General features: G+C 48.6%; 3 protein-coding genes across 5 annotated transcripts; 1 reads left to right on the top strand and 2 right to left on the bottom strand.

Moving 5' to 3' along the window:
- The first annotated feature begins 11,211 nt into the window (after positions 1-11,211).
- LOC138803484 (peptidyl-prolyl cis-trans isomerase E) lies at positions 11,212-29,888 on the top strand. 3 transcript variants are annotated; one of them, XM_069987572.1, is made up of 10 exons: positions 11,212-11,256; positions 12,182-12,280; positions 14,034-14,077; positions 14,954-14,980; positions 17,574-17,655; positions 17,963-18,063; positions 20,365-20,488; positions 22,698-22,883; positions 24,230-24,372; positions 29,776-29,888. In XM_069987572.1, the coding sequence occupies exons 1-10, from the start codon at positions 11,226-11,228 to the stop codon at positions 29,797-29,799; spliced, it is 861 nt and encodes a 286-aa protein (XP_069843673.1). In that variant the 5' UTR covers positions 11,212-11,225; the 3' UTR covers positions 29,800-29,888. The 3 variants fall into 3 exon arrangements, with proteins under 3 accessions (XP_069843673.1, XP_069843672.1, XP_069843674.1); XM_069987571.1 differs by lacking the exon at positions 29,776-29,888 and adding an exon at positions 24,507-28,079; XM_069987573.1 differs by lacking the exon at positions 29,776-29,888 and adding an exon at positions 24,507-28,079 and having other exon boundaries at positions 11,218-11,248.
- Positions 29,889-30,023: 135 nt separating this feature from the next.
- On the bottom strand, positions 30,024-53,734 carry LOC138803483 (bone morphogenetic protein 8A-like). Its single transcript, XM_069987570.1, has 7 exons — positions 53,401-53,734; positions 41,809-41,998; positions 41,242-41,390; positions 35,342-35,536; positions 34,868-34,947; positions 34,245-34,355; positions 30,024-31,577 (listed from the first exon to the last, which is right to left on the bottom strand). Exons 1-7 carry the CDS (start codon positions 53,732-53,734, stop codon positions 31,428-31,430), a joined length of 1,209 nt encoding a protein of 402 aa, XP_069843671.1. The 3' UTR covers positions 30,024-31,427.
- LOC138803482 (succinyl-CoA:3-ketoacid coenzyme A transferase 2, mitochondrial-like) lies at positions 38,494-40,281 on the bottom strand. The gene has a single exon (XM_069987569.1). It carries the CDS (start codon positions 40,240-40,242, stop codon positions 38,680-38,682), a length of 1,563 nt encoding a protein of 520 aa, XP_069843670.1. The 5' UTR covers positions 40,243-40,281; the 3' UTR covers positions 38,494-38,679.
- Positions 53,735-60,948: the final 7,214 nt, after the last annotated feature.

Here is a 60,948-nt window from a genome sequence, read left to right as displayed (position 1 = left end):
GTCCCTGAGCTTCTTTTGCTCAAGCCACAGCACAACTTCCTGCTTTTTCTGTTTATGTGATGCTGAGGAATCAAACGCAGGGCTTCATGCATACTAGACAAGCACTCTACCACTAAGCCACATTCCAAACCCAGGTTTTGGTAGTTGTTTTTTTTTTTGTCAGTCATGGGGCCTGAATTCTAGGTCTAGGCACTGTCCCTCAGCTCTTCAGCTCAAGGCTAGCACTCTACCACTTGAGCCACAGCACTACTTCCAGCTTTTTCTGTGGTGCTGAGGAATCAAACCCAGGGCCTCATGCATGCAAGGCAAGCACTCTACCACTGAGCCACCTTCCCAGTCCCAGGTTTTGGTATTTTTAAAGGATCCAGAACCTAAACTTGAACACCCAAACAGGCTACAGCTTTGGCATCTCTACGTCTAAAGACTAAACACTTCTTGCATGGATAACTGGAAAAGCCTTGGAACTGGTTTCATTTCTCCATACTTTTTTTTTTTTTTTTTTTTTTGTCGGTTGTGGGGCTTGAACTCTGGGCCTGGGCACTGTCCCTCAGCTCTTCAGCTCAAGGCGAGTGCTCTACCACTTGAGCCACAGCGCCACTTCCGGTTTTCTGGTGGTTTATTGGAGATAGGAGTCTCATGGTCTCTCCTGCCCGGGCTGGCTTTGAACCGCGATCCTCAGATCTCAGCCTCCTGAGTAGCTAGGATTACAGGCGTGAGCCACCGGCGTCCGGCTTCCATACTTTTTTATACATGTATTTATACAAAAACCAGAGTGGGAGAAGTGACGCTGTAGCTCAAGTGGTAGAGCGCTCGCCTTGAGCTGAAGAGCTGAGGGACAGCGCCCAGGCCCAGAGTTCAAGCCCCACGACCGACAAAAAAAAAAAAAAAAACCAGAGTGGCCCAGTGCTGTGGCTCATGCCTGTAATCCTAGCTACTTAGGAGGCTCAGATCTGATGATCACAGTTGAAAGACAATCTGGGCAGGAAAGTCTGAGAGACTCCTATTGCCAATTAACCAGCAAAAGTCATATGTGCATCAGTGGTAGTAGAGTGCCAGCCTTGAACAAAAATGCTAAGGAATAGTACTCAGGTCCTGAGTTTAAGCTCCAGTGTCAGCTCATACATATAAAAGAGGGTGGCCTTTCGAAAGCTCATGCTTCACCTCTGAGCCTGTTTCATAGATCCTGGTCTTTGTTCACTGTCCTCTGCTACCCTGTTCTGTGTTAATGGAAATCCTGAGGAGCAACAGAACTTATAGGGTATATAAAAGATACACAGAAATGCAGTCTATTTCTAACAAATTGGCTCATGTGATTGGGAAACTGGCAAGTTTGAAATCTTTATGGCAGGCCAGCATTCTGGAGATTCAGGCCCAAGTTGCTTTTGCAGTCTCAAATGGGAAGGTTGGAAACACAACTAGAAACTCAATGCTACAGTCAAGGTGGCAGGCTCTTTGTTCCTGACCTTCTTTTGCTCAAGGCTAGCACACTACCCTTTGAGTGGTCTTTGTTCTTAGCGCTTGTCCACATTATGGGGGGAGGAAGTTGGGGGTGGTCTGCTTTACTGAAAATCTATTGACTTGAATGCTGATCAGATAAAAAAGAATGTCTTCACAGTAATAGCTAGTCTAGTGTCTAACCAAACAGCTGGATATCTCAGCCTGGTCATGTTGAGCCCTAGGAAATTTAAATCCCATAGCCTCTTTGCCATCCTTGAAGGCTGGCATCAATTCTATGTGAGGGGCTGGTTGGCTTCATCTCCTTTCTGCTCTAGAGCCTCTTCCCAGATATCCACACGGCTCCAGGATATGTGCGCAGCTGGCTCATTTCCTTTGACATTTTCTGGATGTTCTGTCAATCCACTTCTCTGACACTCCATTGCAAGCGTTCCCCAGCCCAGCACTCCCTGTACCCCTCCGCTGGCCTTCTGCACGGCAGTCGTAAGTGTGGCATGCCTCAGAAAAGAGACGTTTTCTACTTGGTTGCTTTCTAGTCCTCCACAATTTTGTCCTGAACTATAAGCTCCTTAATAGTGTAGGCCTTATCTAACTTGCACACTGTGCAGTGATTAAGCTGTGATCCCTCTACTCCCAGCCCTCCCTTCTATAATCTTCTTTGGGTGGCTGGGGCTTGGGCTATGAAAAAACACATTTTGCTCTGTTAACAGGCTCCATGTTAGGTCCTGTCAATAGGTGGTTTGGGCGGGGGGTGATTTCAGGCCACCTAGGAATGATTCCATCAGGTATGGTAAGACAGTCAAAAAGAAAGTGCCTTGCAGTTTCCTGGACTCTGGAGGGAAACTACTTGGTGGCAGTGGGGAGGGGACACAAGAAGCAGCAGAGAGAGCAAGGAGAAAATGTGGACAAAGCCTTCTAGGGAAGGACCAGGGGAGGCTGGGCAGTTTGAATCATTTCAGCAGGCACAGGGGCACAGAGGCTATCTGTCTTTAGTTGTTCAGTTACCTGGCCCTGGTGACTATTTCACCAAGGTCAGTGGATAGAGGCCCAGTAATAGAGCTCAATAGAACTGATGTTTGGGGTTATAGGTTATGGCTTGTTGCACATGCTGTAGAGTGATTAATGTTTCTAGTTTTTCTAGAGGAACAGAATTAATACACATAATTATAAAAGGGGGATGTGTTAGATTCACTCACAGGACCAGAAGCTGGTAGTCCCACAATGATTATGGGCATGCTGAAGAGAAAGAGAATCCCATAGCTGCCCAAGAAGCTAATGCAGTCTCAGTCCAAGGCAAAAAGGCAGGCAGCTCCATGGAGAGTGGCTAGCATGAGACCAAACTGAAAGGCTGAAGAAGCCAGAGTCTAATGTCCATGTGTAAGAGGAACAGCCACTTAAATGTGCTCATAAGCTTGGTTTTGGCTCAATGACTAGCTAGGATGCTGTCCATGACACCAATTTGAAAACCATTTCTTGGGCTGGGAAGGTGGCTCAGTGGTAGAGTGCTTGCCTTGCATGCATGAGGCCCTGGGTTCGATTCCTCAGCACCACATAGGCAAAAAGAAAAAAGCCAGAAGTGGTGTTGTGGCTCAAGTGGTAGAGGGCTAGCCTTGAACTGAAGAGCTGAGGGAAAGTGCCCAGGCCCAGAGTTCAGGACCCACGACCAAACCAAAAAAAAAAAAAAAAAAAAAAGAAAAGAAAACCATTTCTTTCTTTCTTGGATTGCCTATCTCCCCTTCCAATTCTGCCCCAAGCAAAGTCATCATGCTTCCATCTCTCCTTATCTCAATGATAATGACAGGGAAGGAATGTTCAATGACAGGGAAGGAAAGCAGGGAATACAAGTCTAGAGACTGATATCCGCATACTAGGAAATAAATGGGTCCAGCGCCACCATCCAGCCTGAAGTTGGGCCTCAGCAAGGACTTCTGGAAGCCCATACTGCTGGACTTTACTATACCATCTTCCTATACCCTCTCTCTTTTCCCTTCTCCTCTCTGCACATACATAAATTGTGCTGTTAAAAGGTCCTCAAGGGACAAAGTGGGGCCCCACTTATGGTAGGGATCAAAACTGCAAGGACTCTAGTGTATGTGGGAGTGGATTCCTTAGAATGTGCTAGATTGCTTAGAGAAGGAAAATTATGGCTCCTTTGAATATTCAATTGGGATTATGTCCAAATTTGGCAAATAATAGACCTTCTAAGTGGATATGTCTCTCAGAGATAAATATCACAATTATTAAAACTATGTTTTCTCCTCATTTGGAAAGAGGATTAGATGTGTTTATGTGAAAAATAGTTATAGCTTCTTAGGCAGAAGTATAGGAAGAATTTCCAAATTAATTCAGGAAAAAGAATGTTATGGTTTTGGATTTGAAAAAATAAAAAAGGCAAAGACTTTAAGAAACCAGAATGTGGTTTGGATCTTCAGTGTTCCACAAAAGCTCCTGTGCTGAAGGTTTGGTCCCCCAGTATAGCAGTGTTTGGGGATTTGTGTAAGTAATTGGATCCTGAATGACCATTGTGATTAACCCATTTATGGACTCATAGCTTAATGGGTTCAGGGAAGGGTATTGTTACAAAAATAGGCTCTTTTTTTTTCCTGGCCACCATAAGGTGAGCAGCTTTGTTCTACCATGAGCGCCCTTCATGATGCACCACCTCACCACAGGTCCAAAGCAATGGATCCAAGGAACCACAAAACAACACCTGGGAAACTGAGAGCCAAAGTCTTTCATTTGAGTTGATTGTGTGTGTGTGTGTGTGTGTGTGTGTGTGTGTGTGTGTGAGAGTGAGTGTGCGCGCGCATGTGCGTGCTGGTACTGAGGCTTGAACTCAGGGTCCTACATGCTCCCTTAGCTTTTCACTTAAAGATGTTGCTCTACTACTTGAGTTGCACCTCTACTTCTGGATTCTTGCTGGTTAATTGGAGGTCAAAGTCTTACAGCCTTTCCTGCCTGGGCTGGCAGCTCTCACCTCCTGAATAGCTAGGATTATAGGTATGAACCATCAATGCTTAGTTGAGTTGTTTTTCTCATATATCTTGTCACAATAATGGAGAATAATATAGCATTATCTAGATTTATTATTTTCACAAAGAGCCCTGCACAGGTGTGCCATCTGTCGGAAGGGAAGCAGAGAGATGAGAGTAGCCCAAGCAAAAATGCCACATTAGGATTCAGGGTGTTAGCTGAGCAAAAAGAGCTTGGGAACTGCACCTGAGTCAGGCCAGTTCAACCCCCAAGATGGGCACTGAAAAAAGGGGGAAAAAAAGAAAGGAAAAAAAAAAAGAAAAAGAATGCCACATTATATCTGGTATCTTGTTTTAGAATTAGCTTGGATATGCTTGAGCAAGTCTTTATTTTTTCATATGAACTATAGTCTAGTCAATTTGTTGTGTAATAAATCCTGCTGAGTTTTGATTGGAAGACGTTAAATTTAGGGGTAGATGATACATTAATATGTAGAAGATATGTTAATAAAGGTAGGTTAATATCTCTGATCTATTTTTTGCTACTTACAACTTACAGAGACTAATCGAGTTACTTGGCTTTTCTAAGGCTCCATTTCCACACCTTTAAAATGTAAACAATAATACATACTTAAAAGGGCACTAGGTTTAATTCATTTAACATTATATATATAATATACATACACACACACACACACACACACACACACACACACACACACACACATATAGTACCAATCTATGATCCATGACTGCCCCCTAGAGGTAACACAAAAATATTGATTCTACAATTCTAATAACCTTTTTCTTTCTAAACTGCTCAAACAAAATGCTGGTAGTTCTGCAAGTCAAATGTTTTTGTTAACAAGTATTTATTCTGTCTGTGTGTATGTGAGCGCATGCTTGTGTGCATGCATGCATGTGTGCATGCAGGCCGGTCCTTGAACTCAGGACTGGGGCACTGTCCCTGAGCTTCCTTTGCTCCAAGCTAGCACTCTACCATTTGAGCTACAGTGCCATGTCCAACTTTTTCTGAGTAGTTTACTGGAGATAAGAATGTCACAGATGTGCCCAGATTGGTTTTTGAAACACGATCACCAGATCTCAGACCCCAGAATAGCTAGGATTACAGGTGTGAGCCACCAGCACCTGGCAACAACTGGCCATTCTTTTTGAGTAGCAAAATTGGGCTTCCTCATGGGGACCAGGAAGACCAAGGTGGGCTCTACAGAGCAGAAATGCACTAGAGACTAAATTCCCATAAAAAAGTAAGTTTTCCACCTCTCTCTCTCTCCTCTCTCTCTCTCTCTCTCTCTCTCTCTCTCTCTCTCTCACACACACACACACACACACACACACACACACACACACAGCTCAAATAGCTTCACAAACAAATTCCCCACATTTTTTAATGGACCAAGGATTGAATGCAGATCCTTGTGTGTGTTCAACCACTTGAGCCACACTCTTAGTCCTTTTGCTTTTAGTTGGTTTTGCAGATACATTCTTGTGCTAACTTTGTCTAGACTAGCCTTGAACCATGATTCTCCTACCTCTGCCTCCAGATTAGCTGGTATTATAGGCATATGCCACCACAGCCAGCCTCCCATACTTCAAGGGAACATTTTTGAATTCCTAGCCAGCATAATAACAGAAATAAATAAGAGAAGAATTAGAAAGATTTACAAGAAAATAAAATTTTAAAAACAAATTTATAAGAAAATAAAATTTTAAAAACTTTAAAAAATAGAAATAACAACTATAATTGTTACTGTCAATTTAGAAAAGCTAAGAAAATCTGGAGGAAAACTATTTGAACTAATAAGAGAGTTCAAGAGGGCTGTTAGAAACAAGATCAATACACAAAAATCAATGTATTACTATATATGAATAAAAAGCTAGAAGGTATAATAGGGAAAAGATACCATTTATACTGTCAATTAAAACACAAGGCATTTAGGAATAAAAGGTGTGCTAGACCTTTGCAGAGTCTGATATCTGAGGATTGAGGTTTGAAGCCAGCCCAGGTAGAAAAGTCCATGACAGTCTTATGGCTAATTAACCACCAAAAATAACAGAAGTGAAGTTGTGGCTTAAGTAGTAGAGCACTAGTCTAGAACACAAAGCTCAGAGACAGCATCCAAGTCCCTGAGTTCAAGCCCCAGGACTGGCACACACACACACACACACACACACACACACACACACACACACACACACACACACACACACACACACACACACACACACACACACAGAAGCAATAAAATACAGTGTGCTAAGTGTGATTGTGATGTTCAATAGCACTCATCAGATACATAGGGAAGAAAATGATGCCTCTCATTCTCTCAATGACTTCCCCTACTTGAGTTCTCTAAAGATAGAAATTTTTACAAGGTATTACCACATGAAAAGATAAGTCATTTCTACTCTCTTCAGACTTGCTTCTAGGCTTGACATCCTGTACTAAGTTTTTTGTAGCACTTGGTAAAAGAGGTAGCATGGTATTTAATTTTTACTGTTCTGATACTTCTGGGAATCCTTCTAAAGGGGGTAATGTGGTCTTTTAAAAAGCTCTCCTTGGGCTGGGAAGGTGGCTCAGTGGTAGAGCGCTTGCCTTGTATGCAGAGGCCCTGGGTTTGATTCTTCAGCACCACATAAGCAGACAAAAAAAATAAAAAAAGCCAGAAGTGGCGCTGTGGCTCAAGTGGTAGAGAGCTAGCCTTGAGCTGAAGAGCTGAGGGACAGCACCCAGGCCCAGAGTTCAGGCCCATGACCGGACCCCTCCCAAAAAAAAGCTCTCCTCCCGGGTGCCGGTGGTTCAAGCCTATAATCATACTCAGGAGGCTGAGATCTGAGGATAGCGGTTTGAAGCCAGTCTGTGCAGAAAAGTCCATGAGTCTCTTATCTCCAATTAACCGCCAGGAAACTGGAAGTGGCACTGTGACTGGAAGCGGTAGAGCACTAGCTCAGGGACAGCATCCAGGCCCTGAGTTCAAGCCCCATGACTGACAAAACTAAACTAATAGTAAAAAGCTCTCTTGCTAAAAACAGTCACTGTAAGCTGGGTACTAGTGACTTACACCTATAATCCTAGCTATTCAAGAGACTGATATCTGAAGAACATGGTTCAGCCTGGAAAGGAAAATCTATGAGACTCTTATCTCCAATTAAACATCAAAAACGCTGGAAGTGTACTCGCTAGTCATTATATTGAAAATGAGCTATACAACTTGTGGATAGGGATGGGAGGGAAAAACTAGGAGAGAGCGAGGGAAGGGGTGACATTGTCCAAAAAGAAATGTACTCATTATCTTACTTATATAACTGTAACCCCTCTATATATCACCTTTAAAAGAACAATAAGTGAAACGGTGGCTCAAGTGGTAGAGTGCTAGCTAGCCTTGAGCACAAAAGCTCAGGGACAGTGCCCAGGTCCTGAGTTCAAGCCCCAGGATGGGCACACACACGCATACAGACACAGTCACTATAGCTTTGCGCACTCCATAAACAAACTGAATTACTATTTTGTTTATGCAAGCAAATTGTTTGCTCACTCACTGAATGTCCTATTTAAAATGAGATGATACCCTTTATCTCCAAAAGCTTGTATGGCACTGGGTAAGGTGTTGCAAGCATGTAGTCCCAGCTGCTCAGCAAGGCGGAGGCAAAAGAATGGCTGGAGCCCAGGAATTCAAGGCCAGTGTAGGCAACATAGCAAAACTCCCTCTCCCTCTGGAACTCTTTCCAGCACAAGACCTGGCACAACATGAATACACTGTATAGGTTCATTTCACCTTCCCTTTCTAAATGTGCTACATGGGTATAGACCTGTGAATAAATGTAAGGCTCTAGCCTCTATGGTGTTTATATTACCACAGACTGAATTCAGCCAGATGCTGTTGCTTCTTCTCCCCTTGCCATGAACACAAACAACATTGAGATGTCCTATTGGTGGACTGTTCTACCTTCAAGTGTCCCTTCCTTGGTGCTCACTTGCTGCCTTTCCTAGTTCCTGGATGCTCCTGCTAGAGTCTATGTGCATGGGCAGGGGAGGAGGAAGGGAAGAAAGGGGAAAGCCTTCCCCTTTGGAGCTTTGGAGGTAAGAGGTTTGGAGGTTTGCAGACCAACTATTTCCCCCAGCTATTTCAAAATGTATTTTTTTTTAATTTTATTTTATTTTATTTGAGAACATACTGTACAGAGGGGTTACAATTACATGGGCAGGATAATGCATACATTTCTTACCAAGCATTGCAGCCTCCTCCTTTGTTTACCCTTCACCTCCCTTCCCAGCCTCCCCCCTCCTCCCCACCCAATCATACCCCCCCCCACACCGACATTGTAAAGCTGGTTTTGACATGAAATTTTGTACTTCTCATTGTTGCAACAGGTCCACCTGAATCCTTAAACGACTTGTTTTTCCCATCTCCTCCACATGTTATACTGACATCAAATATAGTGAAAGCGGGGGTTACACTGTGGGGGAGGGACATACAAAGCAACAAAGAAATAATCTTATAAATGCGTTAGAAGCACATGCATGAAAGAAACGAAAACATTAAAATACATATTTAAGGGTTCATTTTCCTAACATCACATTATCTGACCTTTTCCGCTTGACTCATACCTATACTAGATATTGCAAATAAGGGAAACCATGGGACCTATGTTTCTTTGGGCCAGGCTTACTTCACTTAATATAATTTTTTCCAAACCTTTCCATTTCCTAACAAATGGGAAAATGTCATTCTTTCTGATGGAGGCATAGAATTCCATTGTGTATATATACCACATTTTCTTGATCCATTCATCTACTGAGGGGCATCTGGGTTGGTTCCATATCTTAGCTATGGTAAATAATGCTGCAATAAACATAGTTGTGCTCAAAATGTATTTTTGTTTGTTTTGTTTTTATGGCAGTAGTAGGGCTTGAATTCAAGGCCTCATGTACTCTGGTACTCTACCACTTGAACCACACCTCCAATTCCAGCTTTTTGTTGGTTAATTGGAGATAAGAGTCTCTCAGATTTATCTGCTAGGGCACTTATGATCTCCAGAGGAGGAGACAATCCATCGAGGCACAGTGAGAGGGAACAAAATTAGTTTATTTACACTATTTACACCTGAAAGGGGTCTTGAAACTATCTTGTCCTGGGCTAGATACCCAGAACCAAGAGCAGCCTCAACCCCCAAACCTCCAAGCCTCCACTAGGCAGTCCTGACCCCCCGACCTTTATTAGTTGGTCTGCAAACCTCCGAACCTCTGACCTCCAACGCTCCAAAGGGGAAGGCTTTCCCCTGTCTTCCCTTCCTGCTCCACTGCGGGCCTCTCCATCTCCACAGGCCTGCCCTGCTCTGCTCCGGGAGGCGCCTCTCCACAGGCCTCTCTAGAGGAAGGTCCCAGATGGCCTCCCGAGGAGCCCCAAATGTCCCCTCGAGGAGGCCCCGAATAGCTTCCTCGAGAAGCCCCAGATGGCCTCTCGAGGCCTGCCCTGTCCCGCGCAGGCCTGCTCGGCTGGGCTCCAGCAGGCTTTCCCTCCTGCCGTCTTCTCTCCTCCACTCCTACTCCTCTCCTCCACTGCACTAACTCGGCACTAACCTCCCTCGGATCTCTCCTCAGCACTCCCCGCCTCCTCCCGACTCCCCTCTTCTCTCCAGACTCCTCTCTCCTCCCTCCGGACTGTTTCCCCCCAGGCCTCTGGCTTTTCTCCTACTCCCCGCCCTACATACCCTGGATAGGCTGCGCCCCTCCAAGCTGCTCCCTCTATAATCCCCATAGGCAGCTCACCACGTGGGCTCCACGCCTCACCACCTCCCCCGTAGCACGCCCCACCCATTTCGGTGGCATGCCCCACCCCTTTCTGCGGCATGACACGCCCCTCCGGAGGCTTGGTCTGTGGAGAGGTGAGGCTCGCCTCTTGATGCCCCGCCCCCTCCAGCAGGCTGGACCACAGGGCCACACTGACTATTGGATCCCGCTGCTTATCAGGGCCCCACGGGTTATTACTGGGCTTGCTTCAAAGTATGATCCCCAGATCTCAATCTCCTGAGTAGCTAGGATCGTATAACATCAGTTCCCAGTTAAATTGATTTCTTATATTGATGTAACGTGACTACAAGACTATGACCCAAAAGTGTAGAAAAATTGAGGGGAAATAAATATAAAATAACTACTTAAAGCATTAAAAGTGCTTTTTTTTTTGGTCATCCTTAGTGTATGGACTCAGGGGTACTTCCTGAGCCACACCCCCAGCGCCTGTGCGTGCATGCCTGCATGCGTGTGTGTGTGTGTGTGTGTGTGTGTGTGTGTGTGTGTGTGCTCTTTATTTTTTCAGATCGGGACTTCTGCTGTCCTCTAACACCCACAGACAGCAATCCTCCTATTTCTGACTCCCAAGTAGGTGAAATGACAGCTGTGAGCCACCACCCCTTGTGTAGGAAACATTCTTCGCCTCCAGGATTGTCCAAAAGCAAACAGCACAGGATAGTCCCCAGACCACAGTTAGTTTGTGGCTGATCTTTTACCTATAAAACCCTAGCTGATTAGGCCAAGGTTTGCTTCCCAGGACACCGCTAGCTCTGGAAGGGCCCGACTCATGGCTGCCCATTCATCACCTGTAGTGTAGATAAGTGATGGCAGGAAGCCAGCGGTTACCGGATCCACGAGAGAGTGCGCAAGCGCCGGGAAGTAGCTGCGGAACAGGACTAGAGTGGGCGTGGTTGTAGTGAGGGGCGTGGCAACCGCGGAGGGGGCGGGACGAGCACCAGCTTCCGCCGGAAAAGTGCGGGAGGAAGATGGCCACTACTAAGCGTGTGTTGTACGTGGGTGAGCAGGCGCGGCCGCTAAGCGCTGTCCGAGCGACCCCGCTGCTAGTGGGTCGGGGCCGTGGGGGTCAGGGTTGTGGGGATGGGGGGGCAGTTGTCAGGGCCGGGTCTGCGAAGCAGTGCTTTGCCCGAGACGCAGCGATCGAGCCTTGATTCGGGCTTCCTTCCTAGTCCGCTGAGCTCGGCGGGAACCCGGCGGAGTGCGGGGCAATGTCAGCGTCTCCCAAACCCGAGCGCCCGTTCGTTTTAGAAATGTTCACTGCAGGAAGGAGTTCCCTGGCTAGTTAGGAGAAAGTGGGTCTTTGATGAGCGCTGTGGTGGGGACGGCCAGTGATGCACAGGGGCTGGAGGAGAATGACCAGTCCGTCGGGAGGGGTGAGGGTGCCGCCGCGGCTGGCGTTGGCGGAGTCAGAGGCAAAGATGTGTACTGCGGGGAGCCGAAAGCCCTGAGCTGCGAACTGGCCTGACACTTGTAAGTGGCAGGTCGGTTATATTTTCAGGCTACCCGAGGAAATCAAGCAAGCAGAGCATAAGATGCTGGAAGATCTTGTGCACTTTGCTAAGGAGAAAGTTTGCACTTTTTTCTGCAGTCTTTGAGAGAGACCCCATAGGTTCAGAGACGTGATAGGTTCAAATGTGTGCTTTTCACCAAGATTCTTCTGATTGGCTTTGTGAGTTGAGTCAGGGAATTCAGTGATGAACCTATTGCAGGAATCCTATAGGGCTACTTAAAGGTCTGAAGGAAGGATGGAGAGGAGTGTAAGTCGTAAGTATGGGCAAGGAGTAGATAAGAGGGAGCTGTTTTTGTGGCCAAAGGACTGGATGCAAAGATCCCTTCCTTTGGCCAGCATGGGACCTGGCAATGGCTACTTTGTTTAGTATCCAGGGCAGTAATTGAGAAGGCAATCCTCTCTGCGTATGTGTAGGTGGTCTGGCGGAAGAAGTGGACGACAAAGTTCTTCATGCTGCATTTATTCCTTTTGGAGACATCACAGATATTCAGATTCCTCTTGATTATGAAACAGGTGAGTTCTTTGAATGTGTCTTACGTGAGTGAGGCAGCAGGAAAGCCTGTTTTAAAAATTATATATAGGGGCTGGGAAGTTGGCTCAGTGGTAGAGTGCTTGCCTAGCATGAATGAGGCCCTGGGTTCGATTCCTCAGAACCACATAAGCAGAAAAAAGCTGGAAGTGGGGCTGTGGCTCAAGTGGTAGAGCGCTATCCTTGAGCTGAAGAGCTGAGGGATAGCACCCAGGCCCAGAGTTTAAGCCCTACAACCAGACCCAAAAAATAAAAAATAAATAAAAATTATATATATACATATAATATATAAACAATGTTTATATTGACTTTTTTTTTTTTTTTTGGCCAGTGCTGGGGCTTGAACTCAGGGCCTAGGCATTATCCCTGAACTTCTTTTGTTCAATGTTAGCACTCTACCACTTGAGACACAGTGCCACTTCTGGCTTTTTTTGTGTATGTGGTACTGAGGAGTCGAAGCCAGGCTTTTATGTAGGCAAGGCAAGCACTCTACCACTAAGCCACATTCCCAGCCCTATATTGACTTTCTAAGGGCCCTTTTGTGTCTGAGTTCTAAAATTAATATTGTGACTGACCTCTGTAGTCAGAACAACATTTACCTGAGGGTAAAACTGAACATCTTTATCAGGTTTTATGATTCATGTTTTATGCACACTTGATATTCAAATTATTTATTTGCTTGGTGTCTTTTTGTTGTTGTTTGTGTATATGCTTATACTGGGACTTGTACTCCTGGGTCTCTCACTTTTTCAATCATTGCTGGTACTCTACCACTTGAGCCATGCTTCCACTCCTGGCTTTTTGCTGATTAATTGAAGATGTGAGTCTCTCAAGTTTGTGCTCTGAACTATCGTCCTCAAATCTCAAGTCTCCAGAATAGCTAAGATCAGCACCCAGCTAGCTTGCTTGTTTTCTGTCTCTGTCTCTCTGTTTTTCTCTCTCTCTCTTGCTTCCTTTCTTGTTTCTTATTATCTGTAAGTAGTTGTACAAAGGGGTTTTATTCAACAATTCATGGGTTCAATGCGTATGTCAGTTTATGAGTATAATGCATCTGGTCGATGTGCTGTTTTTTTTCTTTTGAGACAGTCTATAGTGCCTAGGCTGGCCTCGAACTGGCAATCCTTCTGCCAGCTGGTATTATAGGTGCACACCACTATGTCCAGCTTCACATTGTATATTTAAATGAGTAATTGGTTAGTTAAATTAAGACTTTATTTTTCTAGTTGTCTGACATGTGAATGTTGAAGTTTTAAATTTGGCTTTAGTAGGAGAATTGAATGCTCATTTTTTAAAATGAAAAACACAGTTGATATTTAGCTCTGCCTATGAAAATGTTTATTATTGCTTAAAATGTAAAGAGAACTCAAAGTGGCTGGGAAGTTAGCTCAGTGGTAGAGCGCTTGCCTTGCATACATGAGGCCCTAGGTTCAATTCCTCAGCACCACATAAGCAGAAAAAGCCAGAAATGGCGCTGTGGCTCAAGTGGTAGAGTGCTAGCCTTGCGCTGAAGAGCTGAGGGACAGTACCCAGGCCCAGAGTTCAGGCTCCATGACCGACCAGGGGGTGGGGGTGGGGGTGGGGGGGAAAAGGACTCAAAGAATGAGATTCCTAAACAGTTATTGGGTAGAATTTCTGGTATCTGAATCTGACATGTAACTGACTTTATTTTGTGATCTTATGCTTCTTCTCATTGCCTCTATAGTAATCACTTGTTTTGTTTTGTTTTTCTTTTTGCAGAAAAGCACCGAGGATTTGCTTTTGTTGAATTTGAGTTGGCAGAAGTGAGAAAATTCTGTTCTATGTGTGTGTGTGTGTGTGTGTGTGTGTGTGTGTGTGTGTGTGTGTGTGTGTGTGTGTGTGTGTGTGTGTGTGTGTGTGTGTGTGTGTGTGTGTGTGTGTGTGTGTGTGTGTGTGTGTGTGTGTGTGTGTGTGTGTGTGTGTTCCTGTGGCTTGAACTCAGTGCCTTGGTGTTTACCCTGAGCTTTTTTTTTTCTCAAGGCTAGAGTTCTATCATTTAAGCCATAACTCCACTTCTGGGGTTTCAGGTTGTTTTTTTTGTGTGTGTGTGTGTGTGTGTGTTTTTCTTTTGGTGGTTAATTGGAGATAAGAGTGTCATGGACTTTCTTTCTTTGACTGGCTTCAAATTGGGATCCTTAAATCTCAGCCTTTTGAGTCACTAGGATTACAGGCATGAGCCATTAGTACTGTGCTTATCTGTACTACCTTTGTTTAATCTATGGTTTGTATTGTTATTGATTACAAAGGAAACTCTTCTCTGTTTGGTTTAGTTTCTGGGTGTTAGGCTGAGGCTTTCAGATGGCCAGAAGAACTGTTTAAAGGAAAGCATCCCTCACTTTATCTTACAAGACTGAATAATGCCTTAGACCTTCTAACAGACCCTGCCCATCTTACCTCTGTAGAGCTCCTACAGTGCTGTTTATTGAAAATTTTTGGCTGGTAGTGCTGGTGATTATTTATTGTGCCTTCAACTAGAGAGCAAATTACAGGATCACTAGCTCAAATATCAGTCATGCAAGCACTCTTTTGTTAATCACACAAACAGAATCTAGGCAAGCAGAGGTTTTGCTAATGAGTGTATGTCTGTTTAGCATTCAGCTACAAACCTAAACTTACAGCTTTTTGTCTTTTTTTGGCAGGATGCTGCAGCAGCTATTGACAACATGGTATGGTATGGCTGGGAAGCCTTATTCAACTGAAGTTGTTTTTGGTGGTATACATGGTCCTCACTTTCTCTCCCCCTCTGATTCATTATCTGTAGACTGTTAGTTTCTGTAATCAAACCTAAAAAGACAAGACCTTTCATGTAGTGTGTTACCCCTGTACAAATGGATAAAAAACAAAATCAACCGTTTCTAGACTAATATCTTAATTTCTGTACAGTTCCAACTCAACACCATAAACAAGTATACTTCTTTCTCCAAAATGAAAACACAGCTAGCTGAAATTTCCAAATATTCAAAATACACATTTGTATAAAAAAAAAAAATCAACAGTAATAGCAGTATGCTATACATCAAAAGCAGCAGTAGCAGTCAGGTGCTGGTGGCTCACGCCTGTCAACCTAGCCACTCAGGAGGCTGTGATCTGAGGATTGCATTTCAGATCCAGCCTGGCAGGAATGTCTGTGAGACTCTTATCTCCAATTAACCACCAAAAGCCAGAAGTGGGGCTGTGGTTCAAGTGGTATAGCCCTAATCTTGAGCACAAAAGCCCAGGGATGGTGCCCAGACCCAGAGTTCCAGCCCCAGATCCAAAAGAAAAAAAAAAAAGGAGCAGCAGTAGCTTTTCCAGGTGCTATCTGAACAAACTTGTAGTAAAGATACTCAACATACTCCATTTCTTCTCCCTAGTCCTGGAGCTTGAACTCAGGGCCTGACCACTAACCCTAAGTTTCTTTTTGCTGAAGGCTATCACACTACCACTTGAACCATAGTGCTACTTCTGGCTTTTTCTGTTTATGTGGTGCTAAAGAATTGAACCCAGGGCTTCATGCATGCTAGATAAGCACTCTACCGCTAAGCCACATTCCTACCCCTCCATTTTTTTAAAAAGGAAAAAAAAAAAAAACACCAATATTCCAGAAAACAGCAACAGTCTGTTAGTTTCTATATCTGACTTTTTTTGGTTGTTTAGCATCTTAAAAGTATTCTACTGTGCCATGCCTTCAGCCCTTTTTTGCACTTTTTGTTTGTTTTGTTGTTTGTTTGTTTTGTTTTGTTGTTTTTGTTTGACAGTACTAGGGTTTTGAACTCAAGGTCTCATGTGTTCTAGGTAGTCATTCTGCTTCAGAGCCACAACTCCAGCACTGGTGTGTGCGTGTGTGTGCGTGTGTGTGTGTGTGTGTGTGTGTCTGTGTGTCTGTGTGTCTGTGTGTGTCTGTGTGTGTGTCCTGAGACTTAAATTCAGGGCCCGCGCACTGTCCCTGAGCTTCTTTAGCTCAAGGCTAGCATTCTGCCACTTGAGCCACAAATCCACTTCTGGCTTTTTGGGTGATTAATTGACAATAAGAGACTCACAGACTTAACAAAGCCCAGGCTGGCTTTGAAGTGAGGTCCTTAGATTTCAGCCTTCTGAGAAGCTAGGATTACAGACATGAGCCAGCTTTGCCTGGCTGGTTACTTTTAAGATAGATAGTTTCACTTTCTGCTTGGGCATGGATCCTAGACTGTGATATACCTATTTTAGTCTTTTTGTCCTTGCTAGGATGATAGGTAGCTGCAACTGTGGTCTGCTTGTCCTTTTGTTGAGATGACGTTTGGTGGACTTTTCTACCTAGATTATCCCAGAACCACAACCCTCCAGTTCTTCACCTCCCAAGTAGCTAGGTGTGAGCCACTGGTACACAGCTTTCACTGATGGGTTGTTTTGGTTTTTGTCAGTTATGGAGCCTGAGTGATGTCCCTCACCTCTTCAGCTCAAGGCTAGCACTTGAGCCACAGTTCCACTTCTGGTTTTCTGGTGGTTTTATTGGAGATAAGAGTTTCACAGCTTTTCCTGCCTGGGCTGGCTTTGAACCGCAATCTTCAGATCTCAGCCTCCTAAGTAGCTAGGATTATAGGTGTGAGCCACTGGCGCCTGGCTCACTGGTTATTTTGAGATAGGGTTTTGCTTTTGACCGAGGTGGCCCAGGATTGTGATCTCCTATTTAACACTTCTTACCGTATCTGGGATGTCAGATGTGCTATTGGTTGAGAAAGGAGTCTCCTGAACTTTTGCACCAGCTGGTTTCAAACTATGATCTTCCTGATCTCAGCCTCTCAGGTAGCTAGTATAAGTCTTTTTTCCACTTTTTACCATGAAGTTTTTATAATTTCTTTAAGGGTATTCATATTAAGTTATCTATCCCAATGCCAGTTATCTTTGGATAAGGAAGTTCTTTATTCCTTGTTCTCTATTACCTGTTCATCAAACATGTTCCTTTGCTGTCAGAGAGAAATCATGTTTCATTAATTCAAAGCTGATCTTGGCTTTTGAAGGTGAACTCAGGTTCTAGGAAACTATATTTATTCTTGTAATTTTAAGTCGCTTGAATCTAAGTTGGTAGGCAGACCTTTGCTAGTGTTGACAGATAGGAAGTATATGACCATTTAAGGGAAGAAATGACCTGCAGATTCCTCTCAAGAGCTTGTGGTGAGGACAGAGCTTTTGCTGGGGACTTGGATGAAGGGAGGAGAAACCAAGAACATGGCTCAAAAATAAAGAGCTTTCTGGCTCTTTAATTTGACAGTTTAAGCAGCAGCATTTTTGATCTTTCAGAATGAATCTGAGCTCTTTGGACGGACAATTCGTGTCAATTTGGCTAAACCAATGAGAATTAAGGAGGGCTCTTCCAGACCGGGTAAGAAGAGCTCCTTGGATTTCTGTCATGTCCTCCAGTTTGGCTTCCATGCATTGTTACCTCTATATATCTAAATGCAAATAATGTCTATTATGAGAAAAATCCTTCCTAATCCTCTTATCTTTCCTATTTTCTTAAGTGCTCTGTTCCTGTGAAAGGGCTGTTCGTCCGGGGTGTTCTCAAAGGGGATGCTTGTGGCCTAGAGCTCTAGTGACATCTTCCAGGTGGAGGTGACTGAGCAGAGTATCTCCTTAGCATTTGGCTGATAGGTTGAATTTCCTAACTTTGTTCAACTCTTCCTGTTTAGTTTGGTCAGATGATGACTGGTTGAAGAAATTCTCTGGGAAGACTCTTGAAGAGAATAAAGAGGAAGAAGGGTCAGAACCTCCCAAAGCTGAAACCCAGGAGGTGAGAACAAAAGCTGCTGTTTAGGCCAGGTGCCAGTGGCTCACGCCTATAATATTGGCTACTCAGGAAGCTGCGATCTGAGGATTGCGGTTCAAAGCCAGCCTGGGCAGGAAAGTTTGTGAGGCTCTTATCTCCACTAAACCACCAGAAAACCGGAAATGGCACTGTTTGTCAAGTGGTAGAATACTAGCCTTGAGCTGAAGAGCTGAGGGACAGCGCCTAGGCCCTGCTTTAAAAAAAAAAAAAAGCTACTGCTTCTGGAGGAGGGGTAGTGCCTAGGTTTTTATGGAATTTGTTTATCTGCAAGAAAACAGAAAGGATAGATATTGAATATAGTCCTTTGACAAAGGCTGTGTTGAGTGAATGAAAGGAAGAAAGAAGCTTTGAGTTTTCTTGTGTTCTGCTCAGGCCTGAACTTGTGACTTGGCTGATAGGAACCTGATTATTCCTCACACCACTGCACTGAGGATTTTGGTACCAGGCTCTCTGTCCTCTTGCCTTGTGCAGAGGATACAGGACAGTGTTGGTAGCTTCCCTTCAACCTGTGCATGGATTCAGGCTTCTCTCCTAGGAGAGCATAGCCCTGGACTTTTTCCTCATTCTTAGCATACCTCCCTGACTAGCGCAGTGTGGGCTTCCCTTCTGCATACCTTGTGAGCAGTCTTCTTTTCTGCTTTAGCTTTAGCTTTCAACATTTTTCTCCTTCAGTTAAAAGTCTCAGTCCATGTTGGACTGTGCTGCACTGGTGACTTTCATGGTCTCTGTTCCTAACACTGAACTTCACATATTTCTGCCTATAAGTTGATGGTGACTTCAGGTTGCCTGGAATGGTTCCCCACCTTCTCTGATTGTGACTTCCTATATTCTCAACTTTGGTTACTTTGCCACCATCCATGCACGTTTTGACCTAAGCCAGAAATTGAGAGGCCTTGTGTGGCCCTCAAAGTCGGTAGAAGCCCTTGGGTTCCTCTAGACCCTGCTAAGGTAGAGCCAGCACAGCACTGTATTCTGCAACGTTTCTCTGAAACCTTAGAAACCCTCTGCCTTGGAGCAGTGGTCCCAGCTTAGCCTGTCATTTGGATAAATTGCGGCCGCTTCCTAGCTTGCCTCTGGATGCAGTCTTTCCTAAAGAGAGCTAGAATGAGCTTTCTGAGACACCACTCTAGTCATTAACAGTCTCGTCAGAACTTTTCACCTCTCCCATCATTTCTCCCATGGGACCTAGACCGGAAAGGACTCTCCAGTTCTTTTTTTTTTTTTTTTTTTTTTTTTTGAGTGGTCGAATGTTGGAATCTTTATTGAAAATGATTTGGCAATGAGCCAGACCTCAAGTACTTTTTTTTTTCTTTTTCCAGTCATGGGGCTTGAACTCGGGCTGAGCGCTGGCTCTCAGCTCAAGGCTAGCGCTCTACCACTTGAGCTACAGCGCCACTTCCGACTCTCCAGTTCTTGATCCTGTGTCTCCCGTCCCATCTCCCTCAGCACAGTCCCCTTCTGCAATGCTTAGTAAAATAATCCTTTGTATTTCTTTGTTCAGTCTTTGCTTTTGCACGAACTACATGGATTCCAGTTGCCCTTCCTTTTCTGGGAAGTAAATTCTGTGAAGTTAGGGGCCTTATGTTCACTTCTTAATACAGATGTGAGGTGGAGTATATGATGAACAGCATAGACTTGAGGAGGAAGGTTCTAGTTACCACCCTTGTTATACAATAAGTGCTGTGAGTGTGGCTGCTGCTGTGTTTGAGGGCAGACAGCAGTAGTAGTACCTATGCCAGTGAAGCCTCCATATGTACTTGGTCAGCTGAACCAAAAACAAGGTAACATCTAGCTTTGCTCTTCAAACAGATGTCTTGATTATTTTAGATCTCTCTTGATTCTCTGCTTAGTCTTACCTACTTAGAGCATAAAGCGAAGCCAGGGCCTCTATTGTACTCCGAGCAGTTGGGCCACAGCACAAAGGCTCCCCCTTGTTTCCATACCATGTGACAGTACTGCTGGCCATGGAGGGGGTGGTGCGAGCATATCTGCTTGTTGGAGTAGAGTGTGGCCTAGGACAGAGAGAAGTAAGCTGGTGCATCTCTGAGAGTGAGCGCGGGGAGACACACCTGTAGGTGGGCCCCCTGTTAGATAGTGTTAAGGTCTGTCACCTGGGTTGTGTGCAGCTGGGCTGTCAGGGCCACAGCCTTCCCTATCAGGACCTTCGTCTGGCCTGTTCAGTAGTGTTCTGAGAGTGTACAGAACACTTGCTTCTGCTTGAGGAGTTGGGAGTTTCCTCTAACTAGCAATTTCCTCTGCACCTAGGGAGAGCCTGCTGCAAAAAAATCCCGGTCAAATCCTCAGGTGTACATGGACATCAAGATTGGGAACAAGCCAGCTGGCCGCATCCAGATGCTCCTGCGCTCCGATGTGGTACCCATGACAGCAGGTAAGGAGGGGCCTGCAGTCTGGTTGGTGGGAAGCTGGTGGCTGAGTAATGTTTCTGACCTAATGCTTCTGATACATCTCAGATCCTGATAACTAGTAATAGATGAGTCAAAGCAGGCATTTTTGAAGCTTTATAAGCTTCATAATAATCATAATTTAATAACAATTCAAGTAAATAAGGTGGTCGTGGTTAAAGTAATACTACACATATGTATTCCAACAATATGGCACTGCACTCATTGAAAAATATGTTTCTGCCCTCCAAAAGTAACATGTGGGGCTGGGAATGTGGTAGAGTGCTTGCCTAGCATGTTTAATTCCTCAGTACCACATAAACAGAAAAAGCTGGAAATTGTGCTGTGGCTCAAGTGGTAGAATGCTAGCCTTGAGCAAAAGAAGCTCAAGGATATTGCCCAGGCCCTAAGTTCAAGGCCTAGGACTGGCAAAAACAAACAAAAAAAATAGGGGCTGGAAGGTGGGAAGGTGGCAAGCGGGAGAGCGCTTGCCTCCCATGCATGAGGCCCTGGGTTTGATTCCTCAGCACCACATAAACAGAAAAGGCCGGAAGTAGCACTGTGGCTCAAGTAGTAGAGTGCTAGCCTTGAGCTAAAGAGCTCAGGGACAGCACCCAGGCATAGAGTTCAAGCCCCACGACCGACCAAAAACACCAAAAAACAAAAAAAAAAGTAACATATTGTTTCTTGAGTATCCTCTCTAGGTGTTTTTTTGTTGGTTGGTTGGTTGGTTTTTCCTGGTCCTGGGGCTTGAACTAGAGGCCTGGGTGCTGTCCCTGAGCTTCTTTGTGCTGTCACTAGAGCCACAGTTCTACTTCTGGCTTTTTCTGAGTAGTTTATTGGAGATAAGAGTCTCACAGGCTTTGCTGCCTGTACTGGCTTTGAACCACAATCCTCAAATCTCAGCCTCCTGATGGCTAGGATTATAGGCATGAGCCACTGGTGCTGGCTCCTTTCTAGTTTTTAAGTGCTGGCGTGAATTTATTGTTTTTTATGTAAATTATACTACTTACATATATGATTAAAGAGAGTATCACAAAACTTATTTTAAGAAAACATCAGGTTGGGCGCCCGTGGCTCACACCTGTAGTCCTAGCTACTCAGGAAGCTGAGATCTGAGGGTCATGGTTAGAAGTCAGCTGCAGCCGAGAAGTCCATGAGACTTATCTCCAGTCAACCACTAAAAAGCCAGAAGTGAAACTGTGGCTCAAGTGGTAGAGCACTGGCCTTCAGCAAAAAAGCACAGAGATAACATCCAGGCCCTGAGTTCAAGCTCTAGGACCAGCACAAAACCAAACAAACAGAATACTTTGCTACCACTTTAGTGTTTTTTGGAGAGGCAGCAGAGCTAGAGTGCACATATTTAGTCTTCCTTCTTTAATCAGTATGCCCTGTTGTCCTTTAGGAGATCAGCATCACTTACGTTTACATGAGCATCTCTTGTTTAGAGTGAAAATACATCTAGCCCTCCCTATCCTTGGGATCCACTCTGTGGATTCAATCAGCCACAGGTCAAAAATATTTGGAGGAAAAATTGCAGGTAGGGCTGGCATGTGGATCAGTGGCAAAGCGCTTGTCTAGCAAATGGAGTGCCCTGGGTTTGTTCCTCAGTACCAAAAAAGAAAAGACAAAAAAAATTATATCTGTGCTGAACATGTTTGAACTTTTTTCCTTGTTGTTGTTCCCTAGACAGTGTGGTGTAACAACTACTCCTTACATCGCTTTTACATACTGTAAGGTATTGTAAGTCATCTAGAGATTATATAAAATATAGGAAGATAGTGCCAGGCACAAGTGGCTCATGCCTCTAGTCCTAGCTACTCAGAAGGCTGACAGCTGAGGATCATGATTCAAAGCCAGCTGGGGCTTGCTTTCCTTAGTCTAAGCCTTTTATCTCCAATTAAGCACCAAAAAATCAGAAGTAGAGCTGTTTATTTATATGTGTATATATATAGATAGATAGATATACACATATATATCTAAATATACATATCTACCTATCTATATATACATACATATGAAGATATTTATAATGTACATAGATTAAAAGGGACTTTTGCAAACCAATATGGATACCTGTATGGATAACAAGGACAACTGACAAACGCTAAACAAAACACTGCTTTTCAGAGGTTTTGTTTCTTCTTCGTTTGTTTTATCTTTTAACCTTCGCACCCTTTCCTCTCCCACCCTCAGAGAACTTCCGCTGCCTGTGCACCCACGAGAAGGGCTTTGGCTTCAAGGGGAGCAGCTTCCACCGCATCATCCCCCAGTTCATGTGCCAGGGCGGTGATTTCACAAACCACAACGGCACTGGGGGCAAGTCCATCTATGGGAAGAAGTTTGATGATGAAAACTTTATCCTCAAACACACTGGACCAGGTAGCTGCTAATTGGGCTGTGGCAATGAATGACGCTGAGCCTGGGCCTGGGGCTGGACAGAGTGGTAGTGCAGGCTGGAAGGATGGGCAGTGGTTCTGGCAGAAGGACAGGGGTTGGGGGAGAGCAAACTGCTGAACAGAAGAGAAACATTCACTCTAGCTGGGGTGCATTCACTTGTAATGACCATGTAATCATATACTCCCCATTCTCCTACCCCACCGTGTCAGTCAATACTCACTGGTAACTTAGCTTAGATTCTGTGGTCTGCCATCAAAAGTTTTGTCTTGTACTCTCACCCTCTCTGGCATCCCATCTTCTTTATCTAGTAAAATCTCAGGGCTCGCTTTCTCCCCACAACTTGAGACAAAATTGTACTGTGTCCCCCCAATTGTTGCTACGGATCTGATCAGAATGCCCTTGTTGATGCTCAGTTCCAATCGGAGATGATGATCCTCCCCATTTTCACTCCTGAGGTCTCTGATCACCCCCCTGCCTCATCCTCTACCTGTCTCTCCTGCTTCTCCACACATGCACACTCCTGTTTCTGGCTTCTGCTCTTCCTCTCCATCTGTGGACAGCCATCCCTCTCCCCTGCTTGGAACCTGGTTGCTTCAGTGTCCTCCTCTGCTTTGTATAATACATTTACCTTGCTCTGCTGGATTGCCCATCAGCATACAAGGATGTGCTATCGATCCCTTTTTTTTTTTTGTCAGTCATGGGGCTTGAACTTGGCCTGGGTACTGTCCCTCAGCTCTTCAGCTCAAAGCCAGACTTGAGCTACAGCTACCACTTCCAGTTTTCTGGCAGTTAATTGGAGATAAGAGTCTCACAGACTTTCCTGCCAGGGCTGCCTTTGAACCACAATCCTTAGATCTCAGCCTCCTGAATAGCTAGGATTACAGGCTTGAGCCACTGGCACCTGGCGCTTTCAGTGTTTAAAAAAAAAAAAAAAAATAGTCAGGTGCTAGTGGCTCATACCTATAATCCCAATCAGGGTTCAAAGTCAACACAAGCAGACAAACCTGAGAGAGTCTTATCTGTGGTTAACCAGCAAAAAGCTGAAAGTGCAGGTATATGTCCAAGTGGTAGAATCAGCAAAAAAAATGAGCAAGAGTATTTGGTCCTGAGTCTGAAGTAGTAATTTGCTAAATGAATGAGTGAGTGAGTATGAAATGATTAAAACAGCCCTGCTCATCCTATTAGATGAAAGATGAAATGGCACATCTGCCCAGTCTGTGCATTCTAGAGCATGAGCCTGCCTGCAGAGGGCTGTCTGTCTACAGTCTGCACAGGCTTTGAGGGCTGGAGCAGGGTGGAGACAACTGACAAGGTCATTCTCTCCCCAGGCCTCCTCTCCATGGCCAATTCTGGCCCAAACACCAATGGCTCCCAGTTCTTCCTGACCTGTGACAAGACAGATTGGCTGGATGGGAAGCATGTGGTATTTGGGGAGGTCACTGAAGGCCTGGATGTCTTACGGCAGATTGAGGTAGGTGGCCAAAACTGGCCTGTCTTCAAATGTCCCTTGGTACATGCCCCTGTAGGACACTGGAGAGGGCTCTAGCCAGGAAAGAGCTAACCCACTCCTTGTTCCCTGACTTTTCTTCCACTTTGCTTGCAAAGGCCCAGGGCAGCAAGGACGGGAAGCCAAAGCAGAAGGTGATCATTGCTGACTGTGGGGAGTACATGTGAGGTGGTGTGCTCCGCCTCCCTCTGCGATTGCCCCTGCGCGTCCTGGAAGGAACCAGCACTCAGGGCACTCTGTGCAGCAAGCTGTATTACAGCCCGAGCCCTTCCATAGTGTGGGCTTTCTCAGGAGCAGCTCCTCTGCAGCATGGCCTGGACCTCCTTCATCTGCTGTCTGTCCTAGGTGTCAGGGCCTGTCCTGGGCCACCTGAGGCTCCTGGGTGGTTTCTTTGATAAAAAATAAATCCTAGTTTTTTTATACTGTGGCCTTCAGGGAGTTCCTGAAACTTGTCAACAGAGAACACATCACATCCTGGCTAAGCTGTTTCTTAGAGAAAGGCTATTGAGGGGGTGTGGCATGGTGCCTTCCCCTACAGCTTTAGTTTCCTCCCCAGGGCCAGCAATTTCCTTGATGCTGGGTGATTAGACCAGGTCAGGACTTGGGAATTCAGTATAAAAGTTGTCTCTGCTCCTAAAGGCATGCTAAGAGTCTTATGACCAGTGTATTGATTGGCCTCTGCTTCCTGTCACTATCAATCTACAGGCTTTTTGTTTTAGGCAGTATTAGAGTTTGAACTCAGGGCCTCACACTTACAAGGCATGTGCTCTACTGCTGAGCTATATCTCCAGCCCTTTTTTGCACTGGTTATTTTTGAGAGATGGTCTCATTTCCTGTTCAGGATTGGGACCCAGACCTAATTTTTATATTTGAGACTTCTCACCATGGTTAGATGACTAGTTTATGCCACCATGGCACCCAGCTTCTTCCATTTATAAGAGATCTTATGAATTTTCTGCCCAGGCTGGCCTGGAATCACAATCCTCCTGATCTTAGCCTCCTAAATAGCTGGGATTGGACTGGGCATGTGGCTTAGTGGTAGAGTGCTTGCCTAGCATGCATGAAGCATTGGTTTCGATTCCTCTGTACCACATAAACAGAAAAGGCCATAAGTAGCACTGTGGTAGAGTAGCTCAAGTGGTAGAGTGCTAGCCTTGAGCAAAAGAAGCTCAGGGACAGTGCCTAGGTTGAATTCAAGCCTCAGGACTGGCAAAAAAAAAAAAAAAAAAAAAAAAGCTGGGATTGCACCCACTAGCATCTATCAAGTATATAGGCTTTTAGATATTTTATGACTCAAAAGTGCCTTCTCTGCCTTTTTACCAGGAACCAGGAGGCCAGCAAACTACCAGAGCCTGTTTTTTGTTAATAAAGTCTAGTTAGGCCTCAGCCACATTCAGTTGTTTGCACATATCTATGGTTGCTTTCTTGCTACAAAGCAGAGTTGAGTAGTTGATGACTGCTACCTTTCTCATTACAAAGCAGAGTTGAGTAGTTCATGACTGCCACTGTATGGACCCTGTATCTGTCACGTACAGTAAGTAGTGGGGGGTGGGGGTAGACAGAGACAAAGATTTAAGTAACTGGCTGGCTCCTGCAGCAAGTCTGAAATCTGAGAGCAGTCAGCAGGCCAGGGGGTGGGAGGAGGTGATGATGCCATTGCCATCCACAGTCTAGAGCAGAGTTCCTCTGGTGATTGTAGTCATCTTCCTCATAGGACTTTACACTCACCTTATAGAATACAAATATTAATCCATCTAAAAACTACCTTCACAGCATCATCCAGGTGGTGTTTGACTATACTGGGTACCATGGTGTGGTAAAGTTGACCCTGCTAATATTAGCCTTTTGTGCACATAGGTCAGCCTCAGAGGACACTCACCAGCTGTAAGATAAGCATATGGAGCTTGGGACCATAGCACTGACCAGGGCCTTTATAAGAGTTTAAGAGCAAAGTGCTAATGGCTCATACTTGTAATCTTAGCTACTCAGGAGGCTAAGATCTGAGGATCATGGTTTATAGCCAGCCCTGGCAAGAAAGTCTGTGAGGCATTTATCTCCAATTAACCACTAAAAAGCTAGACGTGTTGCTTTTGCTCAAGTGGTAGAGTTCCAGCTTTAAGCAGAAAAGATAAGGAACAGAGCCCAGGCCCTAAGTTCAAGTGCCAGTACTGGCACCAGAAAGTAAAACAAAGCAAAAACCTGCGAGGATGTGTATAAAGAGGTTAGCACAGCCAGCCCCCCCATGGGCGATGGTGTCCTGTGATGCTGATCAATAGCCTTGGGAGGCCTGTGGGTAGTTCCAACAATCTGCCAAATTAGAGCCATTGATGGTTCTTCCTCTTTCAGAGTTTGAGTGTCCATAGATTGAATCATACTGAAACCTTTCACAGGTAAACTGAAGTTCACATTACATAATTACCAAAGATCATACAGAATGGTGAGCAGAGCCCATGTAAAAGCTTAGCCTGCCCCCTTGTCAGTGGCAGTGAGTCCTGGGAGACTTAGTGGGCTCAGCCTCAATATGTTGGGGGTTTGTGGACCACAATCTGCTACAGGATAGTTGTTACCCAAGGCCTTGGTGGGGAGACATGGTAATGGTCTCCATAGTTCCCTGGACCCTTAGTGGGTAGCCAGGAACATATCCTACTCTGCCAGGAAGGAGGGAAGAGGGGCCCTAGAGCCTGGAGAACATCATGGCCCAGCAGCCTGGCTGCCTCTGCAGCTGACACACCAGCCCCTATTGTTTCTGAAGGGATTCACCCATTTGGGGAGTGGATCCAGGAGCACCAGGTAGGTCTGAAGGGCAAAGCTGCTTCCCCTGAGCCTGCTTGCTTCCTGTCCCAGGTTCTTCCCATCAGCACTCCCACTGCTCCAATGCCACTACTGAGGGCCCTGGCTCTGCTTTGTGCACTCATATAATTGGACCTTGCCCAGCTTGTGATGGCTGGACCAAGGCGAGACCAGAGTGTTTCCTCTCAAGTGATGACTGTCTCCAACTCTGTTGTATCCAGCTCAGTCAATGCAGCCTTAGCAACCCTGTGAGGGAGAAATGGGACCATGGACAAAAGTTTCAGCAGTGCAGAGTCTAGGTGGTGGGAAACTAGATAAGCATGTTTTCAAAAAATGTTTATTAACAGGGCAATTTTTACCCTATAATAAAGCAGAAAAGTCCCATCAGAAACAACTCATATAGTATGGTATCACAGGATTATGAAAATGATCTCTAATTTGTCAATATACTTTAGAGAAATCAGCCTTGAAATAAGTTGATCAACATATTAATGGTGATTTTAATTACATTTTTTTTGTATTATCCACTTCCAAAACCATTTTTTTTTTTCCAGTCAGTACTTGGCTTTAACTTAGGGCCTTGTAATTGCTAGTAGGTACTCTTACCACTTGAGCCATGCTCTCAGACTTAATTTTTTTTTTTTCAAAAAAATGTAAAAAGCAGGCCTGATAGGAAGGGGGTGGAAATGGGAGAGGGAATGGGGAACAAATATGTGACAGTACTCAATGTATATATGTGAAAAAGGAAGGGATGGGAGATAGACGGCAGGGTGTTGATCAAAAAGCACCAGACACATAAATGGACATGTTAAATTGTAGCCCCCTTTTACAACCATTGGAAGATTAAAAATGAAAATACTAATAAAAGTGGGTCAAGTGTTCTTGTAAGGTCTATTTTTATTACTGGTAGAACCCTGAATGAGCAGTTGCCCCATTCAGATTGCTATGGTGGGATCTGGTGGGATCTCGCATTTGTCCTTCAGCAGATGTGGGTCTCAATGTCTGGGAACACAGGATTGAAGGCTCACAGCCCAGCTACCACCTTCTGACTAGATACCTGCCAGGTCTTTAAAGGTGGTTAGAAGGCAAGTCCTGCTCTCAAGGAATGCAGTGTGCAGAGTTTTCTGAAAAGGAACATCATTTGCACGTCACATTTTTGTACAGAAGTGGCTCAAAATGAGAAGATCTACTTGTAGTGATAACAGGCACCAATTGTTAATTATTTATATGCCAGGCATCCCAAATGTTTGTAGGTATCTAAATTTTATAGTTCTGCAGAGGAAGAAGCCAAGGCTGGACTCACATCCATTTGCTACTACACTGACTGCTGTCCTATTTCATAGGAATTTTTCAGAAACATTTTCTTTCCTTAGTAGACTGAGTCAACTTAGCTGGATGCTGGTGGCTCATGCCTATAATCCTAGCTACTCAGGACTCAGACCTGAGGATCAAGGTTCACAGCCACCTTTGGGTAGACAAATCCAAGAGACTCTTAGCTCCCAATTAACTAGCAAAAAGGTGGAAGTGAAGATATGGCTCAAGTGGTAGAGAACCAGCTGTGAACAAAAAAAAATTAAAGGAGAGCTTGAGGTCTGGAGTTTAGGCCCTAGTATTGGCAGGCACGTGCGTGCATATGTGCACACACACATGTGCCCACACACAAAGATAGTGAATACTAATCCTCTGGTGTGTGACCTGAGGCTAGTATTGACAGCATTTACACTGCTATATTTTGTGTCTTCCTTTTCTGACAACTGTCACTAATTTCTCACTGCTGTCAGTAGGTCTGAACTGAACACCTTTATTTTACTTCCTCCTCTGGGACAACCAGTTATATAAACCGGCCCTCTCCCAAATGAAAGGGGAAATGGCACTGTCACAGTGTTGTCAGCCAAGACACCCATTTGCTGTAGGAAACTCCTTGAAAAATAGTTGTGTTCATTCACAACTATTTCACTGTTCAAGGGCTTTTCCATTTTTCATTTGATGACCATCAAAAATGGGAAGTCTAGCCAAGTGCTGGTGACTCAAATCTGTAATCTTAGCTACTCAGGAGCCTGAGATCTGAGGATCAATGTCCAAAGCCAGCGCAGGCAGGAAAGTCGAAGACTTATCCCCAGTTAAACCCCAAAAAGCTGGAAGTGGAGCTATGTCTTAAGTGGTAGAGCACTAGCCTTGAGCAAAGAAAATTCAAAGACAGTGCCCAGACCCTGAGTTCAAACCCCAGTACACACACACAATTGGAAATCTGATGGCCAGCTAGGTAGGTAATTCCTTGTTTTTCCTTTCTGTATAAAAAAGGGATGAAAAAAAGGTGCCAGTGGCTGTAATCCTGTAATCCTGTAATCCTAGCTACACAAGAAGCTGAGATCTGAGCATCGTGGTTCAAAGCCAGCCCAGGCAGGAAAGTCCATGAGACTCTTATCTCTTAATTAGTCACTAGAAAATTAGAAGTGGTGCTGTGGCTTGAGTGGTAGAGTACTACTTGAGCCAAAAAGCTCAGGAACTGCTAGGCTCTGAATTCAAGTCCCACAGATAACAACAACAAAAAAGATAACCACTCTTGTTCCTTCCTAGGTACTGTGCCTGACTGAGCTCTAAATTATGTCATTGGACATAAAAAAGATACCAGAAGTATATAATTATAAATTTTATTATTTACAATTGTCTAAAAAACAATCCTTGATGTTGAAAACTAAGAATTGTTAGAGAAGTTCTGGAATGTCATCCATATTATATGCCAACTGCCTTGTGACAGCCATTTGGGCTCCACACTCTGGATTGTGAGGCTGCATGTGTACTCAGTGCAATAAAGCCTTGGTAGACAGATTTCCTGGCTGAAGGCTTTTTGAAGGTCAAAAGGCCCAGTTTTCTCCAGCTTCAGAGGTAGCTACCAGACGTGGTAGCCCTCGGGTCTCCTTCCATTGAGAACCATGCAGATGGATAGTCTTTCAGTCTGGGTCCACCTTTTGTGTCCATGGGAGAGTTCCTTTCTCTGTATTCCAGAAGTGCTCCCAGGCCCAGATACTGCTGCCCTGCAGTGAAACCCATGCCTTGCAGACCAGACCTGCCTCCCTGAGCCCCACTCAAGAGTATAGTGTGAACTCCAGAGAAGCTCATCATTGGGCCTCTGGGTGGGTCCACCTCAACTGGGTGTGCCTGAGGACGGGTGGGCCCAGTACCAGCTCTTAATGACACAGTTCACACAGCTGGACTCTTGTTTGTTCCCACAGGTAAATTACAGGCTTAGTGAGTCCAAAATCAAATAAACACTGCAACTCCCAGTGGCTGCTCTTATGGAGAACCGCCACTTCCGGTAACAGTGGAGGCTGAGACAATCTCCCCTCCCAACTCTGCCTAATTACCAGCTGTCACGCTCCTGGGACTGGGGCCTTTTCTTTGACTCAAACAGGACAGGGCTGCTGGGTCCCAACCTTTTTTGCTGCTGACCAACCTTTTTTTACAACTTGGACACAAGCAGATACTGACCTTGACCCCAGGCCTGACAGGCCTGACCCGTGTTAAGACATGTTAGACATGTTATGGTGGGGGGGATGCTTTGCTCCTTAATATGGCAAAAGACAACAGTCAGTTCCCAGTTTACATGTCACCAGTGATCCATTGAGTGATCCATTGCTAGTGGTTGCCTAAAGGTCCTGTGATGGGCCAGACGTTTGGTAATCCAGATCCATAAATGTGCACGCTGAGGGCATGTCCATAGTTTTTAACTCCAAAAACTCCCTAGTTTGTACCTGGGAAAGAGGCTGAATTGGGAGGGGTCATGGGGTTAGACTACACTCTGTTACACAGGAGAATGGAGGGTGAAGAATTTGAGGTGGCTAATCTACAGCTCTAGGTGCCTTTCGGGTCATCCCATACCTGCCCAAAGCCTGGGCCAGTGAGAGGCATGGATAGGTCTGTACACTGTGCCGATCCTAGAGCCAGTGAGTACATGGCTCTGGGGGAAGGCGGGACTGCAGCTGAGGACTCAGACCATGTGGGCTGAAGGCAGGCCTCTTACCAACCTCAAACAAGAGGAGTGGCAGAAGGGCTTAGGAGTAAGCCCTGGCACAAAGAAGAAGGGGCATGGACATGAGGTTTGAAGGCCCTTCCTACCACCCTGGCTTTGGGCTGACTAGGTTTGAAGGTGTCCTGCCTCCTGAGAGGGGCCTGTCCACTGGAAAAGGGAGGCTAGTTCAGGGCCCGCAGGTCAGCAGAACCCCTGGGACTCAGTGGCAGCCGCAGGCCTTGACCACCATGTTGCGATGCTTGCGCAGGATGACGTTGTTGCTGCTGTCATAGTAGAGCACGGAGGTGGCACTCAGCTTGGTGGGCGCACAGCACGCCTTGGGGACTGTGTCTGGCTTCATCAGGTGCACCTGGACAGGGAAGGGACACAGGCAGGGGCCATGAGCCCAGTGGTCTCCAAGGATCCTTCCAGAGTGGCCCCAGCTCTGCCTCCATCTGTCCACCCCAGCCTGTCTCAGGTCTCAGCCCCCTTGCCGCAGCTCAGGTCGCTCTCCACCTGCAGCCAGGGCAGACCTGCCTGCTGCCACCCTCAAGGTGCAGCCAGGAGGCCTGGTATGGCTGTCTAGGCCCTACACCTGTCTCTCATTCTTCCAGCCCTCTCCTCACTGCCCCCCACACCCCTGCTGCCCAGACAGGGACAATGCTGCTAGTCCACATACACCCTGCCCAGGCCACCCCAGCAGCAGTGCCTCCTCTGGGGGCTCCCTTCTCCATATACTTCTAGAAGTGTCCTTATTGGGTCTCTAGCCTTTTCCTCAACCCTAAAAAGTGCCCTCATCCGTTAAGGGAGTCCCTGGGGCCTCCCTTCTCCACTCTTCTTTGTGCCTCTACTAGGTCCCCATTGGCTCTTAGCAGTGGCCATTCATGAGCCCTCCCCTGCAGACCAAGAGCCAGGAATCACACACAAAAATAATGGATCAGCTTTCTGGAGCTCTGTGACCTCCTCTCAATGTGTCTCACTGCTCCTAACACCAGCTAGAGCCCTTGTTCTCATGACAGCCTGGTAAGAAGGCAGGTGGGGAGATAGAAGCATTTTAATGAACACACCAGTGTCACCCAGTAAGAAAACAGGCTTGCAGTGACCTGAGAGCCAGGGTGACTACTGACTGCCTGGTGGGGGATACTGGGTGAGTAAGCGGGATAGATGATGAGAGGCCTCTGTCCTAAGCCAAGAGCAGCTCTGGGGAGAGTGGGCAAACTGAATCTCTTGACTCAGCACAACATGATGGGTTCCATGTTTGGGAGATCCTACTGGGTTGCTGTGTTCCCTAAGGGTCTCCTCTCTAACTCCAGCGTCCCCTGAAGTCTCTCTCCCTTGGCTCTTCCTCGGTCACCCCTTGGCTACTGCTTCTTTTCCAGAGGTCTCATCTCTCATCTAAGCTGACTTAGACTTCCCGCATGCCACATGCTATGGCTCTTACATTCCAAGTCCCATCTTGGATCTCTCTGCTCAGTTACACAGATTCAGATCTATTGATTCACTGGCCTCCACACATGTGGTCTAGAGAGCCTCAGCAGGGCTACTCATTTCCTCTAATTTCTTACAGCATGTGTCCCCATGCCAGACCTCTTACCCAGGTCCTCAAATTCTAAGCCTCCTGGACCTCCCCCCCTCCATCCCTCCCTCTGTTAATCAAGGCGCAAGGAAGAAAGGATGCTCGACCCCATCTCTTAGGCCTCAGACCACTTCACATCCCCACCAGTAATCTCTCCTTACCTCCTGTCCTGACCACTGCAGCCCACCTCGGCCTTCCTACCTCTTCCACCTTCTACCGCAGGACTCCATCCTGCCACACAGGTTTCTATGGAGGAGCTTAGCCATGACAGTGCTGTGCTAAACCCCCAACAGCTTCTCAGTAAACTGAGAATAAATTCCACCCCCCTTACAGGGAGCCCAGCCCTATGTACCCCACCATGCCCACCCAACTTCATGTTCCCGCCCTCCCCTTCCTCACACCATTCCTGCCCTCTGCCCTCTGCTGGCCTGGAACCCTCCAGGATCCCCTATCTTGGGGCTTTGCACTGCTCCTCACTCACCCCTCCTGCTCCCACGCCTCCCTCTTGGTCTTAGGACAACTTCATTGCTAGCTTGCCGGACATTCACCACAGCCTCCCCACAGGACAGTGACTGTCAGCTCATGAGTGCTCACTTTCCTGGCCACCATGTGGGCCTGGGCAGGGCAGTATGGGGTATAGTGGGGAGCTCTGGAAGGGGCAGCACACCCATCCCTAGGGGCTCCCTCACCTGGCATAAGGGTGGGGCTGCCTGATGATCACCCTGGGTTCTTCTCCCAGACCTCAGCAGCTGGCACCCAGCAAGGGCACTGCCATTATGAAAATGTAACATCCCTCAAAGACGTGCTTGTTCATTTCTCTCCTTCCCTCCACCCTCCCAGAGCTCTGCCTCTCCCTCTCCCTCTTCCTACCATGAAATCATAGGGGGGATACTGGGTACCAGGACTCAAGCAAAAAGTTCTGGAGTTCCAACAGCCTCTCCAGTCTCAATACAAAATCCTTGGCAGGGCAGCATGCAGCTGTGCTCCCATGACAAACTTCTCCACCAGTGATTGGCCCAGACTCAGGCTTAACCAGACCTGCTGCCTGAGAAACTGCCAGCAAGGAAGGAAGCACAGAAGGCTCTAGTTGCAGGGGGCACACTGCCATGTACCCATGCCAGGAGGGAGGCACACGTGCATGTCCTGCAAACAGTGTGTATGTGTGCTGGAGTGCATGCACATAGAGACCACACAGGTGCCCTGCAGAGCACTGTCTATTGAGCATGTGACTACTGGGCTGTGCATTGGGTCTGCACCCAACACATGGTCACCATGGCCTACAGCGGAAGTGTGCAAGTGTCTGTGTGGACGGGCAGGAGCGTCTGCAAGTAGGCAGGTGGCTACATGACAAGTCCCTGTAGAAAAAGCACCTCCCGGCAGCTGCGCTCCCTGCCAGGGTGGCAGAGGCCTTGTCCTCAGGCCCCAGGCCCAGGGTCCCGCCCGCTGTGCTGCAGTACTGACCAGGGATTGCAGGATGGCGTGGTTGGTGGCATTCATACACGAGTCCAGCGGGAAGGAGCACTCTCCCTCACAGTAATAGGCCGAATAGCCCTGGGGAGCGATGACCCAGTCCTGAGAGATGGGAGAAGGTGAGTCCTTGTCCACGTGGCCCCTTCACACCCCTCAGCCTAGGCCTGACAGGACACCTGGGGCTGCCCCACGCTCCCTGAGCCCCAGAGCCCCACTCTGGCCCCTCCTGGACAGCCTCCACCCCAGGACCTGAGTCTACCCAGACACCCTCAGCAGACAGGCCTGGGCCAGAGCTGTGTCCCTGTCACACCTTGTCCCTGCTAACCCTCCCCCTCCCTCGGAGCAAATGCTCCAGGCTCTGCCTACACTGCCTCAGTTTCCCCATGGCAGTGTTGGCAATTTAGTTGGCTGGGGCTGAGATAATCCCCATTTCCATGCGTTTTAATCTATTTTTTAATGACTTCACACAGTGAAAGCAGCCTATTCTCAGTAGAAAAGTTGGGAAACCCAGAAGGAAAAACTTCAGGAGCGAATTTAAGGTGCCTACACTTCCACTCGCTCCCCAGGGCCTGCAGGTGGGGACTGTCCCAGGGAGAAGGGGAGGCAGAAATTACCAGCCAGCCGAGGTCCTGGAAGCTGACGTACAGCTCGTGCCGACGGCAGACCTGCCGGCCGTGGGAGCCGTGGCGGTCATCTGTGGGGACAGACGGTACAGGTCCACTCTGGAGCTCTGCTCTGTGCAGATGCCATGGAGTGGGGCACATTTGTTCAGTAAAGGAGCAGGACACTACTACACCACTGGTCGTCACAACTCTCATCCCTGGATCCCTGCCTGGGCTGTGACCCAGCTGAACAGCCTCCATGACCCCAGTTGCTACGGGTGCCCTGTGTTCAGTGCCTGTCCCTTGTCTTGCAGATGATGAGCCTCCAGCCCTCCAATAGACATACGCCCAGCAGCACACTCAGCCATCCCATGGCTTCTCTCCTTTTCCTCTGGACCCACTCCTGTCTCCAGCCACCCGCCTGCCAGGCCCCTCTATCTAGACCTGGGAAGAAGGCTCCAGCTCAGCCCCAGCCCCTGCCCTCACCAAAGATCCCTGGGAGTTTGTTGGGGTGTGGCAGCTCATTGGACTTTTTGGGTTGCCTCCTCTTCAGGGGTCTTGCCGCCCTCGGGGCACGGGCAGGGCTTGAAGTGGCCCTGAAGAAGGTGACCATGAACGGTTGTCTGGAGCGTGGAGCCCGTTGCCCCAGCAGACCTGCCAGGCCAGGATCCACACTGTGCCCTGAGACAGAGAGGAGAGAGGGTCACTCGTGGATGGTGGACCTGCCAGGGATCGAGCAGAGGCCTCTGCTCCTCAGCAGGAGCTGGGGGCTGGGGGCTTGAAGGGACTTGCTAAGCCTCAGTTTCCTTATTTGGAGCCAGGATTCCCAAGTCCAGCTGGCAGCCCCCTGGCAGCAGTCTGTGGTGGTGGCAGAACAGAGGCCTCAGGGAACACAGTGATCACTGTTAGGGACATGGACACTTGTGAAGCATTTGACAGGCTTCAAAGTTTGTTCCTCTGTTACCTGGGTTGGTCCTTGGGGCAACCACACTGGAGTCCCCAGTGATGAGCAGAGTCCTCTGTAGTGATGCTCAGAAGCAGGACCACTCCTCACATGGAGGACCTGAGGTTCCTCCCTCAGTCCATACTTTCTGGGGCTGTAACTGTGTGATTTATGATGCTGACAATTCAGGGCAGCCTCTTCTAGGACATAGCTGGGGTTGACGAGCATAGCATTCTTCAGGCACCAAACAAAAACAAAAAAACCAGCACCATCGGATGATGGTGACTCAGACCTGTGATCCTAGCTACTCAGGAGGCTGAGTTCCAAGGATCGTGGTTTGAAGCCAGACCAGGCACAAAAGTCGGTGACTTATTTCCAATAAACTGCTCAGAAAAAGCCAGAAGTGGCACTGTGGCTCAAGTGGTAGAGTGTTAGCCTTGAACACTAAGAGGCATAGGGACAACACCCAGGCACTGATTTCAAGCCCTAGGACTGGCAAAAAAGAAAAAAGATAAAGAAAAAAAACTAGCACCTTCATTCAGTTGACTGTACTATGTTACATTGAACCATCATGTGACAAGTGCCAACACACACATATATACCACATATTCCTATAAACACACATACATCCACGTGTGCATTGCACATTCAGGTCTAGTTTTATTCCATAGGCAGCTGACCAGGTTCTTTGCTATACACTACAGATTAAGGCTACTGCCTACCCTACTCACAGTCCACTCAAAGGTCAGCTCCTCAGACCAGGGGTTTACTAGCCAACTGATGGAACAACCCATCAATCTAGAGAATGAGCTATGCCATCAGCTGCCCCCAACAAATGCACTGGGCCCTTAAGAATCCATTTCAGGAATGTGGCAGAGCGCCATGGAGAATTTAAGTTCCCATCTCACAGAAGTAAAAAATAAGGCCTGGAGTGTTCAAGGGTTCAAAGCAACACTTGCAAAATCAGGATATTTGTATCTTGCCCAAATGACAGAGACCTGGCTAGGGTGTTTTGCATCTGGCAGGCCTGGGGAAGCTGAGCCCAGAGGTCCCCCTTCTCTACAGCTCTGGAGGGCAGGCCCCTCCCTCCAGCTGGCTGCAGGGCACAGATGGGCATAGTGATGGGGCCAGCTGCTCCTGCCTGCAGCCCCAGACTCATCTCAGCCTTCAGGTGGAATCATCTGCTTCCAGTGGACCATGTCTAAATCTTTCCTTCATACTCTCCTGGTAGATCTCCCCTTCTTTCCATCCTGGAACTCGCTGCCTCTCCTTGCCAATTTTGAAGACTTCTCCTGACCTGCAGGACTGAGCAGGTGCCCCAGAAGGCCCAGAAAGCATTGGGCTGAGCACTAGGGACCTTCCATCCACCCCATCTGATATGGTCCCTGTCACTTCCCTGCACCCATGTGTTCCCTTCCTGTCTCTCTCCAAGGAAACTTATTCCTTAGGGTGAGAGTAGCTGGAATCTGAGTGGCACTCCCATGGCACTGAGGCTCTGGAACTGCACACAGCAAGTGCATCTGCACCACACATATGGAGCTACAAATTTTCACTTTGGTTGTGAGACTATAGATTCAGGAGGATGACACTCCCCAGAGCCCCTGTTGAGTTAGGAGGGAATATTTCACACAAGGCATTTTGGGCTGCAGAATAGGTGAGATGTCATCTAAGCCATGGGTTGTTGCTAGGACTCACTCTATGGCAAGCTGAAGCCTTTGGAGACAGATGTAGAGACAGGTTATTTATGGAGGGGTCTTCTAGATGGAATTCCAGCACCACTGTCCTCTTGGGTCTCCCTGGTTACCAAGTCCTGACCTATGGAGACCAACCTTCATTACTCCCAGGGGGGAGCACCCTGGAGGGCAGGACACAGGAAAACCAAATTAGGGGGAAAAAATGTGAGCCTGGAAGAGAAGTTGGGAGGGCTGAAGTGAAAAGCTTCTGAGAGGACATCATTTCTTCCCTCACTTACACAAACTTAGGTCCCTGATTTTTTGTTGTTGTTGTTGCCAGTCCTGGGGCTTGAACTCAGGGTCTGGGCACTGTCTCTGAGCTTCTTTTGCTCAAGGCTAGCACTCTACTACTTGAGCCACAGAGCCACTTCCAGCTTTTTCTGTTTATATGGTACTGAGGAATTGAAGCCAGGGCTTCATGCATGCTAGGCAAGCACCACTAAGCCACATGCCACATTCCTAGCCCTAGGTTCCTGGGTTTTTTTTCCCCGTTGGTCATGGGGCTTGAACTCTGGGCCTAGGCACTGTCCCTCAGCTCTTTAGCTCAAGGCTAGAGCTCTACCACTTAAGCCACACCACCACTTCCGGTTTTCTGGTGATTAATTGGAGATAAGTGTCTCATGGACTTTGCTGCCCAGGCTGGCTTTGAATCGTGATCCTCTGATCTCAGCCTCCTACACTAGGATTGCAGACATGAGCCACCACCATTGCCCGGCTTGGTCCCTGTTTTTTTTTTTTTATGGCAGCAGCAAATGGTACCTGGGGTGATTTCTGCCTCACCATTTCCCTACATGGCATGGTTCAGTTATGAGGGAAGCACTGGAGGGCAATCGGACCGGGAACCCTGTGCTGTGCATGGAATTACTACAAACTGCACAGAGTGTGGGGAGCAGGGGGCAGCACCCTCAGCAAGCATAGCAAGGGCTCCGCAGTACTTAGGACACAGGATCTGAGCTTAGATATTTTCCTACTACTTTTAATCAAACACATGTGACTCTTGACAGTCTGCCTAGTGGCAGAAGCCAGAGAAGTCAGCAGCATGCTAGCATTTTCATGCTGAAGTGAAAAAAATCTGAGCAGCATGTCCAATTTCCTTCCTCCCCCGTTGACCTCATTCAAGACCCACACTGGGCCCAGGGCTGCCACCCTTAGATTGCCACCTGCTGCATGGGTTTGAGTTTTGGGGACACGGCGAAGTCGCAGGCTGTGCACTTCTTGAGCTCATCCATGGTACAGCCTTCCCAGAGCTCCATCAGGACTAGCCCTTTGCTGTTGCACACGTCAAACACAGCCTTCTCAGTGATGATGCGGTCCACACAGTTCTTCCCAGTCAGAGGCATGGTGCATTTCTCCAGGATTTTGGGCTTGTTATCCTTCGAGCAGTGCTCCATGGTGACCACAACTCTGGTCTTCTCACCACTTGACACCAAATCCATGGCCCCACCCATTCCTTTCACCTTCTTCCCAGGTATCATCCAGTTGGCCAGGTCCCCGTATTTGGAAACCTGCATGGCACCCAGCATGGTCAGTTGCAGGTGGCCCCCTCGAATCATGGCAAAGGACTCATCGCTGCCAAAGAAACTGCCCCCGGGGAGCACAGTGACTGTCTGCTTGCCTGCATTGATGATATCGGGGTCCACCTCGTGTTTTAATGGGAACGGACCCAAGCCCAGGAGTCCATTCTCACTGTGCAGAAAAACGGTTATGTCAGGGCTGATGAAGTTGCTGGCCAGCACGGGGATCCCGATGCCCAGGTTGGCATACATGCCATCCTCGAATTCCAGGGCTGCACGTTTGATGATCCGAGTTCTGATGTCATCTCCCTTTTTGGCTTTGGCATCATCTTTCTCACTTCGTGTGATTAAACGCTCGATTCTCTTCTCAAACTTCGGCCCCTTTATCACGCGATCTACATAAATGTTGGGAACGTGGACGTCTTCTTTGGGAAAAGTGCCCACATCCACGATCTCTTCCACCTCCGCCACAGTGACTTTCGCGGCCTTGCACATGGGCATGTTGAAGTTCTGGGCGCTTCCTCTGAAGATCAAGTTGCCAGAGCGGTCAGCCTTCCAGGCCTTTACCAAGGCAAAGTCGGCCCTGATGGCTTGCTCCAGGAGGCAGTGCCGGCCATTGAACTCCCGTACCTCACGGGGCTTGCTCAATTTGACTCGGTGGCCATCTTCACCATAGAGGATGGGCGCACCTCCTTCCTGCACCAATGTCCCGTACCCGGTGGGCGTGTAGAAGGCGGGCACGCCCACCCCAGCGGCGCGGATCCGCTCGGCCAGGGTGCCCTGCGGGGTCATCTCCAGTTCCAACTCGCCCGCCAGGTACATCTTCTCACAGAGCGCGTTTTCCCCCAGGTAGGAACAGATCACGCGCTTGACCTGCTTGGCGGCCAGCAGGAGCCCCAGGCCGAAGTCGTCCACGCCCACGTTGCTGCTGACCACCTTGAGGTTCTTCACGCGCGTCTTCAGCAGCCCCCCGATCAGGTTCTCGGGGATCCCGCACAGCCCGAAGCCCCCGAGCATGACGGTCGCCCCGTCCTTGATGTCCTTCACCGCCTCCACCGGGTCGGTGTAGATTTGGACGAGGGAGCGGGGGCTGGTAGAGAAGCAGCGGGAGGAGCCCCGGGACAGCGCCGGTCCCCAGCGGGCCGCCGGGACGGGCCGCCGGAGCGCCGCCGACGCCAGGAGCCGCAGCGCCGCCATCGTCCGTCCGTGCGCAGGGCGGGCGGTGGGGACTGGCCGGGGAGAGCCCGCTGCGCCCGCGAGAGCGCCCGGCCCGGCCGCGTCACAGAGCAGGGAGGGGCCGCGTCCCACCCGACGCCCAGGGGGAGCTGCGGGCCCGCCCACCGAGACCCGGGCTTCCCGGGACGCCGACCCACCCTCGACTCTGACGAGTCAGACCACGGCCCTCCCACCTACACCATCCACAGTGGCCTGCATTAGACACCTGCAACAGCCACACCTGTTATTAATGCACAGCCGCTCTAACGTTTTGCCTGGGCTCGCCTTGAATCGCGATCCTTCTGATTCAGATTCACAGGGTTCTCTTTAAAATCTGAGTCGGATCTTGTCACACACACCCCACCCCATGGCTCCAAACACCCTGCCTAGGTCAGAGACACCCTACGTCAAAGAGTGACTTGTGTTAGGCCCCGATCTGCTCCTCTGTGTGGCCCTCTTGCTGAACCACAGACAGGCCAGTTTTATGCCCACCTTGGCCTTTCCATCCTCTCTGCCTGGTATTAAAACAAAATGCCGCTGAAACACCTGTGTGTGAATGAGTGAACTTCAGACTGAAGAGAAGGAAACAGGCATAGAAAGGGCAGTAACTGCCTGGGTCCCTGAGTCAGGGCACTGCAGAGCCAGGATTCTAACTCAGGCCCCTGGTATTCAGAGCCTGAGGGTGCAGCTCCTCCCTCTGGTCCTCCAGTGCAGAACCTCCCAGTGCCCAGGCTGCTGGGCAGGGACAGAGAGGCGCCATTCCCTGGGAAGGGCCACAGGGACTGGCGCAGGTGGTGTGCAGTGGGGAGGAGGGGAGCAGCCCCTATCAGGACCTCCTATCAGGACCTCACCTCCACCCAAGGAGTCCTTTCAGTGCCTGCTCACAGCCAAGAGAGGCCGCTCTGCACAGTGCCCAGAGCCTCTGCTGAAACCACCTCCCAGGAGTCCTGGGGCAGCTCCCAGCCAAGCCCTGGGCCTCACCATCCTCGGCTTCCACACAGAGGCGGAGTCCCAGGTCCTTGTCACGGTTCAGCAACCAGCGGTCACTGGCTGCCGTGACGTCCAGCACCAGCCAGCCCTCGTCCCCAGCTTGGAGCGTCTGAAGATCCAAAAAGAACAAGTCAGACTCCCTGTGGACATGAAAGAACAATTAACCGAGCATCAGGGGTTGGCACCAAGCCTCAATGTGTGTCTGGTTCTCCTGGGGGACCGTTCCTGGGACCTCACCCTGCCCTGGTTTGGGCTAGACCCTCGGGTACCATAAAGAAAAAACAAAAACTAGCTACTGTACCCTTGTCCAGATGAGGAAACTGAGGCTCAGTGGCTCAGTGACCCATCCAAGTCCCTGAGCCAGAATGGGAGGGTGAGGACATCTGGCCAAGTATCTTTCCCATTTTTCCTTTTCTGAGGCTGTTCTCCAAGGAGGCTCCCCTTCCTGGGATCCTCGCCTTCCCCCCACCCCAATACCAGGGCCCATACAGGACACACTGCCAGACCCTGACCATGAGACCCTGAGGCAGGATGGCTGCTCAGGCAGAGAGAAGGCACCTGTTGAAGTGCTCCTGGACCACCTCGAACACGCTGACGTGGAGGGTCGTGTTGAGCAGGTGGGTGCTGGGCACCTTGTAAATCCGGAACTCAGCAGCTGTGACTGCTTCCCCGGCAGGAATCTGGGTCAGGTCAAAGAGGAACTCCTTCCAGTGAGGCTCCTGGGGGCCCAGGCCTCGGTCTCTCTCCACTGGAAGACAAAGCGGGACCCAGCCAGTCACTAGCTGCCCACATGGCTTGGGCTTGAGTAGGGTTTCAGGCAGCCTGTTGGGGGCCAGCTTCCTCCTCTGCAAGCTGGCTTGTTCCAGGCTGTATTCGAGTATAGACAGTGCTCCATGAAGTCATGTAGTGAGAACTCCATGAGGGCTCAACAGGCCCTGAGCCCCAAACCCCACTTGTGAGCCTCCTGGAGTCCTCCATTGGCTCAAAACCCACAGATGAGACAGCCGAAGGCGAGAAGGATACCAGAGAAAAGGACACAGCCAGACCTTGTGCCTAGAATGGGAGATGGGGAGGAGCTGAGCTGCCAGAGCTGAGCTGCATAAGGAGGCTGAGTGTGAATTTTCCTGTGTTCAGGGAGAGGGCAATCAGAGGGCCACTCAGCAGAGCAAGGCCATGAGTGGAGGAGCTGAGGATGGGAGGGAGAGCCATGTCACAGAGCTCAGAGCACCCAAGTTCCTTTTAGAGGTCAAGGGGAATGAGGAAGGAGCCAGGTGAGAAAGAACAGGAACACCAGGTAGGGATGACAAGCTCCTGGAGAGGCCATCAGGGCCAGGAGGTGACATCTAAACTAGCCCTGAGGGCTGGGAAGGCATCGTGCTGGCGAAGGAGGCCCAGGGTTGCTCTGGAAAGAAAGGAGCTGATATGCATAGTAAGTGCCCTGGGAATGCAGGGCTGGAGACAAGCTATGCCTCTGGCCAGTGGGGAGCAGGGTGGTCTGAGAGGCAGACATGGAGGTGAGGATGAGGATGAAGGACAGGCTGTGGATTCAAGTCAAGCTGGGGACCAGGCTGGGACAGGCCCAGCTGTCTGGGCAAAAGCCAAGGTTGTAGAATACACCCCATGTTTGCCCAGCTGCACGGAAATGCCTAGGATGGTATATTTAGGGCAGTGTTACTTTAGCCTCCTGTCACTTTCAAACACCAACAATCTGTGTTTCCAGATGGCAGGGGTGGGTACCGCCCAAACCCAACACAGATTTTAATTATATGTGTGGGTGTCTTTTAGAAACCATCTCTGACTACTGGCCTTAGCATCCATATGTCAGGTTTTAAAAAGCAGCAGGATGTGCTGCCAGGTGGATGTGGGGAGCACTTCCTGTTCTAGTGGTGAGGACTAGGTCCAGAGATGGACACATGCACACAGCTGTGCTGGGAGGGCACAGGCCTGCTGGGCAGAAGCAGGAGGGAAGCACTATCCCCAGATGAGGGAGAAGAAATGGAATATCAGTGTCCCACAGCAGCTTGGGATGTTGTTTTTGTTTTTGTTTATGTTTTAGGGTTTACTTTAAGATCAGATCAAGACTTTGAAATATTGTTTCAAAATAGATGTATTTATTCACTCACTTTTTCTTATATAATAGTGTTCCTGAGAACATTGTAGTAAAAAAAAGACAGGTGAGTTCTCTGTACTCAGAGCTTATAGAATAAAATCAAAAGATGTAGATAAAGCCAGGCACCAGTGGCTCAAGCCTGTAATTCTAGATACTTTGGAGTCTGAGATCTGAGGATCTCAGTTCAATGCCAGTGGTTCAATGTCAGTCCAGGCAGAAAAGACCATGAGACTCTTATCTCCAATAAACTACTCAGAAAAAAGCCAGAAGTGGTGCTATGGCTAAAGTGGTAGAGTGCTAGCCTTGATCCCAAAGAGGCTCAGGGACAGTGCCCAGGCTCTGAGTTCAAGCATCATCAGAACTGGCAAAAAAAAAAAAAAAGGATGTAGAAAAAATGCAAATGGCTTAGAAAGAATGGGGGAAGACAGAATACAATCAAAAGTCAAATAAACGTGTGAAGCCCTAGGTTGGATTCCTAGCACCACAAAACAACAACAAATAAAATACATGCTATTTCTTTTGTGGGTCATAGGCAAATATAGAGAGGATCATGAACTCTAGAATGAAGGAGAGTGGTTAGGAGCTCTCCATAGTGTTCTGGTATAAGTCTGAGAAAGGAACAGGTAAGATCAGATTGTTAATAGCAATGTTGGGTAAGATGCATGTTGCAATGCCTAGGAGAACTTTGTAGAAATTTACCATTTTGCCCCAAAGCCCCAAAGACATCTTAGCGAAACTATGAAAAGACATGTAGATGCAACCCATTAGGTATCAGAAAAGCTATGCCTGGTTCCATTGGTACCTCTAAATGTTTACTTTCCACAAAATCATAAAAGCTGCCTAAAATGTTCAGACAGTGAACTAGCTTCTGTCTGAGGAGCCTTCTTTCTGCTTTCATGTGGCTCCCAGAAAAATATACAATCATGAATCACTCTGGGCAAACTTCTTCAGTGTCTGATAAAACCACTCTGGAGCCCATGCTTCCACTGTGGGCAGAGGTGGCCATGGCCCTGTCCTCATTCTGTCTTTTCACATCCGGGGCCCAGGCCGGCCACTCACAGGCTGGACCTCCAGATGTCAAACTCTGCATCTATCAGCCCAACACCAACAAAGCATTGGCTGTATCTGTTTCCTAGACAAAATTAGGCTTACTAAAATGACCTAAATCTGTCTTGTTTCTGACCAAAAGAGAGGCTTCAAAAGCTACCCTTCTTTTTCTCCTCCTGCTCAGAGTAGCTGACAGGATAATCAGATGTGTGTGTGTGTGTGTGTGTGCGCACGCGCGCGTGCATGTGTGTGTGTGTACTGGGGCTTGAACTCAGGTCCTGGGTGTTATCCTTGGCTTGTGCTCTACCACTTGAGCTACAACCCCACTTCTACCTTTTCTTTTGGTGGGGGGGTGTCATGGGCCTGAACTCTGGGCCTGGGTGCTGTCCCTCAGCTCTTCAGCTCAAGGCTAGCGCTCTACCACTTGAGCCACAACGCCACTTCCAGTTTTTTTCTGCTTATGTGGTGCTGAGGAATCGAACCCAGGGCCTCATGCATGCAAGGCAAGCGCTCTACCACTGAGCCACCTTCCCAGCCCCCCACTGCTACCTTTTTGGCAGTTAATTGAAAATAAAAGTCTCACAGACTCTCCTCCCCAGGCTAGATTTGAACTGTGATTTCAGCCACTGGTTCTTGGCTTAAATTGGATCTTCTGAGCTATCTGACCTGTCTGGCCTCCCCTCAAATCCTTCCCAGGCCCCTCCAGGTCCCTGAGATGAGCCTAAGCTCACACCCATATCCCAGGCCTCTATGGAGCTGGCCCAACCTTGGGTCTGTCTGTGTTCCCTCTTGTGCACTCTGCCTGTAGCCACCTTCCACTTAGAGTCCTTTTATGAGGCTGTGCTGTCCTACATCGCTCCCTCTGCCTCTTTTTTTTCCTGCCGGTCGTGGGGCTTGAACTCAGTACCGAGGTGCTAACCATGAGCATCTTTGGGCTCAAGGCTAGCACTTGAGCCACAGCACCACTTCTGGCTTTTTCTGAGTAATTTGTTGGAGGTAAGAGTCTCATGGACTTTTCTGCCCAGCTGGCATTATACTACTGGCATTGAACTGCAATCCTCTGATCTCAGCCTCCTGAGTAGCTAGGATTACAGGTGTGTGAGCCACTTGTACCTTGCTCCCTTATGCCTCTTCTACAGACTACTTCCCCTCAGAGTCTCCTCATCTCCCTCCAACCCCTCACAGACCAGGCAATTGGTCTGTCCCTCTTGCCTGGACTAGAGGACCTTGTCCCTGGCTTAGCTGGTCTCTGACACACTCTTTAGAGAGAACATGTAGGATGGATGGGCTGCTCTCAGCAGCCTGCTCATCAAGCCCCAGTGTTCCAGGGGAGAGCTGGGGCACCACCTGTCCTTCCCTGGGGCTGCCTGTCCCAAGACACAGGCTCCATTGGGGCCTCACCGCTGGTCTGGGAGTGGCCCCCACATCACATCACAGCATCACCATTGGAGGCCACACATGTTTTTATATTGCTGTGGGACTTAGTGCCTCTCCCACCTGACCCATGCAGGTGGGGACAGGCTTTCCAAGGACCTGGGAGGGGACAGGCTGAGCCTGTCTGGTTACTCTTGCTACTAACAAAGGCCAAGGGGCCCCAGTTCCACCTAAAACAAGACTCTAATCTCCTGAGTCCCTGCTAGCTGGAGGGAGAGCCAAGGGCCTGGCGACTGGGCAGCGAGCATCCTGAAGGCCTTTCTCCCACAGAAGCCCACCCTGCAGACAAGAGGCCCAGGTGCACTGTGAGGCATTTCTGGCCAGGCTCATTACTGACTTTCCTCAAGATCCCTTTTCCTAAGTGACTCTGCACACATAATTGCTGGTCCAGGCCTTAGATGGCTTCAGACTCTAAATTAAAAGGAAACACCCACCCAGGCCACCACATCAAACCTGCCACAGCCAAAAATAGTCCCAGGGGATGTGAGCAAGAAGGATACGATTCCTCCTGTAGCAAAGTGGGAAAGAACTGAACTGTGGGAATTTTCCAGAGAGACAGTCATGGTGACACATCTCTTGCCTATAGAGAGGAGCTCCTGTGATAAGATGGACTTGATGAGTCTCCCCACCCCATGCTCACCTGTGGAGGAACCCCATCGGCAGGTAGGGTGTGGACACATTCTTTGGTCAAAACTGAGAAGGCTTCAGGGCAACACTGCAGAGATGGGAAAACTGAGGCCCAATTGCTTTGGAAATGACTGTGGAGTCACATGAGAGGTTAGGGTCCTGTAATGTAAACTTGGGGCCAATGTGAAATGAGTGGTCCTAGATTTCAGTAGTGGATGATACTGGGGTGATGGGTACCTGTCAACAGGGGCCCCTTAAGCTGGGTGCTGGTGGCTCATGCCAGTAATCCTAGCTACTCAGGAGGCTGAGATCTGAGCATTGTGTTTCAAAGCCAGCCCAGGGAATGAAAGTCTGTAAGACTCTTATCTCCAATTCATCACCAGAATACCAGCAGTGGCACTGTGGCTCAAAGTGGTACAGCACTAGCTTTGAGCAAAAGAGCTCAGGGACAGTCCCTGAGTTCAAGCCCTATGACTGACCAAAAACAAAAACAGAAGCCCCTTGAGTGCCAGCAGAAGATGCATTCCTCCATGCAGGATCCTCTGTGACTCATGGTCCAGTAGAGAGCTTGGGAGATGCTGTACCCCACTGTGGGCACCACAAAGATCGGGGAGCACTTCTCTACCTTACAGAGCTCAGCCTCTGTCACCTGGCTCTGGAGCCTTTGGGCCACCTTGGACTCTTGTCTTTCACCAGTTGTTTTTGTTTGTTTGTTTGAGCTGTTCATGGAGCTTGAATTCAGGGAATGGGCACTGTCCCTGAGCTTTTTGTTCAAGGTGAGCATTCTACCAGTTGAGCCACAGGTCCACATCTAGCTTTTTTGGTGATTAATGGAGATGATAGTCTCATGGACTTTCCTGCCTGGGGTTGGCTTCAAACCACCATCCTCAGAGCTCAGTCGCCTGAATAGCTAGTATTAAAGGCGTGAGCCACCAATGCCTAGCTTCCTGTCCTTCACCTTTGCATCTGCCCTGAGATCTTACAGGCAGAGGCTGGGGCACATGGAGGAGTGGGGTGCTACAAAGAGTCAGATTTGGCTCCTGTTTTTAGGTTGTCCAATTTTCCAAGGACCAGCTGGATATGCCACTAAATCAGACAGGAGAGTGAGCCCGGGATCCTAAGAGGGATATTCAGGCAGGGAACTGTCAGATTTATGAAAACAGCTGTTTATACCCTTTTAAAAGGGGTGGAAGTGTGTGTGTGTGTGTGTGTGTGTGTGTGTGTGTGTGTGTGTGTGTGTGTGTGTGTGTGTGTGTGTGTGTGTGTGTGTGTGTGTGTGTGTTGGTTCTGGGGCCTGGGTGCTGTCTCTGAGCTTTTGTGCTCAAGGTTAGCACTCTATTACTTAAGCCACAGTTGCACTTCCAGTTTCTTTGTGTGGTTAATTGGAGAGAAGAGTCTCTTGGACTTTCCTGCCCAGGCTGTCTTCAAACCATGATCCTCAGATCTCAGCCTCCTGAGTAGCTAGGATTACAAGCTTGAGCCACTGGCACCTGGCAGAGGTGGAGTTCCTATAAGCAGAAATGGAGATGAGGATATCTGGGCAGTCAAAATAAGCCCCCAGCATTGAGACTGAAACAGGCAGATAAAACAGGGTAAGATCGGGGCTGGGAAGGTGGCTCAGTGGTAGAGCACTTGCCTTGCATGCCTGAGGCCCTGGGTTCGATTCCTCGGCACCACATAAGCAAAAAGAAAAAAGCCGGAAGTGGCGCTGTGGCTCAAGTGGTAGAGCGCTAGCCTTGAGCTGAAGAGCTGAGGGGCAGCGCCCAGGCCCAGAGTTCAGGCCCCACGACCGGACCCAAAAAAAAAAAAAAAAAAACCAGGGTAAGACCAACCTATAGATCTACCCATACCTAAAGGAAGACCCCAAGACCATCATAAAAGACCCCCCCCCGACACACAGTTCTGATAAGATTGTGTCTACCTCATTTTATGGTTGGCCAAATGGGTGCTACATCCTGATAACTTGGAAGTTTGCCCAGTGAAACAGAACATCTCATGAAGGCCCATGCACAGGAAGCAAGAGCAATATACTTAGATAATCTTTCAGGAAAGAAATCCTATCACACACAGTTTAAAAACTGTTATATAACCACCACCACTCTATTTTTTTTCTTGTCCTGGGGCTTGAACTCAGGGCCTGTATTCCATCCTGAGCCTCCCTGTGTTCAAGGCTAACTCTCTACCACCACTTGAGCCACAGTGCCACTTCCAGCTTTTCTTTTATGTGGTACTGAGGAACTGAACCCAGGGCTTCACACATGCTAGGCAAGCACTCTATCACTAAGCCCAGACCCTACTGGTCACTCTAAACTGTCTTGCACAAACAAAACCTCATCAGCCCTGTGCTGGTGGCTCACACCTGTAATCCTAGCCACTCAAGAGGATGAGATATGAGGATAATGGTTCAAAGTCAGCCCAGGCAAGAAAGTCTGGAGACTCTTATCTCCAATTAACTGCCAGAAAACTGGAAGTGGAGCTTTGGCTTAAAGTGGTAGAGCATTAGCCTTGAGCAAAAGAGCCCAGGGACAGTGCTTAGACCTTGAGTTCAAGCCCACAATTGACGAAAGAAAGAAAGAAAGAAAGAAAGAAAGAAAGAAAGAAAGAAAGAAAGAAAGAAAGAAAGAAAGAAAGAAAGAAAGAAAAGCTCTTGTGGAAAGGCCCCTCCTCTCAACTCCTATCAGCTTTAAACTGTCCCAGACACCATTCCTTGGGGCCTTGGAGCTCTCTTGTTCAGGCCAGATCCCAACGGTGGAGTATATATTCCCACTTTGCTCATACTGTCACTTCATTGAACCTGGTTGCTTGCTCACTTCTTTCTTTGAGATGCTGAAAACTTGGAATAACAGCAAAGTGAGGCCACTACCTGATAAAATGACATAAAAGATCAGTTCCATGTATTTCAGTTCCTACCTGGTGTCCACACTCAGTTGGCTCCTGAGCACATCTGCTGTGTCCCACACAACCCTGGGCAGCAGCTTTACTTTTTTGCTTTAAATGGAGGTTCACAGATTTTAAGCACCCTGTCCAACACCTCACAGCTCTCAGTGCATTCAGGATTAAAATCCAGGTTTAATATGTCCACTGAAGAATATATTAAACTGGGAGGTTTATTACCTATTACACTAGGGTGTAGTTCAGTGGCACAGCTTGGGGCAAGACCTGGTTTTAATTCCCAACAACAACAACACACAACACACACACACACACACACACACACACACACACACACACACACACACACACACACACACATACACAAATGTTCAGATCAACTTTATTCATAGACCCAAAACTAGAAACTATTTGAATGCCTACTAATAGCAACAAATTAGTAAGTCCAAATCATCATCTATATGGAACACACCCAATTATAAAACAAAAATGGGGAAGCAACAATATACCATGGATGAATTTCAAAATTTATGTTAAAAGACTAGACAAAAGATTCCACCCTTTATGATTTCATTTATATTAGTTTAACACAGGCCAAACCAAGCTATGGTGATAGAAAGCAGTCATGTGGTGGGCTGGCCAGCAGGACTAGGGGTCCTAGCCCCCCATCAGTTTTTGTGTGGTCTGAGTTTTATGTGTGGTCTGAGTAATGTCTGTGAATCCCAAGACAGTAATGCATTTTCAAAAGAAGATCATCAGTGCACAACGTTCATTCATTTTCAGCCCAAGTCAGCAGCACTTGCTATATCTGATTATGGGCCAGACCTGGGGCTGTGGGGAGAGGAGCTGCTGGTGCTGGGGACAAGCTCAGGATGTGCAGGTCAGGAGATGACCTGTTGTGTAGCCTTGGGAAAAACACCTACTCTGACATAGCATCAGTCAGGGTCTCAGGGCTGGGAATGTCAGAGCAAGAACCAGACTAGAATTCCAGTCCCCACTTAGTCCACATCCTCCCAGAACCCAAAGCCTCAGCTCACCACCAGCCCTGTCCTCAGGAATCTGAGACCTTAGGACTAAATTAGCCAGGCTCAACAGAGGGTCAAGACAAAGGTGAAGATCCTGCCTTCACTTCTGCCTGCTCGCACTTTTGGAGCCTTGGTTTCAGTCTGGAGTCAGGGCACTTGCTTCTCCACTGATCAGGAGAAGGATGCAGGGAGCACATGAAGTTAGTCCTTCCTGCCTCCTCCTACCCTCAGGAAGGCTGGGCAGGTCTGGATGCCCAGGGGATGGAGCAGTGCTGTGAGCAGGGGCTGCTGATGTGGAGCTAAGGGTCAGGGCCAGGAGGTGCCTCATTTTCCTCACACCATCCATGTAGCCTGGACAAGAAAGCAGAGGACCAGGGACAGGGATGAGCAGCATCTAAAGGCAGGCCCAGGAGTGAGGACCAGAACTTAAGTGTTGTGCTCAGGACACAAGCTCAGCTCAGGAGCACAGGGAGACGAAGGACAAGACCCATCTGTTCCACACAGTAACAGCCCCATTACTTCACTCTGATTGAGTAGGCCTGACAGTCATTAGTCTGGGATGGATGGACAGACGGGCCAGGCAGGGACAGTGGTTCTCACCATAGCCTTGACTCCCAACATAGGCCTTGCAGACCATGCTGGCTTCCTAAAGCACTTGCTCCTCATGAGCACAAATCCTGGCAGGAGGTCTGGGGTGGGCCTGTGGCTCTGGGCCTTCCAGGCTTCTTGAGCAGTCAGGGGCCTGGCTTCCCAGGGCCAAATGAGGCCCACAGGAAATGTGCAGCTGAAGGTCACAGGTGTGGGAAGCAAGTATAGTCATGACCACAGACACTCTGCTGTTTAGACCCCATGCTGGTTCTGGAGCACTGACCTTCAGGGTTGGTACGTGTCTAACTCCTCACACACAGCCTTGGTAATTACCAATTAAAACTACTCTGGCCAAGTGAGTTGTACCAGTGCAAGGTGTCCATCAGAATAAAGAGGGCCCTTCTGAAGGTGCCGCCCACAGCTGCTGCCACAGAACAAAGGCCTGATTAATCCCACAGCGTCCAAGGCCCACATACTCATGGAGCATGCAGAGCTAGTATGGGAAGAAATGGGATTTGGAATCCACAGCCCTGGATGTCACCCTGGATGCACTGTGTGGCCTGGGCTGGCCATGTCCCACTCTGAGCCCTTGAAATGAAGCCAGCAAAACAGTTTCACATACTATTGCCAGGACTAGGTGAAGAATGGAAAGCGTGGAAGTTCAAATGGTAATTGTTCTTACAAGTAGCTATACAAACATCCACTTGTTTCTACAATCCCTTCCTTCCTCCCTACCTTCCCTTACTCCCTCCCTCCTTCCTTCCTTCCTTCCCTCTTTTCTTCCTTCCTTTTTTCTTTCCTTCCTTTCTTTCTTTTTTAAAAATTTAAAAAAAAATTTTTTTTGGTCAGTTGTGGGGCTTGAACTCTAGGCCTGGGTACTGTCCCTGAGCTCTTCAGCTCAAGGCTAGTATGCTACCACTTGAGCCACAGGGCCACTTCCGGCCTTTTTTACTGTTTATTTGGTGCTGAGGAATTGAACCCAGGGCCTCATGCATGCGAGGCAAGCATTCTACTGCTGAGCCACCTTCCCAGCCTCTCTCTTTCTTTTGCTCTTTCTTTCTTTCTCTCTTTTCTTTTTCTCTTTCTTTCTTTCTTTCTTTCTCACTGGGTACAGGCCAGACCCTGGCCCTGGGCTCTCAGTGCTGGTTAGCTATCTCGCTGGTTGTGAGCTCCCCAACCTCAACCCACCACCATCTCTGGGTTGGGACAGCAAAGGCTTGGCTGTCCCCTTATTCCTGCCCCTTGGGAAACAAAGGGCTAAGGACCTACAAGTCCTGCTGCAGCTGGGTCCCTTGTGTTCCTCTGCCTTCATCCCCTAGGAAACTCCATCCCCAAAGCCTGGCCTGCCAACAGAAATGTCACCTCCTTGACACTGGGAATAGAAACAGACAACCTGGGCCTTCTTGTGCTATTTCAGGGGTACCACTATCTGTCTGGGGCTTCCTGTCCTCACCTGTCATCCTCACCTGGGAGCTGGGGAGAGAAAGACGGCTGTTCTCAGGGCTGCTGGCAGGATAAGAACCTGCTCTGGGGAGAATGGCCCATGGCCATGACAAGGGGGCCTCCCTCTCCCTTCTCTCAGCCACATTGCCTGGTCCCCAGACCCAGGCTGCTGTCCAGCCCAACGAGACCCCTGACTGTCACTAGACACAGACAGGAGGCAAACTGGATGGGGACCTGCCCCACAGTAACTATGCATGGCTATAGATGACAGTGTTGAGAAAATAGCACTGAGACCTCAGGAGTAACTGGCTATTCAGTTTCTAGAAGGTTCCTCAGAAAAGAAGAACCAAGCTTTGTCTTGGAGGAAGAAGGTCCAGTCCTTCCCTTTGATAACTCATAGGCCTGGGCACTCGCTCTACGGCAGGTCAGCAGTGCCCAGGTACAATGATTCATGCAGACAATAGCCCACATTCCCTGCCCCAGGGAGCTGTCTGTCCTTCCTTCTCCAGCTCTCGCTGACAGCACCCCACCCACCCAGGGCTTCCTGCTGCACAGGCAGAGCCTGCTGTGGACGCGGGGCATGTGGGGCAGCTCTGGTCACTCTGACGATGTGAACACAGGTTTCCACGCTGACCTTTGTCCCTCTCCTCAGGCCTGCCCTTATCACGGTGTTTACTCATCCTTCTCCTCAGGACCCACTGCCTTCCTGGTGCCGCCCAGGTGGGCTCGAAGCTCACCAGACTTTCTCGGGGGAATGTTTGGGGTCGGGTGAATGCAGCCCCTCGGAAACCAGGACTTGGATTGCTATGGAGCCCGAGGCTCAGGGAGCCCCGCGCCTGGCCCTGATGCCTCCACCGCGGTTCTCACGCCGCCGTGGTGCTGCCCGCTGCATCCTGACTCCCTCGGCTGCCCGAGTTCACCGGAGGGAGGTCGTGGTCAGCGCCCAGACGCCAGGGCCCGGGCGCCACCCCGGGCCGCACTCACCCATGTTGACGAAGCTCATGACCAGGTCGGCGCGGCCCAGGCGCCGCTCGGGGGCCCCGCCGCCGTCGTCGTCGTCGTCGCCGGCCATGGCGTGGTAGAGGTCCAGCATGAAGAGCGGCGCGGACGCGGGCAGCCGCGCGGTGGCGGGGGGCGCGCGGGGCCGGGGCCGCCCGGGCAGCCCGAGCACCGCCAGGATCTCGCGCTGCATGTCGCGGCGCTCGCGCGCCCCCAGGGGCCGCTGGGGGCAGCTGTGAGGGGGGCGCGGGCCGGGGCCGCCGCCCAGCGCGCACAGAGCCAGGCCCAGGAGCCACAGGGGCCCCGGGCGCGCGGCCATGGCGGGCCGGCCGAGGCTCAGCGGTCGCGCATCCGCTCCACCGCGGCGCCCAGAACCCAGGGCCAGGGACGCCCCGACGGCGAGTTGGCCGCTGGGCTTTGAGGCGCGGGGGACAGGACGGGACGGGCTCGGGCTTCTTCCTCAGCGCGGTCCCCACAGCGTCCCGCGCCACGCACCTGTGTGGGCTCCGCCACGGGCGGTCGACGCCACGAGGAGCGGGGGCTACTTCAGGCTTTCGGGGCTACCGGCTAATCCGTCTGTGGCCGCGGGTCTGCCAGTCCTACGGAGGCCGGGAGCCGCGCAGCTGGCAGGGGCAGCGGCCGAGCTCTGAGGGGATCCCGCGGCTCCGACCCGCGAGTGGCCGGTGCGCGTTCGGGGCCGTCTGTGCGGAGGGCGCGGTCGCCCTTGGCCCCGCCCCTTTCCTGAGGAACCAATGGGGCCCAGGGGGCGTGGCCAGAGGGCGGTCCCACTCTGGTCTGTCTTGGGGCCTCGGCTGGCCTGACAGGTAGTTGCAACCCCGAGCGGAGTCTGGATGGTGGTGGGATGGACCTCCTCCCGGCCCGAGGAGGGGTCCGCAGCCCCGACGTTAGTGCCGGCAGGGTGGGCTGGGTCCCCCATCCATCCATCCATCCACCGCGGGGCGACGCAGGGCCCGGTTCGGAGGCCCCAGGGCCTCTGCTGTCCCAGGAAAGCGTCAGCCTGCGCTCCCAGGGGGCGAGTCGTCGGGCGCCCCGACGGGGATCTGAGTCCTGGTCCCGCCAGCCCGTGACCCGCAGCCTCGCCAGGCGCGCGGGAGTCTACAGGGCCCCTCGCCTGCAGTGGTGTCGGGCGCCGCCAGCCATGGCCCGCGGGCGGGCACGTTCCCCTCCGGCAGCAGCCGGGTCTGCTCTGCGGTCCTCTCCGGCGTCTCGCGGCCGCCGCCTCCTTTTCGGACGAGTGCGCTCCGCTGCGCCCGCGGCGCCCAGCCTAGGCTTCCGCGCTCCAGGACAGCGCTGGTCCCCCAGCCCGCCGGTCTCTACCGGGCTCTGCCATGCGACCTACGAAGAGATGGCTGTGTCTAGGCCTGGATCGAGAGAGTGATGTAAACTGGGAAGGTGGCTCAGTGGTAGAGCGCTTGCTTTGCATGCATGAGGTCCTGGGTTCGATTCCTTAACACCACATAAGCAGACAGAGCCGGAAGTGGCCCTGTGGCTCAAGTGCTAAAATACTAGCCCTGAGCTGAAGGGCTCAGGCCCAGAGTTTTCAGGTCCACGACCAAACAGAGAGAGAGAGAGAGAGAGAGAGGGAGGAAAAACAATCTTAGAGAGAGCCATGTACTGGCAAGTAACAGTACCTGTCTTGTGCCCCTATCAGTTCTGAAATCGTACTCATTGCTATTGAGTACACTTCTCTCTCTTCCTCTCCCTCTCCCTCTCCCTCCCCCCACCAGGCTTTCTAGGTCTGGCCACTGTCCCTTAGCTATTTCTCTCAATGTTGGCAACTCCATTATCCAAGAGATAAGGGTCTTGAGGATTTTCCTGCTTCAGGCTGGTTTTGAACTGCTATCCTGAGATCTCAGTCTGCAGAGGAGATAGAATTACAGGCCGAAGCCCCCAACACCCAGCTTACATGCTTATTTTTAATAGCTAAATATATTGAAAAGCTAAGGTTGGGGCTGGGAAGGTGGCTCAGTGGTAGAGCGCTTGCCTTGCATGCATGAGGCCCTGGGTTCGATTCCTCAGCACCACATAAGCAAAAAGAAAAAAAGCCAGAAGTGGCGCTGTGGCTCAAGTGGTAGAGCGCTAGCCTTGAGCTGAAGAGCTGAGGGACAGTGCCCAGGCCCAGAGTTCAGGCCCCACGACCGGACCCAAAAAAACAAAACAAAAAAAACAAAAACAAAAAAAAGCTAAGGTTTTTTTCACAGACAAGACATGTAACAGTGGAACTGAGCTAGGACACATGGGCACGTTCTGGCTAGCTACTAATTGGAGCTTGAAGTGCTGGGGGGAAACCATGGATGCTGGAAAGAAATAGACCTTAAAGGGCTTGCAGGGAAATACATGAAGACCCTGGGCTCACAGCAATTATGGTATCTCCCAGATGGATTCAAAATTAAACTTTCATATTAGAGTATTGTGCCCACTAAACTCACATTTTGTTGTGACCACTTTGAAGTTTAAATATCAACTAAAGTTTTCATGTAAACGTTGTTGCTGGCACTTTAGAAAGCATATGCCTAGCCTGCCTTTTTACTCAATGAGTAAATTCCCACACTGTGTGCAAGTCAGCTAGACATAGAACTTTAACCCAAGGATGCATTTTAGCCATTGAAGTGCTCAAGGTGAAACCAGAGCCAGGATGCTGATGGGAATGGCATCAGGTCTGAAGTTAAGCCTCTGATGGTGCTGAGGTGGAGGGCAGAGAAAGCTGTTCTGGAGGCTGAATCCACCCGGCTGGGTGACAGGGTTAACAAGGGGTTGTGTGGTTCTTATGACAACCCAGGATCCTTAGGAGGGGAAGTTGTTGTTTAGTGAGTAGTTTCACTTGGGAGACATAAGAGTTCTAGAGATAGGTGAAGAATTGTAGAGATAGGTGCTGGTCACAATTACACAATAGGAAAACACTTAATACCACTGACCTGTACCCTAAAAATGACTATAATAGTAATAGTATAACAGTAGTTTTTCATGCAACAAAACATGACCAACTCTGGACATTTGCACTCAAGTCATTCTCTAGATGCAGAGACAGAGAGAAAGGCCTTCAACATCTTATAGTTCAATACTGTGCACATTGACACCACCGGAGTATTTAGGGAAAGTACTTGTTAAGGCCATGGGCTCTGTAGTCGGACAGGAGTTTGTGTCAAAGCTCTAGACTGTTTAACACATTACTTCTCTCAGTCTGACTCCTCATGTGTATGATGGAATTACAGTTACACCTGCAGTGAGCCATAGGAACAGTATTACTGCTATTCCCCCCTGCACCTTGGGATGCAGGCAGAGTCCTGGTGTCTACCACAGGACCAGGCTCAGAGTGTATCCTGCACAGATGTCCATCTGATAAATGAGGCAAAGATTTGTCAAAGGAAGAGGGAGGCTTTCCTGAGGTTGGGTGGCACTACTGTTGGATGGGCATTAGAGTCCCAAAACCAACACACACACACAGGGGCCATGGCTGGCTGTGGGACTCAAGTCCCATGTCTTCTCTGGGAATCAGGTGTCATAGACACCCGCCCCACGTGGCTGCTGGACAGCTCACCACTGAGGATAAAAGCAGCCACAGCACACTACCACTGGGTACTGGGAACTTCCTCTGTGGCCCAGGCTGGGTGTCCAGCAAGGAATGGCAGCCATTTCTGTGTTCAGGCAGTGTGGGCTGTCTGGGGTTTGTGTGTATGTAGGGTTCCCAGGATCTCAGGATCCATGCCTACCATGCCCCTTCTACCTCCCCCAGGCTCCAGGGTTGGCAGGTTGGAAGCCTGGGTTCTGGCCCCCATTGATTAGCTCTGCCACTGGAGGCAGCCACTATCCTCCATGTGCCTCAGTTTACCCTATGGGAAAGTGAGAATTAGAGAGGCAGACCTCTTGATCATCCAGGATCTCTCATGGTAGAGGCTCAGGGAAGTTCAAGAACACAAGGGCCTTTCTGAATCCCTGGCCTCTTTCTGCCCCCTGGTGGCCAACAACAGCCTAGCATCCAGGTGAGCGATGGCAGCTGAAGACTGAATCTGAGATTTGTATACATGCTGTGATTACAACTAAGATTCCTCCCCCATGGGTTTCAGTGGCCATCTGTTAAGTAACAATTTTATATATATATATATATATATATATATATATATATATATATATATATATGTATATGTTGTGAGGGTGGACAAAAAAGATAGAACTACAAAGTGCTTTAGGGTTGAGTTTAGCCTAATCTACAGAAGGCAAATCCTCAATTAGGATGGTGAGTCTGTCTGCAGTGGAAGAATGTAATGACTGCTGGCTTAGAAGAGGCATTTGTGATTGGAAACCTCTGCCAATTACTTAAGCTGCAAATGGGACTGTGATCCCTAGGATAAATGTTCCCTGCTGGGATCTTCCCTTGTTTATTTAAACTTTCCCTTCCTTTGTAGTAGGCCTGTGGATTTTCCAGATTTTTCTATCATCACAGACAATACTGACATGAATAAGCTCATGCAAGTAGCACACAGGACTGATGATAGGGTGGAAGTATCAAAGGAATGGCTATAGTCACCATTACAAAACTGACATAGTGATTGTTAGATGGCGCAATTGAAACAGAAAATTGATACATTTAGTTCATGATGAAGTTCTGTTCTAAATTCTTTAGTTCAAACTGGGATTAGAGGATTTCAAGGACTTTTCAATGGTTCCCTGCCATGAAGGCATCTGAGAGTTGTTAGAAAGTTTGAGACTCTGCCAGGATGAGCAATGAGATTGTGTGACTTTCTGAGTCCTTTACAGAGCCCTCTGTATTTTTTTTTGGGGGGGGGGTCCAGTCATGGGGCCTGAACTCTGGGCCTGAGCACTGTCCCTCAGCTCTCCAGCTCAAGGCTAGCTCTCTACCACTGAGCCACAGCGCCACTTCCAGCTTTTTTTCTTTTTGAATATGTGGTGCTGAGGAATCGAACCCAGGGCCTCAGGCATACAAGGCAAGTGCTCTACCACTGAGCCATCTTCGAAGCCCAGCCCTCTGTATTTTAGGAGACTCATAGCTTTTGCTGTTGTTTTCCAATGCTGGAGATCGGGTTCCAAACATACCATGCAAGTGATCCACCACTGAGCAACACCCCTAGCCTAAGAACCACAGTTTATCAAAATCCTTAACTTATCTCCTTGCTACTGCTTGTAATGTAGTATCTGCTGAGCTCTTATTTGGTGAATTTTTTTTATATATGGTTAAGTCATTTGATAGTTTAGAGGTATAAAAACATTAAAACAAGTACCAAAATGAAGCATCAGTAATTTTGAATATATTTCTTAATTTTTAAAAATTATCCTATATATGAATCTGCTCTCTCTGCAAGTAGAGGAGGAGAAGGTGGAGGAGGAAGAAGAGGAAAGAGAGAGAGAGCGAGAAAGAGAGAGAAGGAAAGAAAAAAAGGAAGGAAAAAGAACAAAAGAACGAAAGAAAGAAGCAACAATAAGGAATAACAGTCCAGAATCTTTTACATGATGAGCCAAAATCTGAATATTTGTTGATAAGGTGCAAGAATCAGTACCTGTATTTGTGGAATTAAAAAACAAAACAAAGGGCTGAGAAGGTGGCACAATGGTACAGTGCTTGCCTTGTATGCATGAAGCCTTGGGTTCGATACCTCAGCACCACATAAGCAGAAAAAGTCGAAAGTGGTGCTGTGGCTCAAGTGGTAGAGCTCTGGCCTTGAGCTGAGGAGCAGAGGGACAGCGCCCAGGCCCAGCTTTCAGGCCCATGACTGACAAAAACAAAAAACAAAAAACACTTTGGCTAGGTGCCAGTGGTTCATGCCTATAACCCTAGCTAGACAGGAAGCTGAGACCTGAGGAACGAGATTTGAAGCTAGCCTAGGCAGGAAAGTCTGTAACACTCTTATCTCCAATTAAGCACCAAAGGAAAAAAAGCTAAAAGTGGAGCTGTGGATCGAGTGGTAGAGCACTAGCTTTGAGCATGCGTGTGCGCACACACACACACACACACACACACACACACACACACACACAAGGACAGGAGCTAGGAAGGTGACTCAGTGGTAGAGTGCTTGCCTCACATGCCTGAGGCCCTGGGTTTGATTCCTCAGCACCACATAAACAGAAAAGGCTGGAAGTGGCATTGTGGCTCAAGTGGTAGAGCACTAGCCTTGAGCTAAGCTCAGGGACAGCACCCAGGCCTAGAGTTCAGGCCCCACAACTGACAGGAAAAAAAAACAAAAAAAAAAACAAAAAAACAAAAAAAGGCCCTCAAGGACAGTACCCAGGACCTGAGTTCAAGCCCAAGGAACTACTGTCAATCAGATCATTTGGTTTAGTTCAGCAAGGATATATGGGGCTCTCAGTGACCCTGGGTGGCTCCTTTCTCAACAGTCACCTCTTTGCCTTACATATCTTTTAGTAAATTCAAATTTTCATATGCATTTTGTAACCCTGTCATACACTGTACTTAGACACACTGGCTGGAGCTGGAAAGACATCCATTCAAATGTCTTCATACAATACTTGACGAGGCTTTGATTATGAGCAGAATCGCAAGCACCAGTGTGCAGCTGACCATCAATATTTATCTTATCATGTACCTAGGATCCTTATCTCATCTAACTGAACTCTGTCCTAGAGGAGTCTCACAGGTATTGTTTCACCACTTCTCTTACAACATGGGTAACTGTTAAGCCATTACTCTATATATAACAGGAGGTATTGGCAGTGGAACATGCTCTTCCCTTTCTTCCATGGTGTGGTGGTAAGCCAGCCTCTTGGCCATCTCAGCCTTGCAGGTGACTGGGCTGAGCTGCTGATCTAGGACTTGTGCCAGCTCATTGCTGTAGTAGCTACAGGAGAGATGTCTGACCATTGTCACTAGAGCATAGTCTCTATTTACACGAACAGGACTTTACTGTTGTATGGAGCCAAGATTCAGTGAATGCTCCAGATAGAACTTCCCTCTTTACAGAGGATCTCAAAAAGGGAAACATGATCCAACAGGCAGTGTGATTTGTCAAGAAGAGCAGAGGAATATGAGAAGACCAGAAAGCAATCTTGTCCCTAGTTGAAAGATATTCCATAGTCTGCTCCTCCCACAGTGGTGATGCTGTGGACCCATACACAGGCTATACAGGAAGAAGATTGCACCATAGTTGACAAGATCAGGGGCAAAGGCACACCTTTTTATAATGCAGTGAGCCAGGCAGTACTCCTGATGAGCCATTTCAGAGCAAACACACTCTAGGAACCCCATCTATTTAGTGGTCTATGTAACTAGCTACAGGACCTGCTTGGTATTAGGAGCTGTGAAGCCTAGAAATTTAACACAAAAATAGGCAGGAACATTCAAGCTCCAGAGCAGACTGACTTTCCAAACAGAGACAGAGATTGTGTATGAAGGTCTATCTTACAAGTACACCTCTGCACGTTGGGGCAAAATAGCTGCAAACCAAAACCAAAATCTAGCAACTAGAGGAAAGCACAATTTGCCTTTGAAGGAAGACTGATTCAATTGACATCCTACTGCTCAACAGAAACAATGCAAGC

Source organism: Dipodomys merriami, unplaced genomic scaffold (assembly GCF_024711535.1).
Source record: "Dipodomys merriami isolate MVZ:Mamm:240054 unplaced genomic scaffold, mDipMer1.0.p SCAF_34, whole genome shotgun sequence".
NCBI classification, from domain to species: Eukaryota; Metazoa; Chordata; class Mammalia; order Rodentia; family Heteromyidae; genus Dipodomys; species Dipodomys merriami.
This window is presented reverse-complemented; position numbering and strand designations above follow the sequence as displayed.

Coding starts and splice junctions, on each gene's coding strand:
- LOC138803483 (XM_069987570.1), bottom strand. CDS start 53,734: ATGGCCGCGCGCCCGGGGCCCCTGTGGCTCCTGGGCCTGGCTCTGTGC. Junction 35,537..41,241: donor CTGTGTGGAAGCCGAGGATG/GTGAGGCCCAGG, acceptor TCTCTGTCTCAG/GGCACAGTGTGGATCCTGGC. Junction 34,356..34,867: donor TCCAGGACCTCGGCTGGCTG/GTAATTTCTGCC, acceptor CCCATCTCTCAG/GACTGGGTCATCGCTCCCCA.
- LOC138803484 (XM_069987571.1), top strand. CDS start 11,226: ATGGCCACTACTAAGCGTGTGTTGTACGTGG. Junction 12,281..14,033: donor TCCTCTTGATTATGAAACAG/GTGAGTTCTTTG, acceptor TTCTTTTTGCAG/AAAAGCACCGAGGATTTGCT. Junction 22,884..24,229: donor CCTCAAACACACTGGACCAG/GTAGCTGCTAAT, acceptor TTCTCTCCCCAG/GCCTCCTCTCCATGGCCAAT.
- LOC138803482 (XM_069987569.1), bottom strand. CDS start 40,242: ATGGCGGCGCTGCGGCTCCTGGCGTCGGCGGCGCTCCGGCGGCCCGTC.